The sequence below is a fragment of the Prionailurus viverrinus genome, chromosome C1 (assembly GCF_022837055.1).
Source record: "Prionailurus viverrinus isolate Anna chromosome C1, UM_Priviv_1.0, whole genome shotgun sequence".
Lineage (NCBI taxonomy): Eukaryota > Metazoa > Chordata > Mammalia > Carnivora > Felidae > Prionailurus > Prionailurus viverrinus.
Window position 1 is genome coordinate 105,102,990 of NC_062568.1, and position 72,089 is coordinate 105,175,078.

Below are 72,089 nucleotides of genomic sequence, written 5' to 3' on the forward strand. Positions count from 1 at the left end.
TCACAAAGGGAGAGGGCTGTGACCCAAACAGGACTCTCTGAAAGTTAGTAATTCATTCTACCTCCTGGGAGATAATAATTTCTTTATGTGCTGGTGGGAACTGTTGGAGACTCATTTAGCAACTCCTTGCCTCCTTCCCTTGTGTCTCAGGGTTGCCAGCATGAAGAGTGCCATCAAGCTGGGCAGTAACACCAGGGAGTCCACCGGGGCACTTGGATCCTCCAGGGACACTTGGATCCTCCAGGGACACTTGGATTCTCCAGAGACATTTGGATCCTCCAGGGACATTGGGATCCACCAGGGACACTTGGATCCTCCAGCGACAGTGGGGTCCTCCAGGGGCACTGGGGTCCACCAGGGACACTTAGATCCTCCAGGGACACTTGGATTCTCCAGGGACATTGGGATCCACCAGGGACACTTGGATCCTCCAGTGACAGTGGGGTCCTCCAGGGGCACTGGGGTCCACCAGGGACACTGGATACAGGGATACAGGAGGGGTGCCAAGGAGACCAGAGCTTTAGGGTTGGACAGTCCTTGTCCAATTCTAGCTGTCACTGAGTAGCTGTGTGAGCATGAGTAGTTACCTCTCCTCTCTGGTCCTCAGTTTCCTTTTCTGTAAAAGGAAGAAAAGGGAAAGGAAGAAAAAAAAGTCAGAAACAAAATGCCACCTACCCTGTAAGGATACTGTGACATATTAGTAACCTCACATGGGAGGGCCCAACACAGCACCAGGCCTGGCACATTCTAGGTCCTCAGGAAATTGTTACTATCTGTATATTCCTATGTCTGCTAGGATGTGTTTTTCTGGAAAAATCACACTTGCTTAAGTGTTAGAACCACCCAGGCTGACTTATGTGCTGGCTGTGTCCTTTTCACTGATTCTTCCCTGCCTGAGATTCAAACCAACCCCATCCTGACATTTCTCTATGTGTTTTTTCTTTCTTTCTTTCTTTCTTTCTTTCTTTCTTTCTTTCTTTCTTTCTTTCCTTCTTCCCTCCCTCCTTCCTTCCCTCCCTCCTTCCTTCGTTGTCTCCTTTCTTCCTTTCTTTCTTCCTTTTTTTTCTTCCTTTCTTCCTTTCTTTCTTCCTCTTCTTTTCTTCCCCCACCGCCAGTCTGAAGCTTCTTCATGTGTCTCAATCCTAGTCTGTACTAGGTGGACTCTCAGAGCTGTCACCAATGCATAAGATTTTGCTTATGGTCACTTCCAACTACCCCAGCCCACCCAGTGTTCCTGCTGGGTTTCTGTGCTACTCTTCCTCTCTTAAAGATACTGTTAGAAAGTTACCAGGGTCAGACCATTCTGGATGCTTATGACCTATCTACTCCCAGATGAGGTGCTGCTATAAGCTAGGGGCCTAGGCTGCAGCTCTGGGTCTAGCATGAGTCCCACAGCCTCACTGACCTTGGACACCCTTTGCTCTGCCTGGCATGGCCAGAGCCAGCCTTTAGTAAAGTCTAGACAGAAGAGGGCCTAGCGGCTCAATCATAGCAGACACCCTTAGACCTTCTTTCCCTCAGCCTTCAAATATCCTCACTCATGGATTCTTCTCAGAAAGATGTGTGTCCTGAGGGGAAAAGGGAGAGGCTCTTGGCCAAGGCTGCAGCGTCTGCTGCCATTGATGTCTCTGTGTTCCTCTGGACTCCACCCTCCCAACTCCCAGCCCATGTTCCTCATTACTCACAGCTCCCCCTGCTTCTTCTCTCCACGCCTCTTAAAATATGCAGAGCCACAGTGTGGTTTTCTTAAAAGCTGCCAACTTGCCAATCAGATAAGTCAAGCTATGTTTCTGTGCTAATGAGAAAGAACCAGAAAAGGGCCCAAGGAGAAAATGTTCGCAATACACATGAAAAGACGTTGTTGTCTTTTGTGTATAAAGAGTTCAAGGAAATCAATAAAAAAAACATAAAACACCTTTCTGAATGAGAAACAGCATGAACAAAACATTCAGCCAAAAGAACATGCACTTTGCAAATAAGCATGACAGTATATTCAGCCTCACTAGTAATCAAGAAAATGCAAAGTAGAATAATTACATATTTCCCGTCCACAGAATTATCAATGATTTAAAATCTAATGCTTGATTCTGTCAAGAGGCTCTGAGAGGAACGCTTGACTGGGGAGAAGGTAAATTGTCACAGCCACAACTCATGAATGTATCAAAACCCTAAAACATAGTCCTAGCCTTTGATCCAGCCATTCCACTTGGTGGAATACAAGCTAAGGAGAAATATATGAAAAGTAGGTATTTATGTTCATATGGTTTATCCCAGCAAAGAAAAGGAAACAACTTAGTAATTAAATCAAAGAGCTTTTATACTTGTATATGGGAAAATGGTCATGGCATAATGTTTGGTAGTGAAAACACAGCACTTAAAATCACACATTCAGTAAAATCTCAGTAATATAAAGCAAATGCCCACAAATGTGTAAAAGAGATTAGCACTTAATGTGCTAGACATTATGAGCAATTGTTAGAGTTTTTTTTTTTAACCTCTCCATTACATTTTTTTTTAAACAAAGAACATCTATTAGTTTGATACAGGGCAAAAATTTTAATTAGAAATTTTAAAGGACCCAAGTAAAATCTGCCTGCCTCTACCTGTAAGAGCTCACAGACAAGGACTGCAGTAGGTCCCCTCCAAGAGGAAACCAGCACTATGCGTGTGTGTGCATGTGTGTGTGTGCATTTGGGTGTACGTGTGTGTGCATGTATGTGTGTGTTTGGGTGTATGTGTGTGTGTGTGTGTGCATGTGTGTATGTGTGTGTGCGTGTGTGTATGCGTGTGTGTGTGTGCGTGTGTATGCGTGTATTTGGGTGTGTTTGGGTGGGGATAAGTCAGGCAGGAATCCCCCTCACATGCACAACTCCCACCCTATGTAGTTCTGGGAAGGAAGTGAAAGTTCCCCTCTGGGGCCCCATCACACCCTCTCTGTCTGTGGTGAGCTCAGCAGGGTATCCCAGCCACATCCTGCACACATTACAGAGGCTGCCAGAGCTGAGTCCCAATCCTGGCTGCACTCCGTCAAACAAGTTCTTGTCACTGCTGCCAACCTCAATTTTCTCACTTCCAAATGGGCCGTTGGCAATATTCTCTTCGATGGTGCTTATGTGAATTAGATAACTGTTTTATTGTTATAAGATATAGCTGAGTTCTTGCTACTCCATTAATAAGCACCCAACACATCAAGATACACTGCATTTCTGTGACTTAGTATCAGACCCTTACCATAGAATCTAATTTTTCATGTTATGATTTTACCTTCTTAAAATACTCCTTGTTTCTTTAAAATTAGACACTTTTAGGATTAAACCTTCTAAACTATATCAAATGTTTCTCTGCTAGCTAAATGACTACTCACTATTAAACACTATTTATCTTCTTTTCAGAATGGCCTGAAGTCCTTACTATAAAGTGTGTCCATCAGGGGACAGGACCAATGTCTTCGATAACTTACACTTAATGTCTTTATTTGTTGAGTAAGATATTGTATTATTACATTATTATCTAATGCATCAGTCACAGTGACCTCACTTTGCAGATTGTTCCAGTTTAACAGATGAGAAAACTGAGGCTCAGAGGATTTGAGTAAAATGTTGAAGGTCAGCCACATAGAAGGCAATGAGGACTCAAACCCAGATGGAGTCCCAAAGCCTCGGTTCCTTGACGGTCCATGGTGCAGTCACATCCTCCACTTATGGCTGGATCCAAGAAGCTTTTGTTGTATAATAAATGCTACTCTGTTTTTGTATCCGAACTTAGAGTTTGTGGAGCTACCTTTCTTTAGTTTTTTGGCTTCCTCTCTGTAAAGGATTCTTGTTACATTTTGGTGCTTTAAATTTTTTTTTTAACATTTATTCGCTTTTGAGAGTGAGAGAGACAGAGCATGAGTGGGGGAGGGGAAGAGAGAGTGGGAGACACAGAATCCAAAGCAGGCTCCAGGCTCTGAGCTGTCAGCACAGAGCCTGATGCGGGGCTCGCACTCACAGAAGGGGAGATCATGACCTGAGCCAAAGTCAGACACATAACCAACTGAGCCCCCCAGGTGCCCCATTTTGGTGCTTTTAACCTGTCCTACTTTGGGAAATGACATAAGCAAATGTCTTATGATTATATCTAAAGGCCAGTTGGCTGTCAGTGAGGGTCTAAAAGTCTCCCCACAGGTGTTCTCACAAGTGAGATGCAATGACCTGGGGACTTGTTCTTTGGTTACCTAGTGGCTTTTTTGGCCTCCTTTGGGCTCCCCAGCTGCATTTCAGATCATTGAAGTTCTTTAAATTATGAACTCTGAATACAGGGGATTCTATCATCTAACAAGGACTTATATGCTAAATTGTTGCTAGTTTCTAGTAAATCCCTTTTCTGTCCCACTGTTATTTATAGACATTGCTTCTGCAACTTTGAAATGCAAGTGCTCCTGTCTGCATTTTCTAGGCGAAGAAATGGAGACTCCAAAGTTTCCACACCTGGCCCAAAGCATTCCGTTGAATAGTTCCCTTCACATCAACATGTATATGTAGCATGGGAGTCTCACTAAGGATTTACAAGCAGTGTGAGTTTCTTCATCATCTAACTAATGAGAATTATGAACATTTGCCCACTGTGTCAAACAGGCCGTCCTCATAATAATGCCTGGAGTTGGTCCAGCCCACATAGAGCTGGGCAAGGAGTCTGCTCTGCACACCTCCAGGGGGCAGCCTTACATTGTGTTCAACCTGGTTGGTACTCCCAAGGGCATATACATCGTGCAGACATCTGAAATGGTGCCCCGGGACTGCAGCAGAGCATCCTTACCTGGGAGAAGGGGAGAAGGTGTCACAGCTGGTGCATTGGAGGACCATCAAGTAAACAACATGAAAAGCCCCACAGGAAGGGCCATCAGACATGAGGACAGGATGTGTCTTGGATCTGAGATTTAAAACCAGGCTGACATGGTCTCAAACTCCCTTGCCCTTCTCCCTGGTGGGGAGAGGGGAGAGATCAAATTTTGCATATAACATAGCATTCCTTCTCCGTGAGGTAGGCAGACTCCATTTAACTAACCAGAGTGTCAAAATCCATCTCAAAGTTTTTAACTGTCCAAGTAAAGTGAATTCTTTACAAACTCAGCTATGTCTGGAAGCCTCAGACAAAAGTGATCCAAATAAATCATACGACCTTTGTCCAAGCAATCCCTTTTTCTAAGAATCTTTTCCAAACATCAGCCCACGGATGGGGACAGCGCCCTTGAGGAGGGCCAGCCAGGCAGGGACTTCCCAGGCCAACGGTGCCCCTCAGCCCTGAGTGGCCACGCAGCCATCCAGCGGCCAAGCAGCCTGCCAAGATTCAAACACAGGTCTGTCCCTATTTGGTCACTGGCCCTAACAGTGCCCTGTAGGCCATCCTGTCACATCTGGGAGTTTTTCAGTCCTCACCCAGGGGAATTCTCCACCACAACCTCTGAGTCTGATAGCTGCAAATGGAAACAGAAACACAGAAAATGTGATTCTTGCCCAGGAAAGTTGGAACAGAGAAGAGTTCAGACGTGGGCGGGTGTGTGTGTGTTTAAAAAAAAAAAAAGGGTGGAAACCCCACCAGCCAAGTCTGCAGAAAAAAAATAAATGCAGTCTGCCTATCTGGGGCCGGAGCCCCTCCCCTCGGGCCGCCGGAGACCGTGACACAGGTGCCGCTTCCTCCCGGCTGCTGAGGGTCAGAAGCAGGCCCGCGCGCCCCTCGCCACCGCTCGGCTTCTCCGTGCCCCTGGCCCGACCCGCGCCCCGCACCCGCTGGCGATGAGCAGTCTCAACAGCACGTTGCCGCCCGACCAAGGTGAGTGCCTGCCGCCGCCCCGCGGGGTTGCGCCCCAAGCCCCCGGGTCCTGCCGCTCCGTTCGCGCCTCTGTGCGGTGGCAGCGCGTATCCGCCTCGGAAACTTGCCCCAGGCCGGGAAGTAAGGAACCCCTGCGCGGAGGGAGGGGACAACGCCCGCCTTGTGGCTCGGCCGCCCCGAGACGTGGGGGCGGATTCCGAGTAAACTTCAGGAAACTCAGCTGGTGCCCTGACTCCTCTCTGGGGCGGCAGGAGGGACGTGCACGCGGCGGGGGCATCTCTGGCCTTGACCCCCAGAGCGTTGTAATTCCTCTTTCTTGTTAAGAAGGCACATGCTTTCCTGCTGACGGGAAAGAGAAATCGGATACCCCGAGCTTCTCTGTAAGGGTGTTGGGGGACCTGGCCTGGCCTCCCCCACCCCTCCTCTGCCAATGGGCTTTTGCAGTAACAACATAAACAACAACAAAAACTTAAAATTTTCTTCTTAAAAAAGCGAACGTTTATCCCTCTTATCCCCAACTCTGCCCAGGTCTGCTCATTAGATACTGACAGAGGGGAGACATTCTGAGTCATCCTGTTAAATAATTAACGTGATAATAGGGGTACTGGGGACACCAGCTCCTTTACAAGTTTTTAACATCCAGGTGGTTCTGTGGCCTCACCAGCGGAACTGGAGCATAGTCTACTGTGGCTAGGTTTGTGGTTGTGCACTATGTGCCTGTGTGTGTGTGTGGCCACCGGCATGCTTGTTTGGGGGTGCGTGGGGACAGGAGTCCTGGGGGGAGGGCCCCTCCGCCTGCATTGGCATCAGGCGTGCCACTGATTAGCCAGGGGCCTGAGGCAAGCCAGCCTCTGTCTTAGCTCCAGCACCGTCCTCATCATCAGTGAAATGGGAACATAGGATATTCTTCTTTGGGTCCTGGGAAGGAAGCTCTGCGTAAAGGTCCCAGCATGGAGATGGACTGCTAAGGGCCCCATAAATGTCAGTCATCTTCATTTTTCATTTTACAGGAGACTGGATCTGGGAGCTCATGTTGGCTCCTGTTTTCGTGTGTAAACACACGTGAGTGTGAGAGTCAGACACGTGTGTGTGTGTGTGTGTGTGTGTGTGTGTGTGTGTGTGTGTTGGGGCCAGGGGTGAAGGGCAAAGCCACTGAGGAAGTGCAGGCAGGCTGCCACTCCCCCTTCTGGAGAGGCTGGCTCCCTCCCCAGGAGCCTGCCCCGCCCCCTCCCTTAAGCAGTTCTCTAGGCTTCAAGTTTCAGACCATGACCAATGGCTGCAAACACTTCCCTTCTGGAGCTCAGAGGGATGCAGCCATCACTTGCATGCCATTCTAGATTACCCTTAGGACTCCATTTATGGCAGGCTCTTTGCTGTGAGAGAACTGTGGGGCCCTCTCTCTTGCTGCTAACTCAGGCAGGATGTGTCTATATCCTGTGTCAGTTTACATCACTGCTTCTCAGAACCAGAGGTTAGGAGAGGACCGCTTGGGCTCCGCCAGGCCTGTCCCCTACCCTCTGGTCTCAGCCAACTCCCATAAGCCAGAGTGCCACAGTTACTGCGTAGGAGTCATGTGCAGAAATCCATTGCCTTGCCCTTGGATGGAAGGGGTGATTGCTCAGTGAGGAGATGGTCAGGTTTGTGGACTTTATTCAGAATTCACTGCCTCCGGCAGAAGCGGAAAGGGTTGCATTAAGTGCCAAGTGAAATTCCATCTCAGACGTTGCCCAACGGCTCCAGATATATCCATGGCGGGAGGAGTCACAAGGCATTGGCACAATCAGCAGCTAGACCTTTCCAAGGGTGTCTAGGGTTGGGCAATTATTCCTGGGTATTTGGGCAACAGAGGGGTGTGGGGTAAGAGGCATTCTGTGTTTGCAATGGAAACACGTGAGCCCATCGATAACGAGGAGGAAGAGGCAGTGCAGGGAGGTTGGCACCCCAGATCAGTTTCTCTCTTTGCATGGCAGATATTCATATATCAAATGGCCTTCTGCAGCCCCAACCAAAACACCTTCCAGAGACTGTGTGGCCACAGTGAGCCCAGTAAGCTCAAGCTAAGAACAAATTTGAACAATAAATCAAGAGTAAATAATAGGAAAGAGAAAGATACCATCCCACCTCCAGAGCAATTTATCAATTTATGGGAATCCTTCTAAAGTGTTATGTGTATACACAGCTACTTTCTGTTTTACAAAATAAAACTCACTTTATATATTCTCCTTCATCTTGCTTTTTTCTCATAAGAATATATGTTGAAGATTGTACTTCATCGTCAAATATAGACTAACTCATTCTTCTCAGGGCATTGTATGAATATATAAATAAATTGGTTATTTTATTTAACCAGTCCCTACACCAATGGGCATTTAGGTTATAGACAATCTTTATTTGATTAAAAAAAAACAGACACAGTGCAGCCATGACAAACCTTGTAAGCAGGCCTTATGTATTTACACGAATAGGTACAAATACATGTGTTTGTATAAATTTCGAGCAAATGCCCTCACACACAAATTTGATTTCTGGGACAAAGAGTGTGAACATTCAAAATGTTGTAGATACTAAAAAAAAAATGCCCTCTGAAAAGTCACATGAATTTCTAATACCCACCAGTAGCCCATGAAAGTCATTATCCCCCCCCCCCATTCACCCTGTGTGGTTTACCTCTTAGCCAATCTAGTAAGTGAAACAGGTTGCCATTTTTGAACGTGCCTCTGTAATTCTAAGTGAGGTTCTGCATGTTTTCATATCTCCATACTGGATTTGATCCCACCTCCAATACCTGTGGGCTTTGAGGAGGTACACAGTATAGCAGAGCCTCAGTTTTCTCATCTGTGAATGGGAATAATAACAGTGGCTTCGCAGGGGTCACGTGATGAACGAGAGAATAAGGGTTTGGCATCATGCCCACGAATGGTGGTGACTGTGGCTGCTGTTGTGAACAGAATTTATCACAGTAGACCTGACCTGCGAGTGCTGGTAATCTCCAAAGTCTCCTTTACAGACAGTTGCTGTTTTGGCTTCTGATAACATAACAAGGATATCAGTACCCACGTGCTGAGCCTTGTGGTAGGGCCTTGTGTGGGTCACCTTTCCATAGCCTGGTCTCATGGGCATTTTCTTACCTGTTTTGCAGATGAAACACTGCAGGCTTGGGGGACGATGTATCCCAGGCCTCCCAGGCACTGAGGAGGGCTCAGCCAGGCTATGGACACAGGCTTTCAGACCCGAGACCCAGCAGGGGCCAGCCTGAGGGGTGTGTGCAGGCAGGGCACTGTGGGGGCTGTGGCTGGGAAGTCACTACTGTAGCTTTGCACACAGAGGAACTGCATGTGGCACGGGCGCTGAGAACCTGCCAACCAGGCCACAGTTCCTCGGCCGAGCCTGTGTTCTGACCACAGTCTATGACCTCAGTCTACCACTGCCTACTGTAGTTCCCTGTTCTGCAGTTGGGCCCGACCCACACCAGGCCAGCCGCTGCCCTTCACCCTGCCTTCCACAGCCTGCTGAGGCTGTCCCCTGGAGCCTTTTCCTGTGGACTCTCCTGATGCCCAGACTGCCCTGCCTCTGTAGCTTCATTTCCAGGGCTCTCTGGGTATCCCCACCACACAGGTACCCATGCCCGTGCACACGCACATTCACATCCACATACACACACACAGCCTGCCTGCCTCACTCCTGTTCATCCCATAAAGCCAAGTTTATGACCCCCAACCTCCCTGGGCCTTCCCTGAACACTAGAAGACCACCCACCGTGGCCCTGGGGACATTGTAGCCACCCCCCAAATTCCTGGATCTGTCTGTTTCCTGGAAATTCTGACCTCCTAAGGGGCTCCATGACCTTACCCACTCCCTCCTTGAGGCCTGGTCCAGAGAGGTGAATGCTCCCAGATCTGCATCCATTCCACACGCTGAAATTGCCTTTTAAAAATCATAGGGGCTCCTGGGTGGCTCAATCAGTTATGTGACAGACTTTGGCTCAGGTCATGATCTCACCTTCTGTGAGTTCAAGCCCCGTGTGGGGCTCTGTGCTGACGGCTCTGAGCCTGGAGCCTGCTTCTGATTCTCTGTCTCCCTCTCTCTCTGCCCCTCCCCCACTCATGTTCTGTCTCTCTCAAAAATGAATAAACATTAAAAAAAAAATCATTCACTCAATAGCTCCTAGTCCAGCACTTGGCATATACATGGAGGTCAGTGACTAATAAGTTCAAATGGACAGAAAGTCAAAACGAAACAAACTCTAAGAACAGGGCTGCTGGGTCCTGGCACTCACCGCCTGGCTCTTTCTCACTCCTGCACTGATTCTCACCTCCTGTTCTCCCCCAACACCCCAACACCTTGCCTAGGGTTTTCTCCACATCTCTCTATCATCTGAACTTCCGAGGCAGTGCTGGCTCCTGCCTTTAGTTAGTATGCATTTTCACTCTTGCACATTCTTCCAGAACAAATAGCGTGCAAAAGTGTAGCCAATGGCAGATGCTGACAAGAGCGGTTTTCCTCTCGTGCCAGCAGGCGCCGAGCCCAGGACACTGGATTCCATCACAGGTCAGGCGGGCGTGGCAGGCTCTTTGCATGACTCCCTCAGAGAGCCTGCGAGGTTGTTACCACTGCACACACAGCCCCTGTGGCCCCAGCCACAGTGGCCCAGCTGCCTGGCACAGCGGTCTGAGCCCTTCCTCCTGGCCGGGCATCTTTACCCCTCTTGTTGGTAACTCTGACACTGGGCGGTTGCTGGAGGCTCAGTGTGGACCACTCTGAGAAGTAGAAACTCCAGGGGGACCCGGTCAGAGGGAGCCCCCACAATTACCTCCCAGAGCGCGACCTGGTTCCCACAGGAAAGAGAGGAAACTTCCCTCAAGCTTCCAGCCAGGGAAGGGAAAGGTTCACATTTTGATATCGACCAGAGCACCTGTTGTTAACAAGGCCTCCCTCAGCAGAAGCTACCGCTGACTCTTGAACACCAGGGCTTTGAACTGCGTGGGACCACTGTTACGTGGATTTTTTTCGATAAATACAGTACACGCTGTAAATGCATTTTCTCCTATTTATGATTCTCTTAATAACCTTTTCCTTGCTCTAACTTACTTTGTTGTGAGGAAACACTACATAAGCCATATAACATAACAAAATCTGTGTCAATGGACTGTTGAGGTTATTGGTAAGGCCTCTGGTGAACAGCTAAGTTTTGGGGGGAGTCAAAAGTTACATATGGATTTTCACCTGTGTGCAGGGTCAGCACCTCTCACCCCCTACATTGTTCAAAGGTCAGCTAACCCCCCAGAGGTATCATTAGAACCTATCTGACCTAGAGGAAGGGACATAACCAACACCAGCCCACCGCACCCATCCTGTCCCACCTGAAGGGTGAAAAAAGAATGAGAAACACTTGTGAAGTTCACGGTCCAGAGACACAGGCTCCTACTCACGGAACCGTGGGCCACTTCCTCTGCCCCACCCCACCACGCTGTCACTGCGGTTCCTTCTACCCAATACATCATGCCTGACTGTCAACAAAATTACAAGACCCACTAAAAGGAAAATAATACAAATTGAAGAGACAGAGCAAGCCTCAGAACCAGACGTGACAGGGATGTTGGAACCTGACCCTGTCACTTGCAGAGCCCGTGTCCCCTTCACCTGCACACAAGGCATGTTTTTAAGAGGGGCACAAGCATACAGCCGCCCAGCTGACCCCAGGCCGAGCCCTGCCATTTCTCCCCCTTGGAAAAATTTTCTCCTGGAATGGAGAAGCTTTGCGTTTTAGCCGTGGGCACATATATTCTCACCAGAGTCTAAGAGTGAAGGACATTACGGTTTGCTAATGCCTGCCTGCCTTTTGTGTTGGGCCCCAGTCTGTGATTTCTGCATTCACCAGGCAGCATGGCCCACTGGCTATGACATGGTACTTGCTCCTGAGAGGCTCACCAGACGCCAGAACCTTGCACGCCACCTTCAGCGAGCGGAGGCTTCGCGTTCAGGTCCCCCTTCTGCGCTTTTGAAAACCGTTTAACTAAATTCACTTTGTACCAATTTGCTGGTGATGAAGAGGTCAGACTGAAGAGGTCAGAGGTTTGAATCTGAACCCGTTCTGACCTGCCTGTGGCCTTGAACGTGTCGCTGGGCTCCCTGCGTCCCAGTTCTTCCTCAAGGACAGTGCTGGCTTTGTCCTATACAGTCTCACAGGACCCCCACCCTCAGAGGGCCCCACACTCTCAATGCTCTGCAGTCACTTCCTTGAAATTCTTCGCTTTTGTAAAGGGGCCCCTGTTTTCAATTCGCACTGGGCCCCACAAATTCTATAGCCAGTCTTGAGCCACTAAATGGGGATAATAATAATTTCTACCTCAGGCGTTTGTTCTGAGGATTAAATGCATTAGCCTAGATAAAATTCCTCCAGTAGCACCTGATGCTTGTTAATCACTGCCACTTACTGAGTGCTTGAGTGTGTTGTAAATGAATGCTGGCTCACTCCCCCTGCCCCGCTCCCTCCACGTTCTTCAGTCTCTGTCCATGTTTGCCCAATTGCTGTTGAAAATAGTACCTGAGGCCAAGATGGCAGAGTCTGCCCAGGTCTGTAGGGCCTGGTCGAGGACCTCTCCAATAGCTCTGGCAATCCGCTCCCTCCTGAGCTGTGAGTGCATCAGAGGGGGTGCAGTAGGGGGAAGGTAGCCCAGAGAGGGTGTGCAGGCCACTGTGACCTCAACACCAGCTGTGGCCTCAGCAATGGGTTTCCTTACATGGTGCCTGGTGGACCCTCCTTGTTCCATTAGCCTCAACTGAACACCAGCCCCTGAACAGTAGGGACTCAGCTGTCCTGTTCTCCATGGGGAAGAGTAGACTCCTAAAAACACTGAATGAATGAATGAATGAATGAATGAAAAGGTCTAGCCAATGCAAGCCAAGCCTGATGTACACAGAGTGCAGTGGGTCCCCGTAGTCACCTCCCCACCCCCACCCCTTAAAGTGGCTCCTCTTGGTTGAGCCCACCAGCTTGTCCCAGCCCTGCACTCCTTACGCACCCTAACCTGTATTACCCCCCTACCCATCTCACCCACCACCTCTCAGTGCCTTCTCTCCTGGCTCCCTTCTCTTTTTCTTCAGTGCTGCCATTTGTGTGGGTTCACAGCCAGGACTCCGCCAGGTGCTCCTTAATGCCCGGGCTCCCCTCTCTCCTGGGAGGGCTCCCCTTGTCCAGCCTACAGCCCACCCCTGAACTCCTGCAGGGGACCTGAGCCTTGCTTCCTCTGAGACTGGCTTGTCATTTGAATTGCCATCCTTCCACTTCTACCAAAATTCTCATTTTAGTGAATTAATTTCAGCTATGGCTGACAATCCTGAGTGATCTTTTTTTTTTTTAATTTCACAATCTCTTTTTTTTTTTTCCTCTTGTTACAAATTCTAAATTATCCTGACTCACCGTCCTCTTATGGTGATGGTCTCCCTGACTCAAAGGACAGAAAGTAGACTTCACTTCCCGTATGCTATCTCATTTTGCCTTGTAGCCACCTTAACTAAGGGAGGTATTTTTATCTCCATCTTGCATATGATGGCACTGAAACCTAAGAGGCAACCAACGTGGCTTGCAGAGAGAGCCACAGCCAACCCCTCACTCTCAGGCTCACATACGGTGGATTCAGGCTCATGTTCAGGGAGTTTTTCTAGGAAGGCTCAGCCAGGACCAACCCACATAGCAGGCAAGTGCTTAGAACCCAGGGTGCTTTTAGAGATCCACAAAAATTTACATTTCTTTTACAATGAAAAGGAAGAAAGGGGTGCCTGGGTGGTTCAGTCAGTTAAGCATCTGACTCTTGATTTTGGCTCTGATGGTGCATGATCTCCCAGTTCATGAGTTTGAACCCTGCATCAGGCTCTGGGCTGACAGTGCTGAGCCTGCTTGGGATTCTGTCTCCCTTTCTCTCTTCCCCTCCCCTACTTGCTCTCTCTCTCTCTCTCTCTCTCTCAAAATAAATAAGTGAACATTTAAGAAATTTTAAAAAGAAAAGGAAAAAATGAACTTTTGAGACTAAACATTACATTTGTCTTTATACCTATGCCACTGTAAAATACAGCTTTTGGTATTTTGGGGGAGAAGGGACCCATAAACATAAAGCACTGAGGTCCAAAACGGTCACCCTGCAGCCCTGCCTGGCTCAGCACAGCTGAGGCCATGGGACCGGGTGCCGGCCTACTGCTCCCTGCACTGCCGTTCTCCCCGCCGGACTCTGCCCTGCTCCCAGCACTGTGACCCCTCTGAGCAGCTGTCCTGCCTCGAATCCTCACACGTTTTTCCCCTGGCGGTCCTGCCTAACCCAGCAGAACCCTGGGGGCTGCGCAGCGGTAGTGGCTGCTTCTGGGCCTGCCCTGTACCCCAGCCTTCAGGAGATTTAGAATCAAAAGTAAATGCTTGAGGGAACCTAGGTCTCTCTCTCTCTGTCTCTCTTTCCCACCCACCCTCATCTCTCTTTCTCTTACTCTCTTGGCTATTTAAGCCATGAAATTAGGTTGTTCTCCACTTTAAAAAGTTTTGAAAAGAATAAGTTTTCTTTGCCCTGTTTCACTATAACAGAAACAATCACGTTCGCTGGAGAACTATGTATATGACCAAGAGGAAAGGTGTAGGATGACTGTCTCTAGAGCGGAGTTGACTTGGAGATGCCTGTGCGGCAGGCAGGTGACAGCTGGAAGGCAGTTTCAGAGAGAGATCTGGGCAAAGATAAAGACGGCCTGGGGGCCCCAGTGAGGAGCTGGGGGCCGTGAGGAGCCTGCTGGGGCTGCACGGATCACCCCAGACAATGTGGGTCTTCACACAGGCACAAAGGGGCCGGCAGGGGGGCGGGGGGGGGCGGTGGAGAGCACTTGCTCCATGCTGTCTCTGTTCCCCTCCAGACCCAGCGACGATATACAGGGTACCTTGTTTCATCCTGAAGGCGTTGCACACACGTAGATGTTGTTTGTTCCAGTTTAGGAATACGGAAACTGAGTTTTAAAAAGTCGTGTCCCCAGGCCCTCGCCATGCACCACAGGCACTGTCCAGCCTTGAGCTCGGTGTGTCTCCCTCTGCCTCTTGCATCTGGCTCCCCCCCAGGGCAGGAGGGGGGCTGCCCGTGACCCCGTGCCCTTCTGCTCAGCTCTATGCAACTCCGAGGTCACTATCAGAAAAAAAAGGCCTTTTTTTTTTTATCCACCCACCCCAGGCCACTTGTGCTCAGCTCTAACCTCCTCTGCCGGCCCACACCTGCCAGCCCAGCAGCTGCTAATGAAATGCCCGCAGTGGCACACAAGGGCCGGGCTGTGGCTGTGAGTGCCTTTCCAGCCAAGGCCAGCCCACACACAGGTCTCGCTTTCCCCCAGGGAAGCAGTGGGCAGCTGCCTCTCAGGTTCACCGCAAGGGCACTGGGAGAGAATGAAGCCCCCACCAATTCCTCACCAATTCCTGGGATGCCTCCACCACAGAACCACCCCTGGGCTGGCAGCTTTGTCTTCTGTTAAGATGCTGTTAAGATACTAGCAGCCGCAGGACCTTTCCTGCATTGTGCGGTACTTTGCCAGGCACTTTCAAATCTGTTCCCCTTCTTCATTCAAGAGAGTCTGTTCTCCCTCTCTGTGAGGAAACAAAGTAAGCTTCGGAGAAGTCGAGTGACTTTTAAGAGTTCCCACAGCCAGGGGTAGTAGATGGAACAAGGCTGTGACGCAGGCTGAATCTTCTGGGGGTGTGTTGTTTGTGCCACAGAAACTCATTCATCAGGTTCTGAAGGGAGGGATAGGATGCAAGGACTGCAGGGTCACCGAAAGGGAGACACTTTGACACTGACCCTACATTCTCTTGTATATCCACATGTACACACATGCACAGGCACACACACACACGCACACTCACGTACACAGGTGCATAAACAGGTGCACACACATACACACACACACACACAGTCCTTACCACTTCCTTGCAGTCATCAGCAACAGACTGGTGTCACCCCCAGGTTCAAGGTGGGGAGGAGCTCTTTTGGGTTCTAGTTTGGCCTGGGGCAGCGTGGACAGGCGTTTAGTCTATGGGTCCTATGACCTCACAGAGATAGCTGGAGACAAATGTGAGAAGTGCTGTCTACAAGCATCTTTGGCCTTGGGCATGCTTTTGAAACTATTTCCTCTTCCACTAGTTTTCAGACAGCATCCCATTTCTCTGCCTTGGTCTGGTATCCCTGCAGTACATCTGACTATCAGCAGTCTGTTCTGTCTGTGATCTCTTTTGAGGTCAGTGTGATGTCCAGGCCAGATCCCCTTTACCACCACCCACCCCCCATTGTGGCAGACAGGGACACACAGGTCTGAAGAAGGCAGCAAGGTTGTTTTGGTTATTTGGGATTTGGACTCAGCATTGCCTCTCCCCATTGAACCCATCCCAAGTCTATTAACAAAGGCAACACTCTATTAGTAAGTCCATTAATAAAGACAGCCTTCTCTCTGGTGGGTTATCTATGCAGCCCATACATGTACCAGTAGTTAAATTTAGGGCTGGTTTCCAGATTTGATCCTTACACACACCCTCTTCACCCCCAGTCTCTCACATGATCTGGATCATGTCTTCAGGGATCCCTTGGGTAGCCAGTGACACAAACCATGAGCCTTCTGGTGAATCCAGTCCAGAGGACAATCTTCAGATCACCATAATCCAATCTGATGCACTTTGATTCTGATCCAATGAGCACCACCGTGCAAGGGGCCACACAGGAGACACAGGGGACCCTGTCTTCAAAGGGTCTTCAGCCTCACTGGGGAAGCAAGACCCAGGAACATCAGAGGGCAAAGGAATTCAGAACACCCTTCAGGTTCATGCAACTGTGCAAGTCCCCTCTGGAATAAAGGCCATGTATCCCTGAAATTCCAAAAGAAGTAGCTTCTCACCTGGGGTCTCCACTCCAAACACACACACACACACACACACACACACACACACACACACACACACAAAATGGTGTCACAACTATAAATCTCCATTGCAGTTATTTTCAGCAGAAAGGACATTCCCCCAAAATAAAGTATCAGATAAAGTCTAGAAATACAAAAGAGATAAAAGTTTATTTGATGTCTGTTGAGGAGAAGAAGTGAGTGAACACACTCCAGGGGCCCCTTGTAATGGTTCACTCTCAAGTTATCACTGGACACCGAGGGCTTTGTGAAACCCAGTCTGCAAATTCCTCCTGCCTGGTGCCAAAGCCAGAATGGTTCACTGATGTCCAGTCACTGTTGGTTGTCAGTGATGATACCTGGGAGCTTGGATCTCAGAGGATCTTTCCATCGTGGATGTTTCCATCACATAAAGCCAGAAAATGCTCTCACTGTGGTTAAAGGTTTGCCTATGGCCAGATTGTAATGGATGCCTAGCTGTCAATCACTTTACCAATGAATTCCATGAGGACAGTTCTTACCAACTTCAGGACCACTATGCTCAGATTCCATGAAGAAAACCTGAAAAGTGGGAAGGGAAATTGGATGGAAGAGTCCATTATGAAAGCGATTTATGCACAAATTTTTACCAACCACCATATACATTCCTGGTTCTTCAAAAGAAACACGCATCTTGTCATCTGTCCTAGGGATTAAGGAGGAAACAGATAAAGTATAAGACAATATCCCTGCCCTCAAAGCATTGTTGGGTTTGTTGGGGCAGCCAGACACACATCATAATAGGAATAAAAAGCGACCCATCCTCCTAGGGGGAAATTTCTTATCACATAAATTCAGGTTGCAAACCAAATTGCCTATATCTTGTGATTATTCACTGAAATAGCTAAATAGATATCGAGATATTTAAAGAGTAACTTAAAGTAATATAGCCCTCAAATGTAAATTATGACCTAATATTAGCTAATATTTGTAGGTAATATTAAATTATGATGAATTTCTACTTAACTAGATAGAGTTTTATCTCGGGTTAAGATTTTGTGCTTGAAAAAACAAGTTGTCAATGATCAACATTGATTCTTGAGAATGTTCTAACTTTGGGGAATGACTTCGGGAAAGATACATTGCAAGGGTGTAAAAGGAAAACTGGTGCAAATGTATGCGGTCCCATGATGTGCAGGGATGATCTGACCTGTCAGAAGAGCTGAGAAAATGTTCACTGGTCATACTCACCAGTAGCCATCATCCTCACCATCACTGTGAGGTGGGTGCTGTGGGTGACACCCCCATCTTCAGGACACAAGACATTGCCGTGAGTGGTAGGGCTGTGATTTGAACGTGAGGGGTGGACCCCTGGGCTGTCTTTTAACCTATGCGCACTGCCACCATTGGTGGGTGCAGAAAATGGGGAGTTTGCAAGGAGAACAAAGTTTTCTTTCATAGGAGGAGGCAAAGAAAGTTGGTTCCAAAGGATTTTTTAATTACATTTCTGGATGTGGGTCTCTGGTAATTACCCCAGGTCATCTCCTGTTTAAGAATCATGGAGCTTCCGAAAAGACCTTTCAGAATGTGCTATTTTTAAACAACTCATTTGAGTGAAGTGACGTTTGTCACTCACTGAAAAAGCAAACAACTCTGGGAAAAGTCAAAATATGTCTTGGAGGACAGGGCAGTCAAAGGGGGAGGAATCCGCAGTTTTCCTTCAAATTTCAGAGCTCTGAGGCTGTGTTTCCCATTCTTGATCCCTTCTGGGCCATTTGTTTCCTGAGGCTTTGGTCTCGCCTATTTTCCCTGTTCTTCCTTTTGTTTCCAGGGTGGTGCTTCTGGGGCAAGCCAACTCTGAGATTCCACTGCCTTGGAGGCACAATTATCTGAGTTCCTGGCTTTATCTTGCCCTCCTTGTCCAGGGGCTGTGGAAACAGAAGGCTGACTGTCTAGGCAGATAAAAGGCTGACCTCTCACTGCCCTGCCTCCTGCCCACCCCCACCCCCACCGGGGTCCCTCATGGTTTTCCTTTGAGCTCCTGAGAGGGCCCTCCCCAAGGGGGAATGAGTGCTTGGCAGCATTCTCCTCCACTCAGTTCATGATGTCTCTTTCTGAGCCGACAACCCCCTACTCAGGGATGCTCGGACTGCAGCAGGCCACTGCCCGGGCCTCCTCTGGCCTCCCTCAACCCAGCCCTTAGAATGTAGCCAGGCTGTGGCCATTTCTCCTCTTCTGGGACCCAACACCCTGGGGGCTCAGGACTCCCTGGAGAGTCCCTATGTGACAGGGCTGGGACAATCAGTGCAGTTGACCAGAGAAGGTACACAGGGCCAAATCAGAGAGGCCCAGGCCACTGCCCTCACCAGCAATGATGGCTTCAACCCCATGCAAGGTTTAACTCAGAGGCAGGACCCCACCCCACCCATGACACCTTGTCAGCTACTGTCGGCTCCACCACTAAGCAGTGAGGATGACTTTGGGATAGTCACCTCGCCCCCTTTGGCTTCCGTGTCCCTGATGCTTATGTCCTCACAACTTCATGGGATGTCCAGGATGCAATGAGTCCCAGGTGCCACCAAACTCTGCAATCTGTGGAAGCAGCCATGGCAGTGGACAGAGTGCCTGCATTCAAACAGCTGAGCATTGCACAGGTTAAATTTCACGCCTCAGGTGTGACAGACCTGGGTTCAAGGTGCATCTGGGTCACTCGATAGCTTCCTCCCTGCGGGCACCTTAAATGAGAAGATGTGGGTAAAGGCCCAGGCCAAGGGTGGGACAAATTCTTGATAAATATTAGCCTGAGTGGAAAGAGAGAGACTTAGTGACACAGACTTTAAACCAAGGGTCTGCAAATTAAGGCCCATGGCACAAATCCAGCCTGCCACCTGCTTTTATAATTAAAGTTTTATTGGAACACAGCTGCACCCATTCATTGATATAGTATCCATAGCTGCTTTGTTGTAACAGAGACCATATGGCCCTCAAAGCCTGAACTGTTGACTACCTGGCCCTTTATCAAAAAAAGTTTGCTGACTCCTGACTTAAACTAACAGGAAAATCTCTAATGGCTCAACTTCCAAGCCTAGAGCCCACCTGGGCCCCATTGCCCCTCTTTCTGGAGACACCACCCCCATGACAAGAAGCCATGGAAGAAAGACCAGTGCTGAAGGTCAGGGACCAGACATCAGCCAGGAAGGCTCAAATGGGCCAGGCTGGGGACACACAAAGTGCCTTGGTTCCCATCACTTGATCTGCCAATGCCCAGGCCACCAAGGAGAGGGCCTTTGTTATAGTCTTTACTTTCTCTTGTCCTCCAATCACCTATCTGTCAGTACAGGCACTCAGAGCTCTGCTGCTACCCTGCAGAAAATCCTCACCTTACCTTGACAGGGTTGGGAGGAAAGGCAAAATATCAGACAGGGCCCCCTGGACCTACAGCGAAGGAGGGCCAGCCAGCTCAGCTCCTAAGTTCAGAACAGTGCTTCTCACCCAGGGCCCAGGCAAGGGAGAGGGACACCTCTCAATTTGGCAGGAGTTGGGCCAAGTACATTGCCTCCTGACCTTACTGAAACCTCCTACCCCCTTGTGGGGTTATCCTGTCACCCCTCTTTTCAGATTTGGAGCTGGATGCTCAGAAGCGTGTCCACATTTGACCAGTTATAAAATGGTGGATCCCTGAGTCTACACCCATCTTCTCCTGTGCCACCTACACTAGTTAGCTAGTAGGCCAGGAGTCACATTCCATGACCATGTAGTGAGGACCAACTGTGTGCCAGGCCCTGCTTGAGGTTCTGGGGAAATGACAGTGAAAAAACCAGCAGTAATCCCAAAAGGGAGTTCATATTCTATTGGGGTTAGACAGGTAGACACCAGACACATGGGGATAATGCCCAGTACATCAGATAGTGCTGAGTGCTAGAGAGGACAACCAAGCCAAGAAGGGAGGTAAGGAAGACCAAGGGATGAGGAAGGTACCATTTTAAAGACCATGGCCAGAGAAGTCTTCACTGGGAAAGATGATGTTTGAGAAAGACCTAAAGGAAAGCCAGTGAGTCAAATGGGAATATCTGAGAGAGGACATAATAGGCAGAGAGCACAGCAAGTGCAAAGGCCCTGAGGTAGGAGGAGGCCTGGTCTGATCAAGGAATAGCTAGGAGACAGTGTGACTGGGTAGAGGGAGAGGAGGGCAGGAAGTGGTCAGAAGGAGATGAAGTCAGACAGGTGAGGTGGGAGAGAGACAGTGGGACCATCTGTCAGCACCATTTGTAGCAGCTGGAAGCCCACCATCCTCCTGAGTCTTGGGCCTGCAAACCTCCTCATAGAATGCTCCAGACCCTAGGAGAGGAGCCATTGAGCACCTCAGCTAATGCTCCAGCAAAAGACTAAGGACCAAGGCCCTGGGCGAGCCCTGGCAAGTGGTGAGAGTGAGCAGGAGGGAAGAAGGAGGTAGGGAACTTCTAAGGGGTGCCTGAAATACAAGAAAGTGGGAGACAGGAGGGACTGTACCAAGAGCCGCATTTGTCCTCAGCCATCCTGAGAGGTGCCTTAGTGGAGTGCCTAGGCACTCGCACACCCAGGCCAGCTTCCAGAAGCCTCTCTGAAATTGCTAGTTGCGTCTGCTGGGTCTGAAGGTTTTTCTGCTGGACTGTGCTGGGCCCTACAGGGACTGAGTGTGGGTGCGGGGTGGCAGCGGGGGGCAGGCCCCATGCACCTGCAGTTCCCAGGGCACTAGGACCCCGGAGGAGCAGCTCAGAGCAGAAGGATGTGGATCAGCCCCACACCTGCAGCTCTGGGTCCACAGAAGCCCTGGGGGCAGCCACCCAGCAGAGAGCACAGAGCAGCAACCTTCTCCCCTGGGGTGGAGGGTCTGGCCTGGAAGGGGGGTAGAGAAGATGACCCTGAAGGGGTGTGGACAAGAGTGGTCTGCCCTGCTGCTCCTGGGGTCCAGGCTGCCACCTTGCTGGGGAAGGACGTCACTGTGCCCTGTTCAGCCTCATCCAGTCTTTCCTGGCAGAATGAGAGCATAGCCCAGAATACAGGCTCCTTCTCCCTGAAATCAGAGAACTGAAGAGACAGCTCAGGCTCAGACCGCTCAGGTTAGAGCCCAGGACTCCACCACCTCAGGTTCTCCCAAGCACACCCCCAACACCCATGTGCAAGGTGCAAATTCATACAACTCCCTGCACCCCCGGAGGTCCGGTTCATAAGACCAGGAAAGATGTTGAGAGGCTATCTGCACCTGCTTTATATTTGCATGCTTTTCTGTTGAGTCTGATGAGCAGTCCAGACAGCAGTTCAGTTAAGTGACCAAAGCCACTTGAACACGGACACAGGAGCTCATCCTGTGTGCCTCCTCTCCTCAGATAATATGATCCCAGTGTGAGAATCCAGTTTCTTTCTTTTTTTCTTTTTTTTAAATTTATTTCTGAGACAGAGAGAGACAGAGCATGAGTCGGGGGAGGGGGATAGAGAGAGAGACACACAGAATCCAAATCAGGCTCCAGGCTCTGAGCTGTCAGCACAGAGCCCCAGGCAGGGCTCAAACTCATAGACTGTGAGATCATGACCTGAGCCAAAGCCAGATGCTCAACTGACTGAGCCACCCAGGCGCCCCTGCGAATCAGTTTCTACTGGAGTGACTGACTTCTCACTTCCTCCACCCGAGGGCCTGTTGGAAGTCAGGCCACCTGGGCTGTACCTGGGCTGTACTCAGGGTGGCTGGCACACACCAAAGCCATTCACATTTCCTACCTCACTCTGTCCTCACCCAGCCTGGAACAGCGGAGCGGGGAGGGCCAGGGAGGCTGTTGGCATTTACCGAGCTCTCTGTATGCCAGGGTGCCAGGGCGGACCATCCACGTGCCCACCGGGAAGGACAGTGCTGTTACACACCGCTCAGAAGAGGAGCCCGGGGTCCCCATACAAGTTAGTATCCTGAGTGTTCCTGGAAAAGATATAAAGTCTGTCCCAAGGGCACACGGATAGCACAGGGCACAGCCAGCACTGTGATTCAGGTGTTACCTGATCCGCTAACCTCCTCCCTGGCCAGGCTCATGGGCAGGCAGGTAGTGTGGTGTCCTTATGACACCATGCACTTTATGTGCTACAGTTTTAAAGGGATAAATGCTTCATGATTAAGCACTGTCTGCTCCCCCCAACACATACACACACACACACACACACACACACACACACACACACACGTCCAGGAGACCTGAAAGGCAGCACACACACCAGTACTGAACTCAGGTCTCTGTGAGCTTGAGACCTGGTGTGCAGGAGGGTCCCCACTCACTCCAGCATGGGGAAGCCTGTGGTGCCTTATCCTGAGTCCCCCTCCACCTGCACTTGACTGCGTCTAAGTGCGAGCACATTATATTTCTTCCAGGGGCCTTTTTCTCTCCCCTTCACTCACATAGCATGGAGGAGAATGAGGCCTCCACCCAGGCCTGCCTCAGATAGGACTCTGGGCGGGAAGAAAGCAGAGTTGTGCCTCTTATCAGGCAGCTGCAGCGAGAAGAGATCCGGTGCCCCGCCTGGCAGGCCTGGGGCTGATAAAGTGCGTCTGGGCCCTGGCACTCACCAGCTGCTCTCTCAGACCTGTCCCCAGGGCCTAACCGCTCAGAAACAGGGCCAGTGAGACCCAGGAAGCTTCTTTCCGTTCTTCCCCAAAGCAGACTTCTGGTGGCCACAGGCAACAGGACCCGATAGGAAGCAATTGGGGGCAAAGGTTTGGCAAGGAGGGTCGATAGAGAAGGGGATGCTGGAGAGTTCTTGGGGACTTGGACATGGCAGCAGGAGTGGACACCTCTCCTGGACATACTCAGAGGACTTCTGTGGTTTGAGCCCCCTCAGGACCCCCCAGGAGGCACACAAGGGTTCCCATTTCTTTAATGTTTTGTTTATTTTTGAGAGAGAGAGAGAATGCGCAGGGGAGGGACAGAGAGGAGGACACAGGATCTGAAGCAGGCTCCATGCTGACAGCAGAGAGCCTGAGACAGGGCTCGAACTCACAAACCATGAGTTCATGACCTGAGCCAAAGTCGACACTCAACCAACTGAGCCACCCAGGCGTTCTCTGTTCCCATTTTTTGGATCAGACGCTCAACCTAGGAGAGGGAAGGTGTTAAGGTACTTCGTTGACTGTGGTGTGGTCAGGTTGAAAGCCGGTTGGCTGACCCCAAAACCTCAGGTAGCCTCCCTCTTTCCTGGGAGCTCTGGTTTGAAGGAGATCAGAGACTCATCCCACCACCCCCCCCCCCACACACACACACACACACGTGCGCACGCACACACATACACACACCTTCTGGACGACAGCCAATTTTACCTTCAAAAGTTAACTACTTTTCCTTTAGGCTGTTAAACTTCTCATCGTTGGGGTAGGGCAGACTGGGTTAGCAGACTGTGATGTTCACCAAATTGTCTCTCTGGCCTTAGTTGTCCTGTCTGTAAAATGGGCTGGTCACCCCTGCCTCACAGAGCCGCTGTGTCCAGTGCCCTGCCAGGAGCACACAGGCTCCAGAGATGGAGGGCATATTGTGTCACTGGCTGCCAGGGTCCCATCCCCAGACTCAACACTACACTGGGAGACAGGGCCAGGGGCTTTCAGGGGTGGACAGCAGTAGACCCTTGGGCTTTGAATCCTGGTTCTGACTTCAGCAACTGACAATGTCTCTGAGCCTCAGTCTTTTCATATATAAAGCAGGGATGGAATATAAAAATATATATTTTGGGGACGCCTGGGTGGTTCAGCTGGTTAAGAGTCCAACTTTGGCTCATGGTTTTCATGGTTTCATGATTTCATGGTTCAAGAGTTCGAGCCCCACATCAGGCTCTGTGCTGACAGCTCAGAGCCTGGAGCCTGCTTCGGATTCTGTGTCTCCCTCTCTCTGCCCCTCCCCCTCCTCCCTCTCTCAAAACTAAACATTAAAAAATGCTTTAATAATAAAAAAATTAAAAATTAAAAAATATAGGGGCGCCTGGGTGGCGCAGTCGGTTAAGCGTCCGACTTCAGCCAGGTCACTATCTCGCGGTCCGTGAGTTCGAGCCCCGCGTCGGGCTCTGGGCTGATGGCTCAGAGCCTGGAGCCTGTTTCCGATTCTGTGTCTCCCTCTCTCTCTGCCCCTCCCCCGTTCATGCTCTGTCTCTCTCTGTCCCAAAAATAAATAAAAACGTTGAAAAAAAAATTTAAAAAAAAATTAAAAAATATATTTCATATGTAAAGCAGGTTGTTTGGGGGAGTTCAGCTAATGAGAGGTGCTCATGATTTGTGTCTGTCCCATGACACAGGATTTTGAATGAGAGAAGCATCATGAGTGGCTGGAGGTACAGTTGAATTCCCAGCGTGGAACAGACCATACAAGCAGTGGCATGGGCCCGGCTGACTTCTAGCTGCCCTTTGCCCCAGGCTCTGATGCACACGGATGCAAACAGAGTCTGAAGGACCCTCCAAGACAAGGCAGACACAGCGGCCTCTGTGCAGGCGGGTCAGGCAGGGCCTCCTGGAACCCTGGCCCAGTGACTAGAGGCTTCCCTGGAGGGGGTGGACACCCAGAGGGGGCCGGCAGAATGAGCTCCTTCAGACCACCTGCTAGGACGGTTCGTCACAGCAGACCGGATAGGAAAAGTGTGTTTCCTGACTCAAATCCCCAAATTGGGACCATACACGTGGTAAGGCCTGACATGGAGACTGAGCTCAAGGCCTGGGATTATAGCTGGACTGTGGAGAAATGAGCAAGTTTCAGACCCCAAGGCTGACAAAGCCTGACGAGCTAGAGAAAGGGCAGATCAAGGGCAAGGGCAGAAGGACTGCCAGCATAAGGGAGGAACAAGGCGGGGACTCCTCTGATCTCTACCCTGGAACGAGCCAAACCATCACCAGACATCACTAGTGCCGAAGGATTAGTGTATGTAAAAAGTTCTCTGCCCTGTGGGGCGCCTGGGTAGTTAAGCGTCCCACTCTTGATTTCAGCTCAGGTCATGATCCGAGGGTGGTGGGATTGAGCTCACGGGATCTTGGTTGGGATTCTGTCTCTCCATCTCTCTCTGCCCCTCCCCTGCTCGTTCTCTCCCTCTCTTTCTCTCTCTCTCTCTCAAAATAAATTTAAAAGAACATTTTAAAAAAGTTCTCTACAGTGTGGAAAGATAGATGCAAGAGATGGTTTTACCACCTGGTACCTAGTAGGTGCTCAGTTAAGTTGGTTTAGCACACTCCTGCTTCCATAACCTGTCTTCTGGGTGATTTGCCTGCTGCATTTCAATGTGGTCTGCTGAGAGGAGCTTGCTCTCAGTAAGCTTTTGATGACCACCTACTTACTATGTGCAAGCCACCTTGCAAAATGCCAGGATACCGAGATGAAAGTGCCATGGCCCTTCCTGCACCCCCAGAGTTATTTTGACATGCTTTGCGAGTCTGTCTGTAGTAACAGGAGGTCACTTCCACTGGGAGGTCAGGACAGACATCTTCCTTGATGGGTAGACATCCATTCACCAGGTAAGCTGGGTGGAGTGGACATTTCAGGCAGAGGGAACAGCATGAGCCAAAGTCTGGAGGTATGGAATAGAATTAGAATCCGTGTTATGCACAGTAGGCTCACCTGGGACAAGTAGGAGGGATGTGAGCGTGTGAGATAATAATGTGGGAATTCAGACTGGCTTGTGCCTGTTGTTCTGGGCTCAGGCCCAGGAGATCCCAGGGCTCTCCTCTGGGTGTATTCACCTTAGGAGACCCCCAGTCTACCTGGTAAGCTGACAAAGAACTAAACAGTCTGTGGAGCTGGCGTGCAATATTTGGGCCATACTTAGTATACTAAAAAATTTGTTGTTGCTTATCTAAAATTCAAATTTAACTGGTGCCCTGTATTTTGTCTGGCAACCCTAGGAGGGTGGGACCTGGACAAGAGCGTCTTTTAAAGGGTCTCGTGTGGTTCTAATGTGCAGCCAGAGTTTAGAACCACCAACACACACTCAGTGCCCCAACTCCCAGGCCAGGTTGCCTGGGTGCAAAACCTTCTATGTGGATGGAGCCATTGTAATCTTCAAAAGCATCCTCGTTTCAAGCAGTGTCGAGATCCCCTTGTCATTCATTCTTCCCATCCATACATGGATGCCTCTCGCAATAGTCAAAAACGTACTTTTTATGTAAATTTGAAAATCCGAAACACAGCCTAATATTTAATACTTTAAATGATATATTTATTTGATAATAAATTATGTTATGTAACTACAATATAATTATTGTGTGATTATGGAAGTTAGTCATTAAATGGATATATTTTAATACAAAATAATAAACCATTGTTCATAAACCTCCAACCTCTTCAATTACACTGTCTCCTTCATTTAACTTCTAATCATACTCCTGTCAGAATCTCAAACTCTCCAACCCTCAAGACTCCTAGCCTTGTCAAGTGGGCCTTGCTAGCCCCTCATTTCACATCCGTACCTCTCCGCTCATGTCCGCTTCTCTCAGCCTTGTTGGTCTCTCATTGTGTCATGCTGATTCTTTCTTGTCTAAACTTGGAAGAGAGAATGCTCTCTAAACTTGGAAGAGAGAATGCTCTCCCTCTCCATCCCTGTACTACTTCAGGATTTCTAGAGAATCCCTTTTTTTCATAATCTCTCATTTGCTCATGGCCTACAGTAGTAGACACAGCTTCTTTAGCCTGATATTTAAGACTCTCTACTTCCCATAATGAGTTGAATAATGAATAATGACGTTTATTAACAATACTAAATGTGGTAGTGATGGTGGAAGAAGTAATAAGACATGGAAAAGGAAGAGAGGAAAAAAAACCCAAGATATATACTGGATTTAGCCATTCATCTCTCTCCTTCCTTCCTAAACCATAGCTTTTATATTTCCCCCTCAAAAGTTAAAAATAGATATTTGGAAGGCACAGAATTACAATTTGACAATTTGCATTGGTTTACATATGAAAACATCCTTGCTAAAAAAAATAAAAAAAGGATAAAATTATTTGAAATCTGCACTTAGACCATCTGGCATATCTGGGATCCCTAATCCTAACCACTCAAACAGATCCAAGTCTATAAGTGGCTGATGTCTCTTTTGGTAACTCCATTTTCACTCTGTTACTTGGTTTGCTTAAGAAAGCAGTACATCAGTTTGACGGAATAGTAAATTGTGTCTGTACCTACCCTTTTCCCCTAAGGTTACATGTTAGATTTCAACTCCACATTTTGAAATGCTAAAAACCTTGATAAGGAAAGATGCACAAAGTCTGCTTTCCATCTCAGCTGTATTAAAACATCCAATTCACCAGTCCTGTTGGTCATGCGATGTAACCAGTTGTTGGACTTTAACCACACCACCTGCAAAATTCTGAAGTGAAACAAAGTCTAAGTTTGTTGGCTTTCTTGATTGGTCTCCAGGGCATTTATCACTTTCTTTGAAAGAAACATTTAATTTAGATGGCAGTTGATTTGTGTCATGGGATTTAAACTGACGGGAGGAAGAATTATGTATGTGTTTATAGCTTCTTTGCTTTTAAAAGATTAATGTTGGAGAAATATAAATCACAAGACCTTAACGGGGGGCTGGGAAGATAGAACAGGAGTGTGCCCGCGTGATGGATTGAGACATATTATAAAGTGTCTCCATCAGCCAGAAACACAGTGGGAGGATGGGGTGGTGGGGTGGTGGGGAGTGTGCAGTGAAGAGAAATGTTTTTTCCTCCCCAAGCACAAAAACAGTGCAGTGGCCCGACTGGGGGCAGTCAGCCTCCTGGCTCTGGTGCTGGATACAAAATGAGGTGAATTGGTGCCTTCCTAAAGTTCCTTTCCTGCCCTGATACCCAGAGGACAAAGGAGGAGTAAAAGCAAAGTGGGAAGCATTGGGAAGCCCAATTATTCCAGGAGATAAACAAGCACTCCCTGCCCCCCAAGTCACAGGAACTGGGCCCCTCTGCTTCCCCACAGGGGCCCTGCATCCAGGGGCCATGTGGGCCTGTACACACATGCAGGAACCATGCTCAAATAAATGGGGATTATGAGAAGAGCTTGCATGTGTTGGATACCGCCTCTCTTGGAGCCATGCAGGTGCATCGTTCTGTTCTGGCAAGTGAGCTGAGGGTTAGAGAGGGTCACATGCCAGTGGGACTCAGAAGCCAGGACCCACAGCTCTGGCATCACTACCCACATGACAGTGCCCCCGTCAAGGGCTGTAAGATGGTTTCTATAGATGGCGTATTGATATGCATTTGCCCTTTTCTTCATTACCACCCCAGGATTACACTTCCTATATATATATGTCAAAATGCACCCTCCCTTTCAAACACTGGTCCAGCCTAAAAAACAAACCACAGAAATAGTACTCACAATACTAGCTAACAGGTATCGTGTAGCAAATCATACCTTGCCATCGACATGCATCATCTCATGCCATCTTCACAGCTGCCCTCCGACACAGGTTCTTTTATGGTCCCATTGCACACGGAAGAACAGTGAGTATCAGCACACCTCCATCCAGTGTGGAAAGAAAGCAGCATCCCTCAGTGTGGGTGCCCTCACTGGCTTAGGAGGAGGAGAAATATTCCAGGGAATGGGGGAGGAACTACTCATGCCTCCTACTCCTGTGGCTTGCCTTCCTTCCAGAATCCTTACCACATCTCTACCCTCCTGGTCCATAACCTGGAGGTCCAGCTGTCTCTGGATCACTTTGGCTTCCCTTAGCACATCCTGGGGGGAAGTGACCTTGTCTGGCTTTAGAATGTGGGTACTCTGACAGGCTCTACCTGAGGCTTTGAACCAAGATCCCCAGGCAACAGGAATCCCCCCAGCTCCCATTCCCCTCTCCACCCTGCTCCCCTCCTGCCACTCCTGCCTGTCAAACCCGGGGAGGGAAGGAGAAAAACATTCTCCACATCCTGTTCACCAACTGATGAGCCTTCTGGAAAGCCAATAACAAAGCACGGCTAACTAAATCATCATTATTTACACATGCAGCCTGATCGAGAACATTTAGTCATGTAATTAGGTACCTAATTATGCTGAAAATGCAATTATATGATTTTTTAAGTGAATTAAGTCCTCCAGAGAAGTGGGAAGGATTAGCACACGTGATCCAGCTGGAGTGCAGGGAGCATGGAGGGCATGTCAGCGCGACCCTGAGCTGCACAGCGACCCAGTGATCTGTACCTAAGTCACATGCATGAGCACATGCACGTACATGCACACACACACACGCACGCACGCACACACATGCACACGCACAGTATGGTGGCTTCACTTCTGTGTCCATAAGACTCTACATTGGCCTGCTGCATACCGGGGACCTAATAAATGACATCCATTAATATCACTGAAAGCTTGGTATGCATCTGTGGAGGGACTGTTTAATGGCTGACTTGGAGACTCTTAGGGAGGTTGTTTATTTAACATGTGAGAGGCAGGTGTGCAGAAAAATGATAAAACAGTCAGCTGGGACACGTCAGAGGATATTTTATGCAACATCAGTTATTCATTCACGTAGCATTGTGTCAGATGTGGAGGTATATAAAATACAGTCCTTGCCCTCTAGTAGTTAAAAGTCAGTGCAGAGACAGACAACTGCAAAGCGTTTTAATGGTGATTTTAACGAGTTGTTCAGCAAACTGCAGCCTTCAGGCTAAACCCAGCCTGTGGCCTGCTTTGGTAGAGTCAACCAGCTAAGGATGGTTTTTACATTTTTAAAGTATTGAAAAAAAAAAACATACAAACCAACCAACCAATAAAATAAAGAAGAATATGCAATAGAGACCATATGTGATCTGTAAAGCCTAAAATATTTATGATGAAGTTTGCAGCCTTCTGCAGGGGTAGAGGAAAGGAGCGCACAAGCCATTTGCAGAAGTCAGGGAAGGCTTCCTGGAGGTGACGTGGTCTAAACTTGACGGCAGAGAGGAGTCTGCAAAGGCCCGCAATCACTGTGGCATAGTGCAGAACCTTGGCCTCCCAGAGCCTCCTGCCAGCCAGGCGGCCAGCAGCACATGAGAAAAAAGAAGAGGCAAATTTAGAAGACTTGCCCCTGAAATAAGGGCTGTAGGCACCCAGAGGTTCTGAAATGTCAGGCAGTGGAACTTGGACTGGATCTTCAGCAGAAGGAGCACGAGGCATCCGGCCAGACTGGGTGCTGTAGGCACCCAGAGGTTCTGAAATGTCAGGCAGTGGAACTTGGACTGGATCTTCAGCAGAAGGAGCACGAGGCATCCGGCCAGACACAGCTGGACTGCCCCCAATGCCAGTCAGAGGGGAGGGACAGACGACTCAGCTTCTCAGGCCCCTTGTGGCCCAGATACCACTGATTTAGCCCTTGAATCATCAGAGGGTCCCTTCTGGGGATGGAATGACAGGGAAGAGAAGAGCGGCTGAGTGGAAGAGACAGGCACACACAGATAACTCTGAGTGCCCCAGGCCTCTGACACGGATGGCCAAGGACCTGGGACACCCCCGGCCCTCTCCCTGTGGCTCAGTGCTCCCCCCACAGGGCCCCGGACTGCATCACCAAGCTCCACCTTTCAACCTGTTTGAGCACAGCCTCACCTTCTCCCCTGGGGGAGGAAGCCTGGCTCCCCGAGGACACTGCGTTTCTGTCCCACACTGTTGTGCGTTGGGTGCAGGGTAGAGACAGAGGCCTTTCCCAGGCACTGTTACCCTTCGTTGCTAAGTGCCCCTTCCTTCCACAGAGCACACTTCCTGTCCTCCTGGGTGAGGCGGGCACCTCTGCCGTCCCTCGCACCCATTGCCACCGCCATCCTTAGAGCTGTGCGCACACACAGGTGACTTACTTTAACTCCTGCCTCTGGCACCCTGCTCCTGCACTCCCTCGCTGCCATGGGGGCAGTGCCAGGGACCCCAATCTCCATTTTGGCCACCCTGCCCCCCGATGGCCCACAGCACTCCTAGCTCGTGCTGCTGTCCATTCCACGTCTCCCCTCCCTCACTTCCTCAGCCCAGGAACACCTCCCTCCACAGCCTGGCTGCCTCCCTTCCTTCCTCACCTCCTCCCTCTCACAGCTCAGATTCCATAGCCCACCATTGTGGTCCCTTGTTGTATGTTCTCAACTCCTGCCAGCACCACCTAGAAGGTATATTCAAGCCCACCACCTCTCACCTTTTCTGCTGGAGTCCAAGCCACCATCCTCTCTACCCTGGGTTTTACCACAGCCACACACCCCCCACTGCCCCGCGTGGGTCCCTTCCCCTGCATAGTATAATCCTGCCAACGTGTCGGTCAGTTTGTGTCCCTCTTCTGCTCAGAATCCTCCCATGGCTCCCGTCTACCTCAGGGTGAGAGCTGACGCCCATGCAGTGCTCTCAAGGCCCTATGTGGTCTGGCCTCCATTCATGCTCTGACTGTCTTCTACAACTCACTTCACTACGGCCACCCTTCTGGCTATTCCTGAAATATGCAGAGCTGTTCCCACCTCAGTGCCTTTGCACTTGCTGCACCTCTGTGTGCAACACTGTTCCCCGGATACCCACATCTTCCCCCCATCACCTGGCTCAGGCCTTAGCCATATGCCGCCTTCTTCCTGACGCCCTCCCGGCCACATTTTTAAAATTGCAGCTCCCACCCAGAGCCCCATCCTTTTCTCTAGTTCATTTTTCCTCTTAGCACCATCTAGCACACTGCACACCTCATTATTTCTCCTTTGCATCATCTGTATCCCTTCCCTAGAATGTGCACTCCAGCAGGACAAGACCTCTGAGTTGTTTTTTCACTGCTGTAACCCAGCTGGGTTTGGTTGAATACACTCTTAGCCTTTTTTATTCTCTCCGTCTTGGCTCAGTCTAGATTCATCCAGCTCCTCCCTCCTGCATGCCTGCACCCAAACATGGCCATGGCTGGAAACTCACACACACACTTGCACACTCACACACATTCACACTGACCGGCCTCATCTCAGCGCCACAACCACAGCCCAAGTGCTCTGTCCAGCAAACCACCACCTTTCTCTGGCCAAGGCCTCCCCCTGCCTCCACTCTCTCCAAGCCTCCCACATTCTGTAGAAGGCTCTGTTTCAGTTTATGTCACCAGAAGACAAAGAAAAAGAAGCACTTGAAACACCAAAAGTATGTAGAGAAGTCCTTTTGCAGAGCTTTGCTGTGAAGGGAACAAGGAAGAGGCCAGGAGCAGGAGGGAGACAGGCCATGGTGGGGGGCGGGGGGTCCCTTTCCTAAGTTCAGGAACAGACATGCTGCCAGAGGTGATCTGGTGGAGGGGGAAGATTCCATGATACATGGGAGAGGGCAGGATCTTAGCAGAGTTTGGGCAAAGTGAGAGGAAATGGGGCTAGTATAGACATGGAGGCCTGGAGCACAGGAAGCTCTGGGCAGCAGCAGAGGGAAGGCTGGGATCTTCCTGACATGGTGCTCCCTGCTTTCCTCCTGGCCCTCTGCCTGCTTCCCCCCGGGATGCCCTATGCAAGACCCCCGGCTCCTTTTCTTGTCCCTTCCCATGGCTGTCCATGCCTTTGAGATGCTGGAGGTGCCAGCTGGGGCTCCAGCCCTCACCTGTCCCCTGAGCCCTAGACTCTGTGCCAGTGGCCTACCCTGCACCTGTGCTGCACATCTGACGGGATCCCTGGGCATAGTAGAGGTCACGCTACATCTTTGCTTGCCCTACAGCTAATCCAATAGCAACTCCTGTCAGCCTCAATTCCAGACATGTCCAAAATACCTCTGTTCCCCGTCACCAGTGCCACCACTGTGCAGGCCTAAGCACTTGCCTGGACCGTGGCCAGAGTGGCTCCCAGCACGACAGCCACGGAGATGCTTCTCAAATAGACACAACCCGAAAGGCTCCTAGGGGGGACCCTCCCTGGCCTCTCAGATGAAGGCCACACTTCTTTCTATGGTTGAATGCTGCACCTTCTAGCCCCACGGTCTCTGCCTCACCGTGGAGCTCACCCAGCCTGCCTGCCCTGGCCTTCACACTGGCCCATGTCCTCCTGGAACACTCCTCTTTCAGATTCAGAATGAGCAGGCCTCTTTCTGTCCCTGCTTCACCCTGTATGAGTCAGGCTGCTACCACAGAGTACTGGTAGACTTCAATGACAGACATTTACCAAAAAGCAAGGCACTGACAGTGCCTGCATCTGATGAGAGTCTGCTTCCTGGTTCATAGACGACTGTCTTCTCTGTGGGCCCTTACAGGGCAGAAGGGGTGAAGGAGCTCTTGGAGTCTTTCTCTAAAGGAACTAATCCGAGGGCTCCACCGCCCAAAGGCCCATCTCCTAATACCATCCAGTGAGGGCTTTCAACATAGGAGTTTTGGGAGGACACAAACATTCATTCAGTCTCTACCACAGCCCCAAAACACCTCTTCTGAGAGGCCTCCTTGATCACTCCCTCTCTTCTTCTTTCTTTATGTCTTATAGCATCTATCACCACCTGGCCTAACAACATGGGTCCACATTTTTTATGAACTGTTGACTGTTCCCTCCCCTAGAATAGAAGGCTCTGTACTGTGCACTGTTGGATCCTCAGGCTCTAAAACAGGAACACAGTAGCTTCTCAGAGACTTTTTTTGGACAGATGATTCTGGAAGGAGCTTTGGAATCAACAGACCTGGGTTTCAGTCCCACTCTTACCCATTATGTAACCTCAGGCAAGTGACCCAACCTCTCCGAGCCTCAGTTTCCTCAACTCTAAAGTGATAGGCATTATAACACCCTCCTCAATGACTTTGGTGAGAAATTGGAACAATACAGGAAATTATAAAGTGATCCCATAAAATGATGGCAATGGCATCATTATCCATTTCAGGAAAGGAGTGTTTCAAGTAGAAAAAGAGAGACTCGGGCAATCTGGATCAGTAGGTAATTGGGATCCCAGGGGAAGTAGAGGGTGTGGAGGCCAAAGGGGTGGTCCAGGCTTCAGGGCATGAAGGGGAGAGCAAACAGAGGCCAAATAGACCTCTGGAGGTCTGGGCAAGTCTGGAGAAGGTGACATCCTCTTCAGAAAAACTTCAGATGCAGCCAGATGCCCTGGGTTGCTGTAGAGAGAAGCTTTATAACACCGGCCTCTGTTGTGTCCTAAGCTGGAGACGTCAGGCGCTCCCTAGGTCCCCTTGCCTGAAATCAGGATTGGGGAGAGTCTCACTGGCCCACTTCCTTGGTGAGCACTGTCATTCTGAGCCTCACACCTCACTGAGAGGCACAACTGCTCCTTACAGAATTATCTTTCCTATACATGGCTCTCGCTCATCGTCCATGCACTTGACCTTGGGCTGGGACAGTCACATAGCTGGGAAGCTGACAACCTGCCAACCAGTGCCAGAGCCTGTGCCTCAGAGAAGCAGCTGCATCAGCCAAAGGAGGGGCCAGACAAGGCTGCAGGTCCCGGAAGGCTGTGTGTGTGTGTGTGTGCGCACACGTGTGTGTACGTGTGTATATGTCTGTGCCTGTGCACCTGCGTGTGTGATGTAATGCAGGAATTTCCATGAAGACTCAAAACTGAGGATGGGGAGCAGTAAGCACACTCACATGCCAAATGTGCACTAGGCACAGCCTGAGTGGAGTCCACACTGGTGCAAGCATGGTTACCCACAAGCCATGGTCGCAGAATGGATAGATAGCCACCCGGAGCATCCCTGAGGGCTGTTGCGGGAGAATCCCACATCATCCTCATCTGTCTCCATGGTGCTCAGCTTCTCTCTGCCTCGAGCCAAGTGAGGAGGGCCCAAGAGAGCCCGCAGAGCAAGGGGGCCGGCGCCACAGGGGAGTGAGCTCCCCGTCCGTCTGTCCATGCAGCATTGGAAGCAGCAGCACATCCTCGACACCCCCGCCTGTGCAGGACTAGGCCCAGAGGGGCTGGGTGTGAACCATCTTCAAAGCAGCCCACTCCCAAGAGCCCTGTCCAGGCCGCACAGGGGGTTGCTGAAGGGTCAGTCAGCTTGAGGCCCCCCAGGGTCAGGGGCAGTGCAGTGTGGACACATCTGCCTCAGTTCTCCCCAAAGGCTATCACTCTGTCCTCAGAAAGAGCCTGCCCAGCCTAGGGCTCCCCCCACCAAGACCAAGTAACCGGTGTCACCCATGAGGGTGAAAAATGGTTTCCCTTAGCCTCACATCCCTTTCCCACTGCAGCTCTGAGGGGCTGAGCTCAGAACTGGTGGGGAGAGAGGAATTAAGGAGAGCAGGCCAGGCCCCCTATCTCACTGTGGTATGAACACTTACCACGAGATCTACTCCCTTAACAAATGGTCCAGTGTACCATGCATTATAACTGACCGTGGGCACAATGTCTGAGGACACATCTCTAGAGCATCCTGCCTTCCTGTTCCGAAACTATGCTCACTGATCCGCAAGCCCCCATTTCCCCCCAGGCCCTGGCACCCGCCATTCCCTGCTTGGATTCTATGAATTGAACTATTTCAGATTCCTCACATAAGTGGAATCATGTAGCATCTGTGTTTCTATGACTTGCTTATTTCACTTAGGAGCTTTAAAATAGATGTGAGACCCTAGCTTTTGTTTCCGACTGGTCTTTTTTCCAGAAGGGACTGGAAAGTTATAGAATCTGCCCACAATGCAGTCCCAGGTTAAGAGCAGCCACATAGAGCCTGTTCTGACAACTCACAGGAAGGACATAAGCTGCGTCCCCATTGTAGGGCCCCATTCCTTTTTCTGCCTGCCTCTCCTGCACCACAGAACCCTCCTTCTCCCGAGGTGTCTGCTCAACTCAGGGCCTCCCTGCTGCAGCCATGACCTGGAGACCAGAATAAAAATTACATTGTGAATGAGTGGTTGCTTTGAATACCCATGTGCTTAACAGGGTGAGAGAATGTGTAAACTTGCTAACAAAGCATTGCTGTAGCCCATATGTATCTCATTTTCTACCCAAAACAATGGGAAGTGGTGGCGACAGCCCCATGCCAGCTCACGAAACTCTCCTGGACACATCAGGCCACAAGACAAACGCCAGATGGAGGGCTGTGTCCTGAGGCCAAGGAGCCACCCAGCTCAGGTGGAAAGAGGAGGAATCCAGGACTGAGTTGATAACCCCAAGAAGTTGTGGACACAGTGTAAGCGCTGTGGTCAAGGAGGCTGTAGAGTGATGGAAGAACAAGACAGCCATAGCTGGAATGAGCATTCAAGGTCATTTTCAACCCAAAGCTACTGTGATCCCAGCAACTGATGAGTACATGCCCACTGCATGCCCACAATAGATGATTTTAACTCCTCCAACACCCTCCCCGCAGACACTTTGAAAGACAAGATATTCTGTGACCTTGAGGCCCAGTCCTAACAATCCTGAGGTTCTAATGTTTGGCTTTCAGGGACTACAAGGATCTTTCCAGATTGAACTCTCTGACACCCACACAGCTAAGTGCACCTCTCTGCAAGGCAAGCTAGAAGTCATTATTCCAGATGCTAAACTCTACTACTTCTTTATAAGTAGGAGAATAGACACAGCCTGCAAAAGTATAAGGGCAAAATCATTGATGGAAGATTCATTGTGCTTGAGAAAAAGAAGCAAGAGATATGGATGAGTGTGAAGTGACTGACAATGGCCACAAGGATAAGAAAAAAGGAAGAGATACAGGAAAGAGGAGACCAAGAGGGGAAACTGAGTCTGTGCATTTCCATTATAAGGTCCCTTCCCCTGAGACTGAAATTAAAGGGACAACTGAGGCCTAACTTCAGAGAATCTTGTCCAGAGGGCTCTAACCAGTCCAGGAGGTGAGAGGGACCCTTCCAGGGTCTTTAAGAAGATACTTAAATCTGAGGATCCTTTGGAGTCCAGCTGAGTAGGACACCCACAATGACTCAAGGAGCTCCAGAAAAGCAAAACCTGGGCTCGAGCAGCCACAGGTTGCTAAAATCCAGGCTCTGACCCATTTCCTGAGAGGGCCAGAGCTTGCCTCCATTTCCATCTGCAGAAACAAGGGTGTCTGTGAGCACTTTGGGACTCAAGCCACATCTGGAACTCCCCCATCTACAACTGCAGCCCAGGGAAAAGGCAGGGTGAGCTATGGGTGTCGAATGCACTTGCACTTGTCCCCGGCATGCATCTCTTCTACTGGAAAGGAAAGTGTCTACACGGAGCTGTCCCTGACCAGGTCAGGCAAAGGGTATGTGAGAACAAGACTCAGATATTCGGGAAAGTGCAACCAAAGTTGCACTGGGGTGGGGCGGGGGAGACCATAGTGGGGGATTCAGGGGGAACTTCATGGACTTTCCAGTCTGAGGCTTTGAAGACTCTGTGATGAGAGCCATTTCTGAAGATCCACTCCCATTTCTTGACCTGAAAAGTAACATGTTTGTTGGAGGTGATTTGGAAAGTACAGAAACTGCATGTTAGAAGAAAGCAACACTACCCCAACCCCACCCACCACCCAAAAGTCACCACCTCAACATGCTATTTCCTTTTATTCTTTTATCCAAGAATTTTTTTTAATATTTAACATAATTTATATTTACAGGGTCCTGCTTTTTTTTCCTTTAAATCACACTGTAAGCATTTCCTCCTGTCACTGAGAATTTCCACACATCACTTCAATAACTGCATACTATTCTATCACATAAGTGTATTGGAATTTACATAACCAATTCCCTAATGTGGAACATTTAGATGGTTCTCTCTCTTTTATTTTCCATTTTACACCAAGTTGCAGTATACTTTTCTGAGCATGAATTTTTGTTTCCTTTTCAGGTTATGTCTCTAAGGCCCATTGCTAGAAATTAGGTTTTTGATGCTCAGGGTGACACATTTGCCAAATAGCATATGAGAGAATTAAAGGTGCCGTTTTTGGAAATCGCACTTGGAGGCCATTTTGGCATTGCTGACAACAGTCAGAATGGTGACAATGGTGTTAACAACAGTGAGAATCACACTGCTGCCCTGTGCTGGCCACTGCACTCTCCAGGATGGTCCCGTGTGGTCTAAGTGGGAGTTCAGTCATGCTGTGGGATGGCCCCTTGCTCTGGACCTCACTCCCTCACCTGTTCACTCTCGCACCTGGCCGACTCAGCCAGTGTAGGCAAGCAGGCAGGCCCCTACCCCGAGCCCAGCAGGTGGAGGCATCCTGCACCCTCATTCTCCCCCAGTCTGGAAAGAGCTGGGGCTGGAAATAGGTGTATCTAGGGCCTTCTAGGGCTTCTGCTGACTGGAGCTCAGAGCTGGAAAGCCAAGCAAATGCTGATTGGGATACACTGTCCCCTCTTGGCTCCCCAAAATGTCCCCAAGCACCCATTTCCTTTGCCACTCTGGTGCCCCAGACACCTTTCTTTGGAGAAGCGCTTCCCTGGTGTGTCATCAGAGCCCAGGGATACTGAAAGAAATCAGCAGAGGTTACTTTTCCTTCCAGGGGATAGCTGAGACTTTTGGAGTTTCCAAAGAATGAGGCAGAGGAGACTACAGTCTCCTGATCAGGCATTCATTGGAGGCCAGTGCACCTACCAGACGCTGGCACAAGGCCTTCTGTCCTGTCTCCCAGCTCCAGTCGCTGGGGGCAGGCAAAGGAGCCAGCGCAGGGGACAAGTCCGCAGAGTAACCACTGTACCAGGTCTCAAACTACATCCGCTGGTCCTCAAAGAAAGCACACAAAGCTCAGATTTGTGGCCTGGGCAGCTGTGACTGTGTCTTCTTGTCTTCATCACTAAGAAAGTACGACCCACCCCCCATACTTTCATTTACTGGAGCCTGCTATCACCTCCTTGCAAACAAGAGCTGTGTGATAGCACTGGAACTGGGCACGTGACCTATAAGCCAGTCTCACCATCATGAGCTCAGGGGTCCTCCCAGGGCCAGCGGCATCAACTGCACATGGGAACATGTTGAGAAATGCAGATTCTGGGGGCCACACTAGGTGTCAAAATCTGGGGTGAGTGCAGGGATCTGTGGTGTCACAAAGCCCCCAGGAAATCGCGAGGCACACTCAGATTGAGACCCCACACCTTGCCGGCAGACCCCACTAACCCTATCAGGAGCAGGTTTCACTCCCTACTTTACAGAAGTGGTAAGGAGGCTCCAAGAGGTGAGCTAACTTGCCTGAGAAGTTCTGCCTCCCGCAAAAGCACAGGAAGAGGGCCCTGCATCTCACATACGATGACCAGGTACCACAGCAGTTATGCCCACACAGAAGTCCTGGCCACCCCACTGCGAAGTTCCCCTCCGTGCTCTTCTCTCACCACTGCACCCAGGTCCCCCCACTGGCCTGTCCATCCCACCATCTGAGCAGGCCAGTGTTGGGGGGGGGTCTCCTCCTCCAGGAAGCCCTTCTTTAAACTACCCTTTCTGAACTTACCCACAGATGCATTTCTCTCAGTCTGTCACACAGCAAGCTCCCTAAAGGCAAGGGCCTGGACTCAAGTAGAGAGCTTGCTGCTGTAAAAGTAGGTGCTAGAGACATTTTGCTGAGGAAAGAAAGAACAAACAAAAGCATGAGCAAAATCAAAACCACTGTCACAGAATCTGGGAGCCCTGCGGCCCAGAGTCTGATGGGTGAGTGCCCTCTGTGACACCCCCAGGCATATCTTTATTGCTTGTTTTGACACCTTACGACACAGTGTCGGCAGTCCGTTTTCACATAAATATGTCACGTGTCCTCAACCAAGTCCTGAGCTCCCTGTGGGCACGTGCCATTGGGGCTGGGTGAATGCCACCTACACAGCCAACATGGCTGCCGTGCGAGAGACATGGACAGACAATGTGTAATTGTCGCTTTGTCACACTTCCATCCTGAGACAAACTCTTCCCCAGTTGTAGCTTCAGTGTTACAGCCTTTCAGACTGTGATAACAACAAATCATCCAAGAAAAGGAAATATGATTGACCTGTTTTTCACCAAAAAAGAAAAGGCAGTTCATAAACTTCAGCCGTCAACTGCTTTCTTCTGCTTGACTGGCATGAGGACTTGGAGGCATGAATCTAGTGCAGGAAGAAGAAACCCCAGTGGGAGCCAAGGAGAACTTTCTGCAGCCACAAAGTTTCCTGTCCCTCCCCTAGTCGCTGGCCTCATCCTGAACCCAAATCAGACTCACACAAAGTCACGGCCAGGGGAGAGCAGCTCTTCTAACCAGATCCGTAGTTTCCTTGAAATAGAAGTCTGGGTGAGTGGCATGGAACTTGGCAAACCGTAGGCGGTGGTGTGGCAGCCTCTGCCCTGCTGTCCTTGACACAGTTGTCATGGGAGGAACTCTCCAAGGACTCCATGACTTCCCCTTCATGGTTTTAAAGCTGAAACAATCTTCCTCTTCCCAGAACACATAGGCCGCCTAGTCTGAAGGCATTCTCCCCCTTGACTCGAAAGAACTCACTCTCCCAGAGTCCTCTGCCCCAGTTGGGCGAGAGAAGCAGGGAGCAGGCATTTCCTCCATAACCTTGAGGCACCAGGAAAACCATCCGAGGTGGGCAGGAGGTGGGAAGATAACACCTCTAGGGGAAGAAGAGTGCCCTTGGCACAGCTTCATCAGAAAACACCAAAGAAGGGAGATTCTGGACTTGTGTCCCTGGGGCCAGCACCTGACCTCTGCTCTCTGTCAACATCTGGGAAGCACCCCCAGCCCCCAGCCCCCAGGGTCCAGCTGCGGCTAAAGTTCTGTGTCCTGTTGGCCATGCCCAAGCTGCCAGCCGGAACCGGGAACATCACCTTCAATGAGCCGCAGCACCTGTGTGCCCCGCTGCCTTTGACCAGAAGACAGGCGGCCGGCCACCCTGTGGACCGTATGGAGGGTCGACAGCCCTTGGCTGCAGCCAGATTGCAGACTGCACAGGAGAAAGCCATTCCCAGCACTTCGGAGGGTGCACACTCTGGTTCTGGAGAATCCTCCGATTGAACACAGGCTCTGCCTTTGGTTGGCTGTGAGTTTCGCCCCATTATTTGACCTCTTCGGCACACATGTCATTTTCTGTAACTTAGAGAAAGGGAAGGAAGTTCCCTTTTGCATGCCTGCTGCAGGATGAAATGAGGAGACTTCCGTGGAGACCGTGCCCAGTGCCCAGTGCCTGTGCCGGCCGAGTGGCCTTCCTCCTCCACACCCTCTTGAGGCTAAACCCCCAGGACACGTGGCCTTATCCCCATCATGAGGGAATGTTCCTCCCGCTCACCACCCCACCCCTGCCCCCACAGGAGGGCAACTTCCCTGAACAGTTTAGGGCAGTAACAGCTCTTCCCTTTCCTCTCCCCCAAGAGACCCACCAGCTCAGCTCACAGGAAGCATCTGTTATCCCTGCACTTGGCTCATGGCCCAGGCCCTGGCCTTGTGGCGAGGACTCTGGCTGGCCACACTGGGGTTCAGAAGCCCGGAGCTGTCATACACCGTGGCCACCTTCCCGCCTTGGCCCACATCAGCTTTTGTCAGAGTGAAGCTGTGTTTTCTTCACCATCTGCCTGCTCAGAGTTGGGCTCCCTTGAGCCCAGTGCTGCAGGACTAGGGATTTGGTTTTTTCCCTTTTATGGTGCTGTGGTCTAAGTCATGGTCTCTGAACAGTATGGTGAATGCATTTGGTGTGTGTGCCCAAATGAAACCAAAGCCCCACCAAACAGTATTCACCCTGGCTGAATGATAGAACCTAATGCTTTCTGAGCTCTCCTCTCTCTCTCCCTCTCTCTCTCACACACTCTCTCTCTCTCCCTCTCCCCTATTTCTCTCTCTCTAGTTAGGACCCACCAGTGGGTTGGGATTTACTGTTTGACAAACCCTGCCTTAAATAAGTTTTATGTCACAGTCGTATCTCCCAGAGAGAGACTCATTCTCTGTTTCCTGGAACCTCCTCTGTGCCGACGGTGATCCTGGGAACACAGAGACACTCAGCACCCAGATGTTGATTTACTGTCCACCAGGCCCGTCCTAGGAATCCATGACCAGTGCCCATCCTCTGTATGGACTCCAAACATTTGTGAGTGGGTGGCTTAGGTGATTGGCATTGAATTATGTGCAAACCAGAGTAGTAATGAGGATGAGATCAAAAGAGTGGAGACAGGATGTGAGGACCATCTGGCTGCCACCTCTGTGACAGCAACCCATTGATGGCCCGGGTTGATTCAGCAAAACTGCCTGGCTAGGCGGGCATCCCCTTCCTCCCTCACTGCTCCCTGTGCGTCCCTCCGAAAGCTGCACACTCTGTTGAAGACGATGACCTTCCCCGATAGAGGAGGACTGCTCTTCAGTCAAGGGCATATGAGTGGCTGCACTGTCTTGCTAGAATCTCCAAACAAGGTCTCAAGGTCCATTTGTAGGAGAGCATAGGCTCGTCAAGCTTCCAAGAGCAGATACACCCAAATGAGGTGCTGCACGTGGCAGTCTGCTTTTCTTTAAAAAAAAAAAAAATGACAACTTAGTAAATACCTATTCTGAGCTATGTGCCATGTAGGTCTTGTCTACACAACATACATAAAATATCATTATCATGCATATCTTTTCTAATCCCAACCACAGGGTGGGTATGGTTAATCTTGTTTTACATACACAGAAACTAAAGCCAGTCAGTGTTAAATATTTTGCTGGATGCACTACTGTGAAACTGGTCAAGCCAAGACTTGAACCCAAAGCTTGTCTTCACAATGATGTGGACAGCGCAAAGGGCAGTTTGATTCTCAGTTCCTCCAAAGGGGTCAGGTTTCAAATAACATCCAACAACCGTTCTTGGGTGCCAGGTACACAGCCCGATGCTGGGCATAGAACTGTGAGCAGGGCTAATGTGGTTCTGGGGTTTGTAGAGCTTTCTCTCTGGCGAGGGCATTGCAGTCTTAAAGGGAGCCAAGAAAGAAAACCACAGGGTACCTGGGATCTCTGTAAAAAGGTTGAGGTCTCCAATGCCTGTCCAATCTGAGGGCTACACACAGTTACTTTTTTCTGATCTCAGACCCACACCTAGCCATAAATAACACCTACCTCTGCCATAAATGCACTCCCTAAGGCTTCCCATAAATCCCTCTGCCCCAAGTCCTGAACTCAGAATGATGCCATCTCCAATCACATACTCACCCTTCAACCCCAGCTAGGGGTGGGCTTTTATTCCAGGGTCCTTATCTGCTTGCACACTAGCCCATCAACTTCCTTGGGCAGAATGGAGCTCATTCCAGCTACTCTTCCAAATATCCCTATCATCACCACCGGCTACAGGGACCCAGGACAAGGGAGCATAGCCGATGAGCATTCTAACTCCATCTCCAGAGGCAAGAGATGAAAACGTAGGCTTCACAAGCCTCAGTGTCATGGATGGCGAACAGACATTTAGAGGGAAAGTGAGAGCTACAGAGAGGTGAGCATTGTTGTGGGTGCTGAGCTCTCTGCCTACAACACTTATACTCCTGTCTGTGCAGCAAACTCCTATTCATCCTTCAAAGGCCAATCCTAACGACTTCCCTCGGAGAAGCCTTCTCATACAGCAGCAGTTCTCAGCACAGAGCATGCATCAGAACCACCTAGAGGCCTATCACCACAGATTGTGAGATCCAGGTCCTTGTTTCTGATATAGCAGGTCTGAGATGGGGCCCAACAATTTGCGTTTCTAGCAGGCTTGTAGGAAATACTGTTGGTCCCAGGAATACGCTTTGAGAACCACTTCTCACACCATCTCCATCCTCCCAGACAGGCCTGAGCTTCCTCTGCTGTGCCAGTTCTGAGCTCTATAGCCGTTCCGGTCATGCTGAAGTGTCACCTCCCTGGGATCAATCACATTGTGCAAATTCAGCTCCACACACCCAGAGGGGTAGGGCATGGAGATGAGGCATACCTGCCCACCTTGCTCCCGGGCACACATAAGCTCAGAGGGAGCCCTGTTGACCCCTCAGAGACCTCAGATCCCTCCTGTCCCCACCCCACTGGCCTGCAGGGAGAGCTTCCAGTGTTCCAGTATATAGGTTTGGGTGCAAGGTCCCTAAACACAAGCTAAGAAATTCACCCCAAGTGTTTCAAGCCAAATACCTCATCTAGCACTTAAGCAGTACTGGGCAGTGCCAGGCGGGGTTCAGCACACTGACCCAGAGCAGCCTGGGCTTGACTTGGTTGACCTCTGACTCTCTTTCAGCTATAAGATCCAGGGAATACAGTAACACTTTTCTGGCACTCAGATTCCAAATCTGTAAGATGGGAATAATAGTAACTTCTACCAAATGGGATGGCCATGGGGGCCAAGCCCGGTAAATGCTGAGGATGGCACCTGTCACAGGCTAAGCTGTTGCTAGGTGTTTTTCAAAGAGGAAGAACCAGCAATCCCTTCTAACCCTGACTGGGTTGGACACACTGGCCTAAGAAATGCTGGTCTTCAACATGGAAAATCCCAAGTGGCAATTCTAGGTATTTGAACTTCTATGGCCATCCATGCCAACTTCAGGAGGGGGCCATTCTTTATTCTTCCTGAACTCTGAAGTTCTTGGTGATTGAATAAGGTCCGCAGTGCCAGCATCTGAATCCATTCACTCATATATGCCTGCATTTATGGATGCAGTCATGCATTCAACAGATAATTATTGAGGACCTACTATGTGCTACATGCTGAAATCCAGGCTGTTGTTGTCCACCCTGAATCTCAGAGTCGGATGCCACTTGTACTTCCTGCCCCTCCTGCCTCAGTTCTCAGTACCGTGAAGCACTTAGAAGGCTGATCTGAGCTCTCCTCCTGCCTCCCCCTCCCTCCCCTTCCCTGACTCCTGCTGTGTGCTTGCTCTGTCTCTTTGCTGACTTGAGGGACCTCTTTTACCCTCTTCACCACCTCCAAACTCTGGGCAGGCTCTCCTCCTCCTCTGCCTCCAGCCTGGAGCCTTCCCTTTACTCACCACGCTCTCCTTCCTCGCACCACGGCCAGTCCCTTCTCAGAAAGAGGCATCTGGAAGCTGGGGAGAATGACCTCATCCCACTATAATTAAAGTGATTATCTGAGCAGAAAGGACTATTACGAAGTAGCCTTCTCTGCTTTAATATGCGTAGCCATTATAATTGAAACATGGGATTTCCATGTTAACACTGAGATTTCTGTGGTCTAATAAATCCTTCTCCTTACTCATCTCCCAGAGGAGAGAGGAGACACTCTGTGAAGCAGCTGGAGGTGATGTACAGCTTCCTATTCCAATTGAGATGCTAGCCCTGTGGCCAGACCAGTCAGTAACTCTGAGAGTGCCCCAGTGCGGCCCTTCCCACAAGAGAGCCAATCGGAGACCACAGAGGGGACTTGGGGAGGAGCCACCAGACAGGAGCCCTCCTGGGAGGGTGGCTTCAACAGAGAAAGGAGAAAGTTGCCCCCCAGATGCGGGAGTGTGGGCTGACTGTCCTGCCAGTGTGACCCTGAGCACGTTACTCCCTCACTCTCAGGGTCCCACCTGTGAAATAGGCTAGTAATACCATCCACCTCATGGGACTGCTGGGAAGACCACATGATATGATGGGTGAGAGGCAACTGAACGAACACCTGGCATGTTTGGACCCTCCACGTGTGGGGACACTTCACAAATGGTCTGTTTTTACCATTATTGTGAGAAAGCTGAGGCCCAAAGGCAGATGCTGCTGGTACCGGGCACATGACTGCCTACCCTCATGCGCACTACTGAGCTAGCCTACCTAACGTGTCTACCGAGCACCTGCCCAATGCAAGGAGTCCGCCCCTCACCCCACTCAGAGACGCAGGAACCAGGTCAGCCTCCACTGTGGTTCCCACGTCCTCTCCAGACTGGTCAGCGACCAGGAAGAGCCAGAAGCCTGACCACACACTGCCCTCTGTCCACTCGGCCAGTTCACAATGCTGTGCACCTGTGAGTGGGGGGTGGGGGTGCAGACACACTGCTGAGCATGGGAGGATTTCCTCTCCCCACTTAGGTTCTTCTCTTCTGTTCACAGAAATGGTCGACTCTGACCACATTTTCATGACGTTGGGTGTGAACATCGCCATCATTGCAGGTGAGCTGTCCTGGGCCTCCAAGCAGGAGAATCAGAGGGAGTGCTCAGGGGAGAATCCACCCAAGGCTTCAGAGCAAATGCCTGAATGAGGGTGAGGTTGCATGAGGGGCCACGCCTAAGCCCATCTAAAACTCACTGGTGTCTCCTCACCCCATCACTCCCAAGCCCTGAGTGACCTGGCCCCTACCGCCCAGCCTCCCAGCTTCACCTCCCAACCGCTCCTGAGTCCAAACAGAAATGAGGGGCTGACTGCTGTTCACACTCCATGCCTTTACTGGGTGTCCTGCAGAACCCCCTCCCTCTCCAGTCCTCTGCTTGGCTGCCCCTGCTCCTCTGGCAAACCCATGCAGCCTTCACCTCCAGAGAGCGTGCCAGAGCTAAGGTAGGGTGATGAACAGTGAGCCACACTCCCCCCAACCTGTCCCAAGTGCTTCCCATGGCCCTGTCTTGTTCCTACTAAGAGTGCACAAGGCAGGGCGGCCTCCAGGGCCCAGCCTTCGGGGCACTTTCCTAGATTTAGTACCAAGTCTCACACCCTGGGGAACTTCTCAGTTGAGATCATTCTGGATTTAAAACTGCAAGTCCTGAGGCCATGAACCTCTCAGTTTTAGGTAAACTCATGTAGTTGATTCTGCAGGGTATGCACAGAAGTCTGTCTTCCTCAGTAGACTGAGTGGCCCTGAGCAAGGGTCAGTGCTGGAATCCTATCCCAGCCTCAGTCTGCGCCAGTCTGAGTGGAAGGAGGGGGAAAGAGGAAGGGAGGTTGGAGTAACTCAGATGGGTGCGGATAAGGGTGAGCACATGCCAGGCAGGAAGGAGAAGGGCAGGAATGAGCCAGCCTGTCTGGGGTTGGTGCTGACTGTAGCAGTGTCTGTCCTGGCACAAGCCCTATGAGTCCTGACCCCCGTCCCAGGCGCCTGCCCCAGACAGAGCCATGCATTTGTTCCCTCTGCAGGCGTGATCACAGCGATAGCCATCATCCTGATCTGCCTGCTTGTCATCACTCTACGCTACTTGTACGGGCACAAGGGCACCTACCACACCAATGAGGCCAAGGGCACGGAGTTTGCCGAAAGTGCAGACGCAGCCCTGCAGGATGACCTCTCCCTCCAGGACACAGGTGGGGACAGCAGCAGAAAGGAGTACTTTATCTGAGGGGCACCGGGTCCCCTCTCCCCCAATGCCTTCTTCACAAGAAAAGATACACCCCACAGCCCCACCCTGCTACCTGGACCACCAGGCAGACCATGAGAGCACCCATCTCATCCCAAGATATGCACCTGACCTGAGAACTCTGGGTGCCAGCCTGGGGACAGGAAAGAAAGAAGGAGGAACTGAGCCAGGAGAGGCCTGTCCCAGGCACCCAGGGATGCAGTGGTCACCCAGGAGGCCCACCTTTGCTCTGCCAGAGGGAGAAAATCTGGGTCCCCCTGGGCAGTGTGGTTTGTCATCAGCATGCTGTGAAAGTCCTTGCTGGGTGGGTGGGCCTGAGGGCTGGGGAAGCAAGGAAGTGAGTCATCTGTAAGCTGACTGGGGATAATGGCATCAAATGTCAGTCCTTGACATTTGGGGGGAACAGCAGGTGCCAGCGCTAAAAGGCACCTTTGTCTCCCATCGATCCAGTTCTAAATGATTGGAAATAAATTTGAAATGTAACCAAGCATTCAGAGTCAAACAACATTACTGTAATTGGGGAAAGATAACCACCACCCAGGCCTTGCTTTTCACCAGTGTAACATTGTGTTCTCCACTACAGTCTGTGTGTGTGAGGATGGGACCGTCCACTTCTGGCCCCATTGGCCTGTCCTCAGCATAGACAGTGCAGAGGGCTTCTGGGCCTCCCAGGAGAAGAGGGTCCAGTGACCAGCATTCTTTTCCCCACAAAAGTACCAGCTTCATGAAACAAATGTAAACGTGGAATGTTCCTCAAGAAATAGGTTGCCCTGGATGTGAGGACACTGGCTGAAGTGATGGTTTTCTAAGGCACAGTATTAGAGAAATCGGCCCCATTAAATAACTATGAGTGAACCCATCCTTCCCCTAATGACCATGGCTGGAGCACAGACTGCAGAATGTCATTGTCTTGGGTTTGGGCCCTGGATCCTCCTTTCCTGATCCTAGGTCCTCAGTCAACTTGCTTGACCTTTCTGGCTTCAATGTTCTCATCCCTCAAGTGGACATGGCTCCATGGTAGTGTTGAGGAGGAAAAAGTTTTCTTCTATGTTTCAAGGTCCTTCTGGCTGGTCTAAGGATCAAGTTGACATGAGACAGATTGGCCACAAAAATCACATTTAATTTTGTACGTCCTGGGAATCCACATAAACGTGGGATTCCAAAGGCAGGCAAAATGAGATATATATGTCCCCCGAACTAAGGGGAAGGAGGTAGGGGTCTGGGACTTCAAAGGGAAGGAAGGCGATTCACTGGAAGGTGAAAAAGGGTAATTATTTGGTAAACAAATGTGTACTGGGCCCCTCAGAAACAATGGGACAGGGAGAGGAATTTTAACAAAGATACTTTGCTAAACTCCTCCTTTTACTTCCTCTGGATAATGTAATTGTGATGATAGCTCCATTCCTGGAGTAGGTCCTCTATCTAAATTCTTAGAGATAGTTGGGGGAAGGTCAGAGTTTCTTCCTTGGTGTTTTGGGCACCAATTACTTTCAGCTCAAAATAATCTGCATGGCAAAGTGACCCATCCTGAGGGACTTCTTCTGAAACCCTCTAGTACCAAGGGTCAGGGTTGATGGTGGGAACAGATGCATCAGGTGCTCAGTGCTGTCTTCTGATGTCAATTACTAGTGCTGCATAGGTAGTGCATATGTATTGGTTAATGAAACTTCCTCATTGTACCACTTCTAAACATTTCCTGAGGAGGAGTAACTGTCACTTAAACTGATGGGGACATCTGGGTGGTTCAGTCAGTTGAGCGTCCGATTTCAGCTCAGGTCAGGATCTCATAGCTCACGAGTTCGAGCCCCATGTCAGGCTCACTGCTGTAGGTGTGGAGCCTGCTTCAGAACTTCTGTCCCTCTCTCTCTTTGCCCCCCCCCTCTCTCCCTCAAAAATAAATAAACATTTTATGGGGCACTTAGATGGCTTAGTCAGTTAAGCATCCAACTTCGGCTCAGGTCATGATCTCACAGTTTGTGAATTCAAGCCCCACATTGGGCTCTGTGCTGACAGCTCAGAGCCTGGAGTCTGCTTCAGATGCTGTGTGTCTCTCTCTGCCCCTTTTCTGCTCATGCTCTGTCTCTCTCTGTCTCAAGAATAAATAAATAAATAAATAAATAAATAAATAAATAAAAACATTTTTAAAAGATAAAATGAACAGGGAGAGAAGATGAACTTACTAACCATCCTCTTTCGTAAGTGTCTTTCTAGACTCCCCGCAACTCAGCAGTCACTCAGAGACCAGCAGGTCCAAGTTTAAGCCTGTAGCCTGGGCTTCCCTGAACTCCCTACAACTCAGGTTTCTTGAGGCTGCACCATCTATGCCCGGGAGTCAGCAAAAAGGTCCCCCATCACTCTCCCTAGGGAATAACAGGATCCAAGCCCTGCCAGGATTGGCCACCAAGCAAAAGAGCTGGAAGTTATAGGGTTGACATGGGAACAGGGGGGAGAAATAGAAGGAAAGGAACTGGTGATCTTCAAACGGTGAGACCTTCCGTGGAGTAACCCAAGTTTGCTGCCCCACCACTTTTTCATCTGTAAAACCAAGAGTTTGACTACATCCATGTGTCCCAAAGTGTGATCTATAAAATACCAGCCTGGAAAAATGGTGATAAACAGCCCAAACAAAAAGGGTGTTGCATGTGCAAATAGATGTGTAAAATGGCATGTTAAGCAAATCTAAAGCCATGTGAGGCCTCTTGCCATCCTGTGTTCCAATGTGTGCCATGACTCTTGGGGTGTGGGCATAGGGGGATGAATTCAGCATTTCCCAAATGTATTTTTCCAGACACCCCATTGCTTCCCAGAATACCCGTTACAAATCTGGGGGCCAAGAGTCCCCGGAACACATTTGGGAAACAACTGTACCAACCAGCTACCCAACATCCCTTCAGTTGTGACATCACTTCAGGATTTTGAGAACATACGGGGCATATGTCCTCATGTTCAAAGATGATGAGCACTCATCACTGCCCAGTGGGCACAGAGGAGGCACCCAGAATCCACATGCAGGCATGCCTTGCTTTACAAAAGTCTCCAGGGAGAGGGTCAGCCCAGAGGACCTGGGCCCCCTGATGCTGCCACTAGTGTCTGTGCTGGAAAAAGATGCTGGTGGCTCTTCCCCACTCTTTCTGCAGCAGCCCCGGGGACCCCCTACTCACTGCTCTCTCAGAACCGGTCCCTGCCTCCCCTGGTGCTTGCCCTCCATGTCCACCGAATGTCCTGGAAAACCGTACTGAAGCATAGCTCACTCCCAGCCCTCAGTCCCAACCAGAATCAGATGCAGAGGTGACATGGATGTTGCCAGGCTGGGTCATCCAAGGTGGCCTATCCAAATGTCCCCAGAAGGGAGCTGTCACAGGCTAACTGTAGAGGTGAGCAAGAGCATCCTACCAATGAGAATGCACATGCACACCCCCCATGGGCATCCAGTGCACACTGGTGTGCAAATAATGGTGCTCCCTCTGGTAAGGGACTGCACATTCCTTATCTTTTATCCCTCCCCCAGCGATGCGTAGAGTCACCATGTAGCATGTCTACAACAAATGTGGATTGGGGCGAGTGTGCACTCCTATGCATGTGCCCATTCTCCAAAAGCCATTAAGGAGGAAGGAAGTGGAGAGGAAAGGCTGAAAAGGCAGATAAAACGGGAGAGGTGGAGAGAAGGAGGGCTGGAAGAAGAGGGAAGGGGAGCTAGCACACTCTGTATGCAATGCCCCCTTCCCCATGCATGTTCCTCTTAGCCTCACCACAATCCTCACAAGCGAGTGGCCTCATTCACCCTTAACACCTGCAGAAACTGAGCCTCAGGAAGCTTGGAGGGCTTGCTGGAGATGACACAGCACCTAAAGGCCATGGGAGCATTTGAGCCCAGGCCTGTCTGACCAGTAGGCTGGAGAGAGGAGACTCCTTTCTTCTGTAGGCTGAGGTGAATCAGTGAGGACTCTTTCTGTGAACAGAGCAGGTGGCACCAGGACTCAGGGACCCTGGAATGACCCAGTGCAGGGGTCAGAGCACTCCAGGCCAGGGCTCTGTGCCAGCAATGACCTGGGCTCTTACACTAACATCCCCATCCCTGTCAAGGGCCGGCCTGGGACAGAGGCAGCCCTAGAGTCCTGGGCTGTTGGCGCTCTGCAGGATGATTAGCAAGATAAAGACAGCAAGTGTTTTCAGGTTGATCACACTTGATTCATGTGCTAGCACCCAAGAATCTTGCCATCCAGGTCACTCTTATCAAAGAGGAAAATGACTGGGTAGATTACATCTTGTCAGAATATCCATAAAACATCTGTACTAATCCTCCTTGGATGTTTTGTGCTTTTAAAAAGTGCTTAACCCCAAAATAAGAGTAATGGTAAAATTTCAGATACAGAGATAGATCGTGTGTGTGTGTGTGTGTGTGTGTGTAAGTGTTTCTGAGTCTTTAGCTGCAAGCCACAAATATGAGCAGCCCTGTTTCAAGAGCTCATGGCTTGGTGGGAAAGATAAACATATCAGTGTATATAGCTCCAAAGTGTCACAGATTCTGTGAGAGAAGGGAAACAGATAAATGTGGAACACAAAGGAAGGACAGGCCGGTTCCACCTGAGGCATGGGATGGATTAGGAAGCCTTCAGAGGAGAAGGGAAGGTTGTGTTGGCCACTCAGTAGACTAGGGCTGGACCACGGAGGGTCTTAAGCCCCAGCTGAGAAATGGGGCTTTTTTCACAGGCCACAGGAAGCCACCGGAAAAACAGGTCACTCTCTATCATAAAGATAAGGCAATGATCAAATTAAACAGGATGAAAATGCATTGTGGAAATGTACAAGGTCATTCTGTCATCCTGGAGTAGTAGCCCATTACTCCAGCCACCCCATTGCCCCATCTGAAATTCACATGACTCAGCCCATCATGCTCATTGGGAAATGGATCCAATCCACTCACCAGAAGAAAGGACAGTAGGTCGGAGCTGCAAGCCAACTGTTACATAAATATCAGAGAAAAACTTCTTCAATGGAAGCAACTCCTGATGGTTTTATCTTGTTTATGTTCCTTTGGAAGAGATGCTGTTTAATTGTTTTCCATTTCTCACCTGAGCTTTCTTATCATCATAGCAACAGAGAAGCCTCAAAGGTCAAGGGGTTTGGGGGAGGGGGAAGGAGCTGTGCCACAAATAGAACTACAGGCACTTGAACATCTGCGATCATGTCAACATGTTATGGAAAGTTGTGGTTCTGGAATTGGACAGAGTTGAACAAAAACCTCCCCACTAGCACTAACCACCTCTGTGACTTAGGAAGAGTTAACTTCTCTGATTCAGTTCTAATCCATAAAATGAAGATTAAATTATTTTAATTTATGGTGTTTTGAATGTGAAATTCAATAAGGATATAAGCTTGTCAGGAACTGTGAGGGCACTGAGATTTTACCTGCTTGTGAGGTAAGCCAAGGCTGTAACAGTTCCATGGGTGCTGACAGAAGACACAGGGCAGAGGGCTTTCTTACTCACAGCAAGGGCATAGACATTGGCATATTTGTGTGGGCACTTCCTGTTCCCTAGCCCCAGGTGGACAATGTGGGTGGTCCCCAATGGATACTTGTCCACATGGTAGGTTGAATTCCAGAAGAAGAACCCTGAACTAAGAGAACCAGAGTCTCTTCTGATGGGCAGTAAGCACGTCTGCCCCTCTATCTGGAGGAAGGTACTAGCTCAGTCTTCCAAAGCTGTTTGCTATGCAAACTTCCTTGAAAAGATAGTCCAGAACAGCCAGGTCATGCCTCACAAGATGTGAGAAATTTGAGAGACCCACAGAACATTTTTACCCCAACAAGGTAGGCACTGCCTAACAGTACCTGGTGGCCCATGAGTGTTCAGTACTTACTGAATAAGCGTGTACATACATTAAACTCTAGCAATGTGCTAAGTAGCTGGGCTCAGAGCCCATTGAAATATTCCCACCTTGTCACCAGCCAACCAAAAAGCATATTCTGCTTCCTAAGGCACGTGGGGGAGTTTCAAGGGGAAAACTTTTCTCCATCCTTCTGCTAATCCCTGAGAGATGTAGCTTCAGGTTTTGTGGGTTTTATTAGTTTGCTGTCACAGGAACAAATAGAGGTATACACCGTGGGAATGTCTCAGTTCATGGGTGAACTCATAAATCCAGAGCCCTGACAATGAGACTCAATAGAATTCTCCAGCTTCTATTTCTAAGGTCACCCAGTGATCAAGAGGTCTCTCTTACCAACATTATAGATCTCAGAGGATGCTTAAGATAGGCAAACCCCCCACCCAATCTTTAACTTTAAACCAAACACTTTGGCCACCTTTTATTTTTCAGATAGCTGAAATCGTTCTTCTTTTCCCCCAAGTCAAAGAGTAGGAAAGTGTTCTACATTCAGCTCTCCAAAGATACAACACTCTGGGGGCTCCCTTGGATGCCCCAAGGGCAGGCCACCCCTTCCTCTGGGGCAGGACCATTTAGGTCACAGCCGCTGCTTGTCGGACATTGTCCTCTAAGGGTGACAAGTGGAGACATTAGGACAAAATGATGGTGAGCATCCAGAACTCAGCATCCAGGCAGTGACATACCTTCATTCAGTCCCCAAATGTCCCCTGAGTTTATACCACACAGTAGGCACCATGCCAGGGACTTAGGGCGAGCAAGTCACTGCCACTGCCTGGAGGACACTCATCACAACAGGAAATATGTTAAAACTGCTCAGGTTGCTTGAGGTCCACACTGGAAGAAAAATGAAGAGCCTAATGGAGGCCAGGGAAGCCTTCTTGGAGGAGGAACTCTAAGCCTAGTTCTGAAGGAGTCAGCCAGTCACAGGGGTCAGAAATGCAAAGAAATAAAGGTGAGTCCAGAAACTGCCAATGCCATGTTCTTCTGGAGCATGTGGTCTGCGCAGAAGTGAAGGATGAGGCTGGACCCAGAGACTGCAAAGAACCAAGTAATGAGGGGTCTGGCCATCATACTGTGGAGGCTGGATGTCGTCTTGTAGGTGATGGAGAGCCCTTGGAGGGGCTTACAGGAGGAAATGGGGTGTAGATGTGGTCTGATTTGCACATTACATTGGTAGCCAGAGGTGAAGATGAATTAGAGGCCTGGGGAGAAAGATGGCTTAGAAATTGTTGAGGCCTGGATAAGGAAAAGCACCTTGTAACAGATCCCTTGGGATCAAAGCAAAATTCTCTTTTGACACAGTTGCGAATTCACCTGACTCTGTATTGGTTGTGGCATGCCATGCACACAGAAAACTACAGCCCCTGGAGCGGAAGTTCATACCAGATTTATTGGGTTTGTAGACGCAGACTGTTCATCAGCCATTGTCACTAAAATCTACAAAGAATGAATCAAGGTCTTCGGCATCCTACAGTCACATCTGCAACTCCTCTGGGACAAAAGATACTTGACTAGAACCCCAGAGGGGAAATCAAAACAAAGGATTCAGAAGGGCTACCTCTTAAAGCCTGCCCATAGAGCACTTGAGATGCCCAGGGAAGGCATTCTACTCAAACTTCCCACCCCAAGGAAGTCAGAAATTCTACTACTCAAGTTTTATTCTTTAGGATGAAAAGTTGCAAAGCCTTCTGCCACACACATCCTTCCAGGCACAGGAGAAATGGTGGGTAAGCCTCTGCACATCTTGTCTCTGACCAGAGGTATAGGGCATGAGAGCCTGGAGGTGGGAAAGCAGAATGGGGAGCTGAGGCGTGTTTGCGCCGTGCATGGTGGGATAGAGACAGGAGGGCAGAGAAGGAAGACATTTCTGACTTAATTACTTTGCAAAGGTTCAGCTCTGAAGCCTTTCTCGGGTCAGAACCTTGTCCTGGCCCACAGAGGACTATGATACAGAAAAGAGGCTGTGCCTTGAAGTCCAGCAAAATAGCTGCACATGTGCCAGACAAGGCCACAGAAACCAATCTGTGTACTTATGTCCAACCTTCTAATTTCCCTTGGAGAGGAGAAATGGGGTCTTGGAGCCTCCAAAAGGGGGCAGGCTCCACATATTTTGTAAATACCAGCACCTGTGCCATACTAGCAACTATGCATATACCAGCCTCTGGGCAACGCCCAGCACCTGTGCAATACTAGCATATATGCAATATTGATACCTGAGCAAAACTGGCAGCTGGGCACCACTGGGTACCTGGGCAGAAGTGGGCACCTGTGAAGCCCTCCCACTCCTTGTGTCCCTGGCAGTCATTGTTGACTGATTGTGTCGTTCTCCCACTGGAACCAGGCTGGGCTTCACCATCTTCCCCACACCTCGCTCCCGGCAGCCTGAGCCAGACTGGAAGTGACCTTGCTGTCATCTTGCCACCATCTAAAGAAGATAAGCTGGTTCCTGTGAGTTGACGTGGAGCCGAATCAGGAGGCTCCCCTCGTTGAGTCTTCATTTTCTCATCAGTAAAAAGGGAATAAAAAGCCCTAGCTTCCCCGTTTCATGAAACTATTAGGAGTAGGCATAGCCAGTGCTGAGACAGCGTTGCTAATGTGTGACGGGTGGAAAGCCTCCACCACCGGTCCTCCTGTCCTTGCCAATACCCTGTTGAAACGTACCATGCAAAACATACGGAGGGTCCCCCCACCTACACACAGACATGTTCAATTTTCAAAATAACAAAGCTGGAGAGTTTCAACAGCCAAGCTGAACTGGAATTCTTGGCAGCCAACAGCAGCTCCCCTCAAGGGAGGTAGAAGGAAGTTCTCTAACTTGTTTATCCCACTTATTATTAATCACCTGCCATTGAAAAATGATTCTAAGAGGAAAAAATGTGCCGCTGAGTTGCAAATCAAAGAAATATGTATGTGCATTTTATTTTATTAATTAAGGCAGAGATTATCTAAAAGAAGCTTACTCAAAGCCACTAAGGGTACAAAGAGCCCACACTGGAAGGAGTAGACTTGGCAGTCCCTTTGGCAGTGTGCCAAGAATCTCATAAATGTTCACATTCTTTGACCCTGAAATTCTATCTCTAGAAGTCTATCCTGAGAAACTATCTTAAAATGCAGACCAAGATTTCAGTTAAAAAGCATCTTTAATCGCTCTATTTACAGTAAGGGAAATATAAAACTGCTTAAGTGTTTATCATTAGGAGAATGTTAAGAAAATTATGATGTGAACTTGCAATTAGATATTCTGAAGCAATGAGATGATGTTACAGAGAATTGCTAATAAGTTCAAGAAATGCTTGTGATATAATGTTAAGGGGAACACATTAAAATACATGATACACCCCCCACCCTGCCCTGTGCAAACTCAGGTGTGCTAAAAAGGCACAGAAAAGAGAGGAAAGCCCACCTGCATGCTAACAGTAACCACTCCGGGTGCTAAGACCATTGAGAGAAGTTTCCACAAGAATCAAGGAAGCTTTTCTGAGACTCCTCGTCCTTTGGAGGTGGAGACCAGAGCTTCACTGCGGCCTGTTCAGTCTTCGCCCTCGGGGTTCGGTACATTCGTGGGCTCCCTCACCCTGCTGTGTGTCTCTTGTCAAGGGCTCCATACTGTCACATCATGAGTCCACACAGAGAGACTGCAAACCGGAAGTCTCCCTCTCTGTCTCAGTGACTGCAGAGGACTTTGGCTCCTCTGGACAAGCAGAGGTTCTGCTGCAAGAAGTTACAGGTATGAGTCATCATTTTCAGCTATTTCTTTCCTATCAAGTACATTTCCAAGTCTTCTACGAAAATTATATAATCAGGATAAAAAAGTAGTATAAATTAAATGAGCCTCAGCCAAGAATCGGCTCTGCTGTAAAATGAAGAGTATTCTACAGCCCACCTTCCTCCCTGAGCCCCGGGCAAATCCCTATGTGAATTCCCTCAGTGAAGGTTATCTACCCAGGAGAGGTGGTCTGTAGAGCCAAACAGAGAAATAGGGCAGGAGTATTGCCCAAACCACAAACAAGACCTTGTGAAAATTGATTTAGACCTATGCCCAGCCACACTATTCCACGAACACACCATCCGTGTTTGGAAGCACTGCGCACCAAGGTGGCAAGACAGAAGACAATGGGGGCCCCTGCTGCTAGAAGGCATGGATGAGGTTATACAGCCCAGCTCTCTCACTGAACAGAGGGGGACACCAAGGAGATGTAGGGTGCAGGGTTGTCAGATACAATACAATGCCTTGGAACTGAGCTATGACAAACATTTATAAGCTTACTAATCACTGACTGTGTACCCATTGTGATCTACTGACTCACTTAACTCTCACAGCAGTTCTTTGAGGTAGGAACCCCTTTTACAGATGAGGAAACTGAGACACAGGGACACTTGGAAGGTCATCCAGATTGCATGACATGACATGGCAGAGAGCCAGGATTTGAACCCAGCCTTCAGCCCATGAACTTAATCAGCACACAGTTTCTCATAAAGGGCTGATTCTGAAATGAAAGGGCTGCACTGAGTTTCTGGGAGCCTGATGATTGTGGGCCTGCAGGAGAATTGATCTAAGAGTGTCTAGATACTCTTTCTGTCTAGCATGAGGAGAGTGGGCTCATCTGCAACCCTGACCCAACCAAGCCAGCATCTCTAGCCCCTGAACTAGCATTTATTCCAACTGATGTAAGTGTTTTCCCAAGCAGACTCCCAGAGGCTAGGCAAATAGATTCTCAGAGACACCCCACAAGGTATATGGGGGTAGCCCTGCTTTCCCCAGGATGTTTGCGTGGGATGGGGCACTAGAAGAGGGAAAGGTACTGCCTCCAGAAATATCCTACCTGGATTCCGACATTCAGTTCTTAGAATAACGGAAAACCCTGAGGATGGTGTTGAGCAAGAGGCAAGCTGGGGAGCTTTGTTCATTGGCCATGGCAAAGCAAACCTGAGACCCTGAGAGAGCACAGCAGCACTTGTACACCATAGTAGAACAGGCCTTCATTTTGAGTCACAGATCATGTACAAAGAACCTTCTGTGGCCTGCTCTTATATGGACATTTGGTCTACAGAGATGAATGAGGGAGGTCACAAAGAACAATAACGATAGAAAGGAACTCAAAAACTTCAATACATCTTGCTAAATACAGAGACAGAGGAGACCACAGGATGTTTCCGTATGTGACCCAGGAGACAGTGGGATGTGGGAGAGAAGCAAGGGGAAGGAAGGAGAAGGGATAGAAGAGAAGAGAAGGATCAGTCAAGCAAAGGTCCCTGGGAGAAGAACTCTGCTTGTCAGTCTGAAAAAACAAGTAGGAATTACTGAGTTACCATCATTTGAATTAACAAAAGAGAATCTTGAAAAGAGGTGGGTGACAGATAGAAATGAGTCTGGTATGCCTAAAGTGCTAGAAGAATGTTCAACAACAGCCTTGAGGGCCAAGCTATGAAGTATGCATTTCACTCAATAATCATTTGGACACCCTGGAGGACTCTAGACAGGAGGAGGCTTAATCAGTTTTGAAATTTAAAAACATCACTTTTAGTGTCATGACAGATGGGCTAGAAGGACTCTTCTCCTTCCACAGGCCAAAGTCATGGAAATTCCCACTACTTCTTAAAATCCCTAATTGAGAAGAATATGTTCTCTTCAGAAAAGAACTTAATAGCACACAAATGTGTTCCCTGGGTGCCTCACCATATTTCCCTGGGTATTTCTTAATATTCAGTGATTAATACATTAGCATCCACCAATACAAAAATACCTATAGCATATTAGCCTGTATCCCATTTTCAGGTTAAATGACAAAGCAAATGAAGGCCCTAAAATCATGAAGCAACGAAAGTACATTTAATGTATTTTTAATGTTATTTTTATGTACTTTTAGTACATAATGGCTGACTGAATGGCTCCAGTCAAGATGGTGTAAATAAATTCCCTCTTTAGGTGCATCATATCGTAGTTTGAATAAAGCCCAAAAGAGAGAAAGCAGCCTCAAAAGTAAGGAAGGTATTTATTTCTGTGGAGTCAGAAAAGGGATAGATATGTAGAGAGGCACCAGCTTGCTGGCTCAGAGATGGTTCTGGCTGGGTGGTAAGAAGTAAAAGTATTCACCTGGAAAGGGAGACCCAGAGTTTATAAAGTCTGACTTTCAGAGAAAACTGGCCCTCGGAGAACCAAGAAGCATGAACAAAAGTAAGCTCACACCTTGACACATCCTTGTAAAACCACAGAGAACATGGGGATAGAGACCCCCTCCAACAGAATAACAATTGAGCTAATGGAAAGTGTCTTAACAACAAAGAAAATCAGAAAGCAATGAATTACCTACAATACACTGAGTAGAAATTATCCAGGAAATGAAGAATGTGAACAATAAGATGGGAAAAGAAGTTTTAAGAGATGAAATATATATAAAGCATTCAGGAAGGATATCTAATATACATCTAGTCAAATTTCTAGAAAGAGAAGAGAGAAACTGAAGGAGACAAATTTTTAGAATTATTAAAAGACACCAATCTTCAGAATATAGAAATCTTAAAGATTCTCAAGTAGGAAAATACAAGGAGCCCACAACTAGGCAAATCATAGCAAAATGGCTAAACAATGAAGACAAGAAGACTATATTTGAAATGATAGAAAAAATAAAGATTAAATTCAAAATTATCAGCAATTATTTTGACAGATAACTTCTCAACAGAAAAAAAAGCAGCCTTGAAAACTGAAATAATACTTTCAAAGAGAAAGTAGAGAAAACTGTCAAAATTGGATACTTATCAAAACTACTCTTCAAGAACATGATGAAAGAAAGACATTTTCAGATGAACAAGAAACTCTCACTAAAGGACATTCTAAAATAATTCAGGCAGAGAACAGAATTCCAGATGGAAAGTATAAGATGCAAAATAAAATAATAAGCAAAATATGTGGCAAATATATAAGTAAATCTAAACAAATTCAGACTTTATAAAACAATAATAATAATGTCTTGTGAGATTATAAATATGGTATGACTGGGGCGCCTGGGTGGCGCAGTCGGTTAAGCGTCTGACTTCAGCCAGGTCACGATCTCGCGGTCCAGGAGTTCGAGCCCCGTGTCGGGCTCTGGGATGATGGCTTGGAGCCTGGAGCCTGTTTCCGATTCTGTGTCTCCCTCTCTCTCTTCCCCTCCCCCGTTCATGCTCTGTCTCTCTCTGTCCCAAAAATAAATAAACGTTGAAAAAAAAATTAAAAAAAAAAAGAAATATGGTATGACTAAAATACTGAACATCAACCCCATATTTAGAAAGGGAAGTTAAAATTAAAATGTTCTTGAGGTTTTATTGTTTAAGAAAATTACAAAGATATTAATTAAATTTTGACTCATAAGTTAAATATGCATATTAAATAACATTACATAAAAATGGATAAATTCCAAATTGTAAGCAAAATATGGAATGAGAAAAAATAAGCAATCAATTCAAAAGAAGGCAAGAAAAACAGAAAAGATTAGACAGAAAGCAAAAAGGAGGTTATTGGAAATCAATCTTATTCTGTCAGAAATATGAAAATGTAAATTTATTAAGGTCTCCATTAAAAAAAAGATTGTCAAAATAGAAAAGTAAAAACAGCTATAAACAACACACAAGATGAAAGTAAAACAGGACAAAAAAATCTAACCATTTAAATAACTGATTTCCCCCCAAACTAATAAATACTTAGAAACTTGTATGCATCTAAAAATATGGTCTTAAATATATAAAACAAAAGTTGACAGAACTGCAAGAAAACATAGACAAATCCAGCATTATTTTAGGAGATATTGACACAACTGTCGGGAATAGCTAGATTAAGCAAGCAAAAATAAAACGAAAAAACAAAAAATAGAGACATAAAAGATCTGAAAAGCACACCAATCTTGACATAACCGAGATTAGATAGATGAGAGAGAGAGAGAGAGAGAGAGACAATTAATATTCATAGCATTCAACAGTTTTGAAATGCACATTCTATTCAAGTGTACATGGAATATTTACAAACTTGTCCAGGTATTAAGACCAAAACAAACAAACAAAAATGTCTCAAATACTTGTAAAGAATTGGTATCCTGGTATCTTCAAACTACATTCTCTGACCACAACGTAATTAAATTAGAAATTAATAATAAAGACAATTACTGGATGTAAATTCAACAACATACTTCTGAATAGCAAGGGTCAAATAAGAAATCATAATGGATACTAGAAAACATTTCAAACTGGAAGAATGTAGAAGAATCAACATGTAATGGAATGCTAATTTGATATATAGATAGAAATCTATCACCTTAAATACTCATATTAAGAACAAGAAAGGTTAATGAGCTAAACATATGACTTTAAAAGAACAATAAAACATACCTAAAGAAAATGAAAGGAAGAGTATACTAAAGATGAAAGCAAAAATAACTGAAAAATAATCAAAACAGTATGGTGCTGGCACAAAAATAGATACATAGATCAAAGGAACAGAGTAGAAACCCAGAAATGAACCCACAACTTAATCTTCAACAAAGCAGGAAAGAATATTCAATGGGAAAAAGACAGTCTCTTCAACAACGGTGTTAGGAAAACTGGACAGAAACATACAAAAGAATGAAACCGGACCACTTTCTTACACCATACACAAAAATAAATTCAGAATGAATTAAAGATCTAAGTGTGAGACAGGAAACTATAAAAATCCTGGAAGAGAAAAAGGCCATAACTTCTTAGACATCAACAGTAACAACTTCTTTCTAGATGTGTCTCCTGAGGCAAAGAAAACACAAGCAAAAATAAATATAGGGACTTCACCAAAATAAAAATCTTCTGTACAGCGAAGGAAACAATCAACATAACTAAAAGGCAACCTACAGAATGGGAGAAGATATTTATAAATGACACCTGAGAGAAGGTTAGTATCCAAAATATACAAAGAACTTACAAAACTCCACACCCAAAAAAATGAATAATCCAATTAATCTGGGCAGAATACGCAGAAGACATGAATAGACATTTTTCCAAAGAACACATACAGCTGTCCAACAGACACATGGAAAGATGCTCAAATCACTGATCACCAGAGAAATGCAAATCAAATCTATAATGAGATATCATTTCACTCCTGTCAGAATGGCTAAAATCAACATGTATTGGAGAGGATATGGAGAAAGGGAACCCCTCTTGCACTATTGGTGGGAATGCAAACTGGTGCAGCCACTGTAGAAAACAGTATGGAGATTCCTCAAAACATGGAAAATAGAACTACCCTAAGATTCAGTAATCACACTGCTGGGTATTTACCCCAAAAAATACAAAAACACTAATTCAAAGGGATACATGCACCACATTGTTTATAGCAGCATTATCTATAATAGCCAAATTTTGGGAACAGCACAAGTGTTCTTTGACTGATGAATGGATAAGGAAGATTATATAATATATACAATGGAATATTATTCAGCCATAAAAAAGAATGAAACCTTACTATTTGCAATGACATGGACAGAGCTATGGAGTATAAGGCTAAGCAAAATAAATTGGTCAGAGAATGCCAAATACCATATGATTTCATGTATGTGTAGAACTTAACAAACAAAACAAATGAGCAAAGAGAAAAAAGAGAGAGAGAGAGGCAAACCAAGAAACAGACTCACTATAGTGAGAAAACTGCTGGTTACCAGAGAGGAGGTGGGGGGGGGGGGCGGTATGGGTGAAATAGGTGATGGGGATTAAGGGCACTTGTGATAACGAACACCGGGTGATGGATGTTAAGTGTTGAATCACCATATTATACCTCTGAAACTAATGCTACACTGCATGTTAACTGGAATTTTTTTTTAAAAAAGCTTAAAAAGAATAAGTAAATAAAAACACTCCCTTCTTATTGAAGAAAAATTAATGAAAGATAAGCACATACAATGAGGAGAAAAATAATGCCAAAGACTGGTTCTTGGAAAAGGCCAATTTTAAAACTTCAGGCAAAAGTAATCAAGGAAAAACATGAGAGAAGGCATGAATAAATAATTTAAGAATAAAACAGAAAATGTAACTTTAAATGTTGCAGATATTAAAAAGGCAATACAAGGACATTATGAGGAATATTACACCAATAAAGCTGAAAACTTAGAGGAAATGTAAAAATTCATGAAAAATATAACTTATTCATATAGGAACATTTTTTTTAGAAAACACAGAAATTCTGAATAGTCTTATAATCATTTTAAAAACCTGACCAGGGGTGCCTGGGTGGCTCAGTCAGTTAAGCGTTCCACGCTTGATGTTGTCTCAGGTCATAATCTCAGAGTTTGTGGTTTCGAGTCCCATGTTCAACTCTGCTGACAGTGCAGAGCCTGCTTGGGATTCCCTCTCCTTCCTTCTCTGTCCCTCCGCTGCTCATGCTCTCTCTCTCTTTCTCTCTCTCTCTGTCTCTCTCTCTCAAAATAAATAAATAAACAGAAAACATTTTTTAAATAATAAACCTAATAGTTAAAACTTCCCCACACAGAGACCACCTGGTCCATAGAGTTGCACCAAGAGCTATACCAAATATCTAAAAGACACAAAATTCTAATTTTACCCAGACTCTTCCAGAGAAAAGGCAATGGGCTCATTTTATGAGGCTGGCATGAACTAAACACCAAAATCCCACCACAACTGTATAAGAAAATAAAATTATAGGCTATTTTTTTATGAATATAGATGTGAGAAATCCTTGAAAATGTATTAGAAACCTGAATCCAGCATTATATAAAAAAAACTTACATATCACAACCACACTGGGTTGAATATAGGAGTGTACGATTAATTTAACTTCAAAAATCAATGAATAGAAATCATCTGTAGGGGCGCCTGGGTGGCGCAGTCGGTTAAGCGTCCGACTTCAGCCAGGTCACGATCTCGCGGTCCATGAGTTCGAGCCCCGCGTCGGGCTCTGGGCTGATGGCTCAGAGCCTGGAGCCTGCTTCCGATTCTGTGTCTCCCTCTCTCTCTCTGCCCCTCCCCAGCTCACACTCTGTCTCTGTTTCTCTCTCAAAACTAAATACACATTAAAATTTAAAAAAAAAAAAAAAAGAAATCATCTGTAAACATACCAAAGGGAAAACATCATAGGCTTATCTATTAGATACAGAAAAAGCATTTGATATAATTTAGCATATATTCATTATAAAAATCTTCAGCATGTTAGAAATAAAATGAAATTCCTCAATCTAATATGCAATCATAGATAACAGTGACAAGTTAAAAGCGTTTTCTTAAGACTAGGAATAGTTAAAGGGCCTGATAGCATCACTTACAGTGAAGACCATCCCAGGTGCCACAGAAAGACAAGGAGGCAAATGTTTAAAGGCTGGACACGAAGAACCAAGACAGTCATTACTTGCAGGTAATATTACCATCCATATAGAAATCCCAAATTATTGCATTAATAAGAGAGTTTAGCACAATTACTGAATACATACTTTTTAAAATTGCATTTCTGTATACTACCAACAAGTGTTTTAAAATGTCACTTTTGTGTGATTTTAGGTGTCATTCAAAATTATCTCATGAATATAAAGTCCACAGGAATAAATCTAACACAGAATGTAGATGACCTATATGGACAAAATTAGAAACTTTATTAAAAGACATTAAAGAATCCTAGTTATATATATTGTGCTCATGGATTGAAAGAACTAATGTTGCTAAAATGCCCATACTACCAAAAGCAATCAACAGATTCAGTGCAATCTCTATCAAAATACCAATGGCACTTTTCAGAGAACTAGAACAAATAATCCTAAAATTTGTATGTAACCAAAAAAGATCCCCAATAGCCAAAGCAATCTCGCAAAGAAAGAACAGTGCTGGATGTATCACATTTCCAGACTTCAAACTATACTACAAAACCATATGGTATTCTATGACACTATAGATCTCTGATCTATAGATCAATAGAACAGAATAGAGAGCCCAGAAATAAAGCCATACTTACATGGTCATTTGATCTATGTCGAAGGAGGCAAGAATATACAATGAGGAAAAGACAGTCTCTTCAATAAATGGTGCTGGGCAAACAGGACAACTACATGACAAAAAAAATGAAATTGGACCACTTTCTTACATCATATACAAGAAAGTGGAAATGAATTAAAGACTAAAATGTAAAACCTGAAACCATAAAACACCTAGAAGAGAAACATAAGCGGTAAACTCTTTGGCATTGATCTTAGTGATACGTTTCAGATCTGTCTCTTCAGGCCAGGGCAACAATGACAAAAATAAACAGGTGGGACCACACAAAACTAAAAGTCCTTTGCATAGCAAAGGAAACCATCAACAAAACAAAAAGGCAACCTACTGAATGGGAGAAGATATTTTCAAGTGATATGTTCGATAAGGGGTTAACATCCAAAATATATAAATAATTCATAAAACAATATTAAAAACCAAACTATCCTATTAAAAACTAGACGACCAGGGCATCTAGGTGCTCAGTCAGACTCCAGCTCAGGTCATGATCTCACAGTTCGTAGATTCAAGCCCTGCATCAGGCTCTGTGCTGACAGCTCAGAGCCTGGAGCCTGCTTCCGATTCTGTGTCTCCCTGGCTCTCTGCCCCTCCCCCACTTGTGCTCTGTCTCTCAAAAATGAATAAATGTTTTAAAAAAATTTTTTTTAAATAGAGGACCTTAATAGACATTTTTCCTAAGAACACAATCAGATGGCCAACAGACACATGAAAGTATGCTCAACATCACTCATCATCAGGAAAATAGAAATTTCCTGATTCTTATTCAGGAAACTGAGATATCACCTCACAGTTGTCAGAACAGCTATTATCTAAATGGTGAAAAATAACTAGTTTTGGTGAGGATATGGAGAAAAGGAACCCTCAGGCACTATTGGTGGGAATGCAAACTGGTGCAGCCACTATGGAAAATGGTATGGAGGTTTCTCAAAAACTTAAAAATAAAACTACCCTATGTCCCAACAATTCCACTTCTAGGAGTTTATTGAAAGAAAACAAAAACACTAATTTAAAAAGGCATATGTACCCCTATGTTCATCACAGCATTATTTACAATAGCCATGATATGGAAGCAACCTAAATGCCTACAGACAGATGAATGAATAAAGAAGATGTGGTGTACACACACACACACACACACACACACAATGGAGTATTACTCAGCCATAAAACATAATGAAGTCTTGCCATTTGCAACAACCATGGATGAGCCCAGAGGGCATTATGCTAAGTGAAATAAATCAGACAAAGAAGACATCATATATACCAGTGACAATTTGAAAGTGTTTCCTTAAGATTAGGAATACGTAAGGGTCACTAGCATCACTTACATTGGTATAACCTTCCAGTTATAAAATACATAACACACAGGGATGTAATGTACAGCATAGAGAATAGTTGATAATATTGTAACAACTGTGTATGGTGACAGATCATAACTAGACTTGATTGAGGCGACCATCGTGTAATGTATATAAATATCAAATCACTATGGTGTACACCTGACCTAATTGTATGTCAATTGTGCTTCAATTAAAAAAAGAATCCCAGTTATCTATGTCTTCAATGCATTCAGATCAAAATACACAGAAGTGGTGACAATTTGTGTTTGTTGTGTTGTGTTGTGATTTTGTGACTCGATCTGCTATTTCTAATGTTTAGAAAGAAAAGCAAAAAGTAAGAATAACCAAATATTTATGAAGAAGCAAAATGAAGTGAGAAGACTTATCCCACCAGATACTAAGAATCATTACATATCTCAAGTAATTAGGCAGCCAGGTATTGGCGCAGGAGTGGAGAAAGGAAAAATGGAAATGAACTGAGAGCCAAGAAGCAGCCCCACTCATAAATGAAACCGAGAAAAGCTGTATTGTGAGGAAATAAAGAACACAGAGTTTCCATACATCTTGATCTGTATCCGAACTCCCTGATCTCCAGTGTCTGGTTCTCATGTCTCTGAGCCTGCAGGACAGCCCTGGGCACCTGCTGCCCAGGAAAGGTGCTGTTTGGTGGTGTAGCGAATCTACGAGAATAGTGAGGATGAGTCTGCAGTGGTGGGAAGCTGTACATTGGCCGTGGCCACCACCCAGGAAGGAACTGCCACTGCTCTGTGCCCAAAAGCGCTGCTGGGAGATGTTCTCAAGAAAGGGGAGAAGAGGGGCACCTGGGTGGCTCAGTCTCTTGGTTTTGGCTCAGGTCATGATCTGAGTTCGAGCCCCACATCGGGCTCCACACTGACAGAACAGAGCCTGCTTGGGATTCTCTCTCTCTCTCTCTCTCTCTCTCTCTCAAAATAAATAACTAAACTTTAAAAAAATTTTAAAAAAAAGAAAGAAAAAGGAGCTGTGTCTGCTCAGGGGACTGATGGGAAGCAAGTAGCGAGCCCTTTCTCCCTGCTCCAGCCCCACGGTCACCCCACAGTGACCCTGATTGGCAGATCCAAACAAGCAGGAGCCAGAAAAGCAGAAGCAAGATCTTCAGAGTCCCAACCTCAGCATCACAAAATATATTACTGATGGACCATTTGGGGCTGAGATACAAGAGCGTGGTATTAAACTGACACAGGCCCAAGACTAAAGAGCCCCAGTGACTTGGTACCTTGAGCTCCTCTTGCTTACTCCCCCTCACTGTCCGGCTCATATTTTAAGGTAAAAGCCAAATTGTCACTCCCTTCCCAGGGGTGGCCTCAGACTGCTTGGAATTCCTTCCCCAGACATCTCTGGTGCTCGGCTCTGGACACTCCACATCTGTCAGCTTTTGCCTTCTCAAGGCAGGAAGAAGGCCCTGGGACACCAGCAGGCTGAGGGTACACTACCAGGACTCAGAGGTTTAGGTGAAAGGCTGTAGTCTTGACGTGTGACCAAGAAACATCATCTCTTCCCACTTGATGTTAAGATGGGCCCCAGCCACCCAGGGCTGCATGACAGCATGAGCTCTGCTCTGGCAGTGCAGGCAGACAAGGCTTCTCCCGACACTACTCAATCAAAGCACCCCATCATTGTCCAATATGGTTCCACCAACTTGTACATACCCTGCTGTCCATGTCCCCAAAGTGCCATGGGACCATTGGCACAATGACCAGTACCAACTACTTTTGTTCCAGAGTAGCACTGAGTTAGCAAATGAGGCAAAATAAGTGGATTACAGTGGTCGTTGATGCCATTTATAGAACCCAAACCCCAGTTCTCTGGCATCATCCCCCAAGACATGAGGCCAGAAGAAAGAAAATATTAACAAAAGCCATAGCAGTAGTAACTATAACAGGAGCAGGGGTGAGCTATTATTTAATGTGCTAAAGGCTATATTGGACACTCCATAAGCATTACCTCATTTAATTCTCCAGAAGAATTAAAAGTGAAGAGGCAGGAGATAAATACAATTACCCTCACTAGAGAAATTAAATCTCTGAACCTCAGAAAGTAAAGAACAAAACAAAACAAAACCCACCTGAGGTGACAGAACCAGTACGTGGCAAGACCTCACACCAGGAAAGAGTGTTTTCACAGTTAGTTCCTGTCCAAGGACGAAAATGACAGGCCTGCATGTCCTAGGCGAGCCTAGTTTGTCTGGGGTAGTACATTCATCACCTTGGGCGGGTCCAACAGAAAACCACAGACTGGGCGGCTTAAATAGCCTTTATTCTTCACGGTTCTGGAAACTGGGAAGCCCAAGATCAGGGTTCCTGCAGGGTCAGGTTCTGATAAAGACAGGCTTGCTGGTTTAAAGATGACTGGGTTTGGGGCGCCTGGGTGGCTCAGTCGGTTAAGCAGCAGACTTCGGCTCAGGTCATGATCTCACGGTCTGTGAGTTTGAGCCCCGTGTCGGGTTCTGTGCTGACAGCCCAGAGCCTGGAGCCTGTTTCGATTCTGTGTCTCCCTCTCTCTGACCCTCCCCCATTCATGCTCTGTCTCTCTCTGTCTCAAAAATAAATAAACGTTAAAAAAAATTTTTTTTTTAAATAAAGATGACTGGGTTCTGGCCACGTCCTCACCTGGTGGACACAGGGACAGGGAGAGGGAGAAAGGGAAAGAGAGCGAGCTTTGGTCTCTTCTTGTAAGGGCACTAACTCCATCATAAGGGTCCCACCCTCGTGATCTTGAAGGAGTTCAGGACATGCCACCCCAAAATAGGTTATGTTACTGTATACATTATTTTGAGCTGAAGACACTTGAAAAAGAGTGAATGCAGGGAGAGGCTTTCTGTGAACTCTCTTTATCTATGTAAGCACAGAGCCTTCTCCAAAAGGAACTCAGTTGTCATAAATCTCCTGGGGGAGGGGGTGATATCAACCAGGGAAGCATTGTGACTTCTGTCACAGGAGACTAGAAGTCTACACCTCAGCCAGCAAGGCTTTGACACAGGCTATCACACCTCCCATCTCTTCCTCTAAGGGCCGGTTCATCCTTCCTCAAAATCATTTATTCTCCTATAAGTGGCTTCCAGCCTCCCCCACCTGACCCTATGGCGATGCTACATAAGCTCTCACAGTCTCACCACATTTTTGGGCATTTCCTTTCTTTCCTGTCAATCTCCCATGCACATAGTAATATATTTGTATACCTTTTCCCTTATTAATCTACCTGTTGTAAGTTTACTTTATAGACCCAGCTATTAAACCTAGGAGGACAGAGGGGAAATGCCTTCTTCCCCTGCAAGCTCATCTAACCCTAATAGTCTCCCATCTCCAAATACCACCCCACTGGGACTTACAGCTTCAACATATGAATCTGGGGAAGACACAAACATCCAGGCCATGACAGGTAGGGTCTATCTGTCTCTCACTATCAAGAATATCCCAGACCCTGCCTACCTACCACCTCTCCCTTCTTCAAGGACAGGCGCCTGCCCACCCCGACCCCCCCCCCCCACACACATACACACACACTCTCACACACATGCATACTTTTTAGATGAGGACTTTGGCTCTAGTTGAGTGAACTCTAAGCCTTTCTGTAGTATTTTTTTTTATTTTTTAATGTTTTTATTTACTTTTGAGAGAGAAAGAGCATGAGCAGGGGGGATGGGCAGAGAGAAGGTGAGGAGATACAGAAACCAAAGCAGGCTCTGGGCTCTGAGCTGTCAGCACAGAGCCCAATGCAGGGCCCCCAACTCCTGAATCATGACCTGAGCCCAAGTCAGACACTTAACTGACTGAGCCAGTTTGCCCAGGTGCCCCATGAGCCCTTTGTGGGATTTTTAACTGGTCCCAGAGAACATATGCTTCAGTCCTCCTGTGCTGGTGAACAAGGCAAGGTGATGTAGGCAACACGTGCAAGGCAGGCATGCCCCCCACCTTGGACCAAGTGGAGAAAATCTGTTTTGTAAATGAAACTCTATGGAGGACCAGGGTATTCTGGTCCATGTATGCAGGCATCACACTGTATGCTGTCATGGACAGCAGCTGGAGAAGCTTGGAGAGTGAGTTGGCAAGGCCTCTGCTTTGACCCTTCAAAAAAGAGTGTACATTTCACTGCAGAACTCACAGTGCAGCCCTGCATAGCGCTTTTTAAAAACATTGAGTTACTTGCCCACTTTCAGAAATCGGGAGACATCCCATAAATATCTAGGCGTCTGGGTTCTCTTGAAAAATCAGGGCAGCCAGAAACATTGGGCTTTTGTCCCTCCTGACTTTCTGGAAGCAAATGATGGCTGTTCCCTGCAGGTGGTACATTCTCCTGTCTGACCCCAGCCTTCCTTCTTCCCATCACTTCTCTACCCAATGCCCTGTGTCAAAGGCCATTTATCATGGCTTCTTCACTGCTTCTTTATGGAATCTAAAGAGCTACACCAGCAAGCCCATGCATTTCAAGAAGTTTGGGAGAGAGCACATTACTCCGTGGAAGAAAAGTGTGCTTTTATCAGGCAAACAAAATTGGTGCCCAAAGAATACAGCTGAAGATGCTGTCATAAAGTAAACGGTTGTGAGTTCCCACACTCTGCCCAGTGCACTCTATGGACCCTTCTGGTATTTGGTCTTGCAAGAACTGCTCTAAAATGTAAGTCATTCTGGGCACCAGTAATTCAAATGTAAGGTCAGCAGTTAGTACCCAAAGGGCAGGATTCTGTGTTTCTTGCAGGGAAACTCTGGGATCTGTATGCTACCTAGGAGGAATTAAAAAAAAAAAAAACAACACTCTGAGAGGCAGAAATATAAATTTTCAAGAAATAGTTAGTGAATATCCAAGAGGTGGTGTGTTTTCATCAGTAGGATCTGGGAGGGCCTGAGTACAAACTTATATATCCTGTTTATCTCGCAGGGTTGGCCTCGCCACCTCAACCTGACTCCTCCTCACTGCGTCTCATAAAAGTTGGAATTCACTAATCTGGTTTTCACCTGCCATCCTGTGCTTTTCCAGTCCCTCTCAGCTACTTCAGAAAACCACTACATCCCACCTCCCCACCACAAACTGCCAGAGGAGGTGGAGGAGGCAGAGAGGTAAAGATTTCTAAAAAGCAAAGTGTCAGAGCAGCCCTGTATTCAATGCTTACTATGTGCAAA

General features: G+C 47.8%; 1 protein-coding gene across 1 annotated transcript; it reads left to right on the plus strand.

The window, feature by feature from the left end:
- Window positions 1-5,467: 5,467 nt before the first annotated feature.
- GYPC (glycophorin C (Gerbich blood group)) lies at window positions 5,468-48,203 on the plus strand. The gene is made up of 3 exons (XM_047871575.1): window positions 5,468-5,811; window positions 46,481-46,540; window positions 47,496-48,203. Exons 1-3 carry the CDS (start codon window positions 5,775-5,777, stop codon window positions 47,693-47,695), a joined length of 297 nt encoding a protein of 98 aa, XP_047727531.1. The 5' UTR covers window positions 5,468-5,774; the 3' UTR covers window positions 47,696-48,203.
- Window positions 48,204-72,089: the final 23,886 nt, after the last annotated feature.

Bases quoted from the DNA above. Each gene is read 5' to 3' on its own strand.
- GYPC (XM_047871575.1), top strand. From the start codon at position 5,775: ATGAGCAGTCTCAACAGCACGTTGCCGCCCGACCAAG. The intron at 5,812-46,480 runs GTGAGTGCCTGC...TTCTGTTCACAG, and splicing joins CACGTTGCCGCCCGACCAAG to AAATGGTCGACTCTGACCAC. The intron at 46,541-47,495 runs GTGAGCTGTCCT...TTCCCTCTGCAG, and splicing joins GAACATCGCCATCATTGCAG to GCGTGATCACAGCGATAGCC.